Source organism: Lepus europaeus, chromosome 8, assembly GCF_033115175.1.
Source record: "Lepus europaeus isolate LE1 chromosome 8, mLepTim1.pri, whole genome shotgun sequence".
In the NCBI taxonomy this organism is placed as follows: domain Eukaryota; kingdom Metazoa; phylum Chordata; class Mammalia; order Lagomorpha; family Leporidae; genus Lepus; species Lepus europaeus.
In genome coordinates, this window is record NC_084834.1 from 18,910,185 (window position 1) to 18,982,273 (window position 72,089).

Below are 72,089 nucleotides of genomic sequence, written 5' to 3' on the forward strand. Positions count from 1 at the left end.
TTTTTCTTGCATGCTTGTGATTTTTCAATTTCATTTCATATAAATTGATAATTTGTGGAAGGTTTGAATTTGAGAACCTTTTACTTTTAGAGAACTTTGAGAGTTTCTGGTTTGACATGCTATACTGTTTGAAGTAGAAAGTTACACATTTTGATGTTGACTTTTGCTCCCTGTAGAAAACTTGAAAAGTGATAAATATGTTTAGTGATGAGCTTAATTCACCAAACTTCTCAGACACTTACAAGCTTTAGCAGCAGAAATTCCAAATCCAGCATATTAAACTTGTTTTCTCTTATTTAAAGAAAGTTGTATATTTTACAGGAATTTACATCCTTCTATTAGCAAAAATTTCACTAGTTGCATTTTTTCTCTTACTTAAGAGAATGAGAATGTCCTTTTTTTCTAGGATCCAGTAAGGGAACATGTGTAAATAAGCTTTGATGTAGTTTGAAACTTATGACAGATTGGCAGGTGAATTATTTATTAACTAACATAAATTATGTATAAAACTCCCCAAACAAGTCCAGTGCTGTCACTTGGCACATGACAAATCTGGCTTGATTGAGATAGTCATATTCGAGTTTGTATATAGGCATGATCAACTTAGTGATATTGAGGTAAGATGGAAGGAGAAGAAATGAGATCTGAAACCAGACACATTTGGTAGGTTGGGTTATTCTAAGGGTAAAAGATGGGGAAGAAGGCAGAGAGCTGACTCAGGACTCCAACCAGCACTACCATATGGGATTTGGGAGTCCCCAGAAGTGGTTTCACTTTCACACACAATGCCTGACCCTACCCAATGTTTGAAATGCCATTACAACTTTCTCCATAATAGTGATATACCTGCTAGGAAAATTGGGTTTTTATATTGACCCAATGGTAATGTGACTTCTCCTCTGATCAAGTGTAAATGGGCATGAGCAGCTCTGAATTTTTTTTTGGCTATAATAAATATATATTTTAAAGGTCTATTTTTTCCCACCATAATGTTCTGGCAATGACAAAGCTATTCTTCTGTTTTCCTTGGTGTGGTAACAGCTTCTATGTATTCATTATTCAAACTTCACACTAGCCTTATGAAATAGGTGCTAACCTATTATACTATCATTGCTATTGATAATTATTATCCTGATAATCTTACCTGAGGCCCAAGGGAAGTGTGCCTAACCAGTATTTAAGTATCAAATCTTTCAAGAAGAAATTCTCCAATATCTGTTCTGAAACTTATTATCTTTTACAACTAATGACCCAGAAATTAATTACATTGCTAAGGGTCTGCCTTACATTTACTGGTTCTAAATTTCAATAGCAAAAATGACCAAGGATTTTAATACAAAATAGCAGGCAGAATACATTGCTGACTATCTTTCAGGTCTTTTGTTAAATACAAAGGAAATATTGAAGAAAACTATGGATAATTTGCTGCATCAGTAAGTCTGACAGCTATTCCTTTAACCTGAAAATTAAGTTTTGATCAATAAGTGTTATCTGTTAATGTCTTCTTTTGGATTTTTTAGAGTGTGCATCATCCTTGGAAAGAAAGAACAAGTGAATGAGCAATTACTTTCTACAATATGTCAACCACCAGGCTACTTTAATTTTTAGAACCAGCCTGTGAACTAGATATAATGATCCCAGTGTTTCAGATGAGGAAACTGAGAAAAATATCTTGCAAAAGGACCCAACTGAGATAAAAATGTTTTTGCTTATAAAATTCTCACTTTATCTGAATTAAATGCATATTTATTATCATAGACTCTAGTGTATATTACTTTTTTCAAATATTTATTTATTTATTTGAAAGTCAGAGTTACTACAGACAGAGAAGGAGAGACACAGAGAGATATCCTCCATCTGCTGGTTCATTCCAGACAGCAGCAATGGCCAGGAGCTTCATCTGGAACTCCCACGTGGGTTTCAGGGACCAAACTCTTGGGCTATCCGCTGCTGATTTTTCCCAAGCCATTATCAGGGAGGTAGATCAGAAGTGGAACAGTGGGGACACAAACTGTACCCATATGGGATGTTGGCCTCTCAGGCAGTGGCTTTTCCTGCTCCCTCACTATGCTATCCCCTCTAATGGACACCTTATAAGAAATCAGTGTGAAAATAAAGCAAGGAGTTGCCACTAAGCTTGTGATTACCTCAGTCAAGTATGGCTTCATTCTGCCAAAGAACAGTAATGGACAGTGCATTCTCAACCAAAGCACTGGTCATTTCCTGTGGAAAAATAATTGGGGTATTTTATATTTAGAAAAATGACATATTCATTCCCATAAAAATATTTAATTTTCTTTTCTGTGTTATACTCCTTTGTATCATTCCAGGCATCCAACCAAAAGCTTTTAGGCTTATAATTTTTGGCTATGCTGCCAGTTATATGACCCTGGGAGTCTGATGACTGCCTTTGGAAAACAGTGTGATTTTACTATAAAAGGCGCCCTTATGGATACATAACTGGTGATGGCCTGTGGGGGACTGACTTCTACTGGCAATTTTCCTTAGCCAATTCCTCCACACCCAGTCTTAAGTGCTCCTGGTTTTCATTCCATGTGCTCTGAACTTTGGTCTCTCTCAAGTTCCTTCTTTTTCTAGCATCCATACAACATGATCTTGGCTTGACAAAGGGGATTGGGCAGGTGAGGGTGGGTGGCTGGGCTGTTATGTGTGATACCAACATATCCTGTTACTTCCAATCCAGTGGATACATTGTCAGGAAGGAGTGAAAGTCTCATAATGGGGGAGGAAAGATACAAACAAACTGCAGATATGGCATTGAATCTTCTCACAATTTTTACACTATCCTTTTTCTTTTATCATCTTCCTCTCTTTTTCCTGGCCTGCCCTCTTCTATTTCTCATCTAGGGAAGTGGTTCTCATACTTTTGACCACCATCAGGGCTTGTTCCAATCCAGACTGTACAGCAGTTTGTGTTTCCAACAAATTCTCCAGTGAGCTGATGCCACTTATCCAGGGCCACACTTTGAGGATCACTGGTCTGAGATTTGGGCTTTATTCCCATTATATTTTCATCCATCCATTTAGCATTTATTTAAATATTACTGGGTCAGCTTTGTGGTATCATGGATTAAGTCATTGCTTATGATGCCAACATCCCATATTTGAGTGCTGGTTTTTGAGTCCTGGCTGCTCTGCTTCCAAAGCAGTTCCTTGCTATTGTGCCTAGAAAGACAGCAGACAATGGCCCAACTACATGGTTCCCTGCACTCGTGTGGGAGACCGGGATGGAGTTTCAGGCTCCTACCTTTTTCCTAGCCCATGTCTGACTGCTGCAGGTATTTTGAGGGTGAACTTGTGGATGGAAGATTTTTTCTCTTTCTGTCTCTCCCTCTCTCTGTTACAAATACATTCAAATACATACATACATACATACATACATACATATGTATATAAATAAATATATAAATAATTCTTTTAAAAATAAACATTACTGAGCTAGGCAGTTCCTTAGACATAGCAAAGAACACAGCTTTTGGGACTGGCATCCAGCACATTTTTAATAAATGTTAAAGGGCTTGCAAACTATTTTCCCAAACCTCATTACCTTGTGGGCACAAAGCACTGTTTAGTAGGAGCGACTGAAATCACACTGTGCTTACTCTCTACTGCATAAAACATGACTTCCAGTACCTCCCCCCCACAAATAGTTACTCATGTCTCAGGGGTGCCAGAGATTGTCAATAACATGCTTATAACCTAGTGATTACTGGTCATCACACATGGGCCTCAATCCTGGATGATTCTGTGCAGCTACCCAAGGACAACTTTTCTATTGCTGCCTTCTGTGGGAGCCAGGATGTCCATACTGGGGATGCTGCCTACCCATGCTCCCTACAATGCCAACAGTTAGAGGTGCCTAAGCACAGATGAAGAGAATGAGGTGCTCCCCAGCTTGGCATCACATTTCCTTACCTGGAAGCTGATGTATGGCTCTGAGGCTTTGACATCTCAAAGAACAGTACATGAAGCTATCAGGGTCTTCCTGGCACTGATCTTTCCTGGCACTCAAGTCTGTAGGGCTGGGGAGGTGGGAATAGGCAGGCAGGCAGGGTATCTGATAGTAACATTTTCTGACTTTTTTCAAACATTTTGTTCATCTCTTCGTAAAATGTGCATGTAGTTACACATCCTGATGACTTCTCCTACCTATGGTACGTCAGAATCACAGTGGCTGACACACAAAGTCTCAAAACTATCAGATACAAATTATTGACAGTTTCCAAATTTCTCTCTACTGCCTTCTTCTGCACTTTAATGGTGTTTGTTTCTGATCCCAATGCATTTCTAATGTGCCAAATTCAATCTAGTGTAGCTGGAGCCTTCCTTCGTTTCCATGTTTTCTGTGTTTTTTTTTTTTTTAATTTTATTTTACACAAACTACCCCTTAGGTGAAGAGAAAAGAGATTGTTTGCAGCACTGTGTCAATTTCCTGCAAGGAGCCTCAAGATTAAGATACCTTTATTCAACGTTACTCTTCTACCAAGACAGAAAATTACTTTATCTCAAGTCAGTCTATCTAAGCCAAGGATGACCTAGGGTCACATGTCTGACCTGATTTCTCATCTATGTATGTGGCCTAGATGGGGTTTAAGTGTCGGGGTATTGAGGCCTTCATTGTCCACTTCTGAAATAGAGAAGCTTGGCTGTCCAGAAGAAACTCAGGCTAGCCTCGAAATTCTTCTTGTACCCCATGATGACTCCATGAATTATTAGGTTTTAAAAGTAAACAAATTGTAATTATTCTCATATATATTTGTCCTTTCAAGCTTAGGTCAGATTGTGTCTCATACATTTTTATCCACCTAGGATATTATGATATGTTCAAACAAAGATTTTTGAACTTCTGGTCATGTGACAGAACCATCCTAAAACAAAAACAACTTTGAGGAAATAGAACAAATATTTCTAAGGAAGTGAGGCTAAAATAGATTATTGTAGGAGATCTCTGTACTGGGGAAAGGCAGTCAGCCCTAACCAAGTGTCAGATATAAGAGAGAACGCCTTCTACAATGAAATTCCAGGTATCTGGTCCATTTTGGTGCTGTTTTGGTCATGTATGAGAGGTCAGGTTCTGGCATTCAGTGTTATCTTTTGTTACCATTTGTGGGGCTGGCTCTTAGGGACAGGTGATTTTCTCCCCTAGTGTTCTCCTCTTGCGACTAGATGTAGCTATACAGGCCAACAGCAAAGATGTTCTTGGGGTGAAGAATCCAATGTTAGAGAAAGGTGCACCTATTTCTGTAAAAAAAAAAAAGACAATACATATAATTTTGTATTACAACTTAAAAGACAGTTCCAGCATAGAGCACTATTTTAAGAACTCCTTGGTCCCATTAAACACCTTTATGATAAAATTTCAAAGATTGTTAGGCTGAGTTTCCCCATTGGTGCAAGAGGGCAGCTAGTGGTAGTTAGGACAGAGAGTAAAATGTATCAACAAATTCCACGTGGCAAGAAGGACAGGTGTTGCACACAACAACCTGAGCTAAAAGCTGGAGCTGTGGCTCTGGAAGAGAGAGACCCTAGAGGTCAGAAATGGGGTGAGCAAGGGTTAGGAACCCAGAGGAAGGGTTGAGTCAGCACAGAACCAGCAATAAATTGTTTATCTGTAGGTCTTAGTCTGTGTGGCAGACAGAGGTCACCAAGAGCAAGGAAAAGCTTAACACTCAGCTTTTCAGGGACCAGAGTCCTTTCATCTCCTTTGCTTTCCGAGTGCTCTCAGGAGGTGGGTGAGCAGTACACCTGACAGGATTGGGAAGTGAGAGTGCTGATGATGGGGAATCAAAGGCCCTCTTCATTGTCTAATCTGGTCCTAGAGCTGTCCCAGACCGAAGGTGAAACAGCTCTTACCACACTTGGATCTTACAGTAGGAAGCCTTGAATGATTTACAGATTATTTCACTGCCTTTGGAATCTGAGACTGATCATTTAACTGTATAAAGGTGCTAATTTGCTTCTGGAACTAGCTATTTAACTCTTAGAACTGTGAATTACAACTCTTTGCACTATGGATTTCTGGGCTCCACCCAGATTAATCTAGAGTCTTGGAACAATGGATAGGGCCTAGGCATAAATTTAAACATCTCCAGTGAGGTTATTGTCCTGTAATTTTTAAGTCACTAAAGTGAAATGAACTCTTCATTGTAAGTGGAGATGGGGCAACAGAAGCTCAGTGCTTTAAGATTCTGTTTAAAGGGAGGGAGCAGAACATAAACCTGGCTCTCTCTCTCTCTGTAGCCTGTTCTCTGCAGGTCACATACTTCAGTTTGCACTAATCCCAACTATGGCTGTAAGAAAAGACAGTGTGCTGGTCTTTTCCTAAATAAGAGACATTTTAGGGTGGGAGAGGAGTCCACCAGATTTACTAACTCATGAAACTCATATCTAATCCCTAGGCCTTTCTCCACTAAAAAAAGTTGCTTTTTCAAACAGAGAAGACTTATGGTCAGAGAAGTTATTCTTTCAAATAAGTGAAAATATTAAAATAGTTTTTTAAAAGCAGCAGTGTCATTTTCCTATCAATAAATTCACATTTGCTGTCTAAAAAAATAATTCTGTGCTTGTGGAAGTGTGTGATTTCAGAGTTTTGGTGCACAAAGAAAATGACTTTGATCCCCAAATTCTTACAAAATTTAGCCAAAATCTGCAGGTAGTTCTAGGCTACTGTCAATATTGAGTTATTCCTTTTCTTTCCTCTGTGCCATAGAACTTTTAAACAGGGAGGGAGCGAGACCCAAATTTAGGAACGCTGAAATAACAGTCTTATAATTTTTGGCATTGTACCACTTGGAAGTCTAGTTTCATTCATATATATATATATATATATTCACTCCTTGCTTTTCTTCTGTATGGTAAAATGTAGTAATTTTAGGATTATACTCCTTACTCTTCTATCCACTATCACAACCTTCTTTTCTGTAGCAGAAAATAAAAATCCCTCTTCCCTTCTTGCTTTCTGATTCTGTTTGCTATAGAAGAAAATAGAATAAGCTTAAGTGAGACCTCAAGGTCATCAGCTTCTGCCTTTATGCCAGGACACGCAAACAACTTAGACCAATCACTAACCTGTTTTTAAAAGAAAACCTCCAATCAGAAAGTATCCGCGACTTCTTTTTGTGAAGTGTTGCACTGTACAACTGCACACTATAAATGCCTCTCCCTATCTATGTGCACTCTTATCTCACTGCTCTATTTTCTCCCTCATTTTTATTAACTCTTTCCAACCTTTCTGAAATCCTAGGCCTATTCTTTCCAGAACTGGTGAGAGACAAGTGCTACTCTAAAAAGTCAAGATGGTATGGTGAGTGGCAGCTCCTGGACCTTCTGGGGCTTAAATCTCAAGCTACATGGAATGAACACAGGGCTGACTGCATTCTTCATTCTGCAAGGTACTTATTCAGCTACTGCTGTTCCTCTAAGCCAAGCAAACACTCTCAATCCTTTTCAACTTCATGAGACTGATATTTCTGAGTCTGTTTGCAAAACAGGACACTAGAGGGCACCCAGGGGTTAAAAATAAGTGGGAAGTTACTTGAATGAAAACTGTACGGCATTTGTTTTTTCATAATTTAAAAATTAAAGTTGATTTTAAACTATTTTCTCAAGTTATTTATACACGTTAAAACTGTGCAGTAGCCTGTTTACAGGTAACCATTTTGCTTTGTAATCAGCTGTTTTCAAGGGAGCTTTTAAGGCTGAGCTGAAATGTTTGAAATGTGGAACACTCTTGACCATGAAATATGTTCTACTTACATGCCTCAGCCTTTAAAAGTTCTTTGCATTAGAGTCAGGGATTACATTCTCCCTGGAGCCAAGCATGGGGCCAGCTGTGTAAGTAGGGCTGCTTACGAGTTCCTTCTTTTTAATAATGTGAAAAAATATAACTATCAATTGATTATTTTAATTTCTTTTAATTTCCACTTGGGTGGAAAGACAAAGAATTAAAAGCATTTGGATTTGTATTTTGTGTGTGTGTGTGTGTGTGGCTGAATATATATAACTGCTTCTAAGATATATGGAATTCATGGCTTTATATTGTAATAACACTATATGAGATAATGGAACTTATTGTGAGGAAACTTTTTTTTACTATTACATAAAGAGAATATGTTCCTGCAGAATATGTGAATATTAATACTTGGTGCTTCCACTCCATTAATTAGAGAAGGACTCTTAAAAATAGCTATGAGATAGCTGTAGATTCTGAAATATCATCTATAATTTGCCTTATTTCTGAATTTCAAAAAGAAAACACCAGGGTTTGCCAAATTTCAATGCTTTGCTTCAGAATCAAATGAAAGGAGTCTGACTCTAACTCATGTTAGAAAAATAGTCTTGGACTTTGTGGCTTGTTTTCATTATTTAAACTGAATCTGTTTTCATTTTTAACTGATTTTTTTCTCCCTTAACTTTTACTGGTGACAGTTACGAAAGGAAAGGGTTACTCTTCTCTTTTGTATAGGAGCTGAAATGGTTTGAAACTGTGACTCAGTGAACTCTGTTTCCATTCATTGCCAGAAGCCAGCCACAATTCTCCGTGGGGAGGCTGATAGGACTTTAAGAGGTTTGCGGTGGAGAGTGTCAAAAACATTCCCACCTCCATCACCGAGGCTTTTCGTGCACCTCTGCCCACTGGAGACCACTTAGACACACGAGCGGACACGACACTGAATCCAGGAAACCATGCATCATGTCGGCAGGAGCCAGGAGCAGACTTTAAACTCTGCTCAACATGTGCAAGCGGCAGAGAAATGACCTGTCCAGACAAGCCGGGACAACTCATAAACTGGTTCATCTGTTCCCTGTGCCTGGCGCGGGCGCGCAAGCTCTGGAGCAGCCGGCGGCCGAGGACCAGGAGGAACCTCCTGCTGGGCACTGCCTTAGCCATCTACCTGGGCTTCCTGGTAAGCCAGGTGGGACGGGCCTCTCTCCAGCACGGACAGGCGGCCGAAAAGGAGCCACACCACAGTCGTGACACAGCGGAGGCCCCCTTCCCTGAGATACCCTTGGATGGAACTCTGGCCCCCCCGGAGTCCCAGGGCAATGGGACCACCTTGCAGTCCAATGTGGTGTACATTACCCTACGCTCCAAGCGCAGCAAGCCTGCCAATATCCGTGGCACGGTGAAACCCAAGCACAGGAAGAAGTACGCAGTGGCATCTGTGACCCTGGCTCTGGAGGCCTTGGCTGGACCATCGCTTCAGCTGCAGGAACCTGCCAGGGCTGTTGAAGCTCAAGTGCCTGGGCATGCTCAAGGAGACAACCTAGCAAAGAGACCCTGGAGGTTGGTGCGGGGTCCCGCAGTGCGAATTGGAGGCTCAGACTGGCAGCTGCCGAAGGCCCGTGAAAGCAACATCAGGATCTACAGCGAGAGCGCCCCCTCGTGGCTGAGCAAAGATGACATCCGTAGAATGCGGCTCTTGGCGGATGGTGCGGTGGTGGGGCTCCAGCCAGTGTCCTCTAGGGGCGGTGCCCGCTTGCTGGTTCTGGAGGGGGTCGCCACTGGCTCTGTGCCCCGCTGTGGCCCTAGCCCCTGTGGGCTGCTCAAGCAGCCCTTGGACATGAGTGAGGTGTTTGCCTTTCACCTGGACAGGATCTTGGGCCTCAACAGGACCCTGCCTTCTGTGAGCAGGAAATCAGAGTTCATCCAAGGTAACAGATTCACATGCCTCGTTATTTGCAGCTGTTGGGTATTCGGGTTCATTTTCTCTTTTTCTAAATGATGTTTCTCCACCCACGTCTCACATTTGGATAGCAGCAGCAGTACCAGCAGCAGCAGTGTTGTCTTTCCGTGCACTTGGCATTCTTTCTTTTCCCAGCCTGGAAGGATGTGAGAGTTCCAGGGAAACGCTGTGTTGGACATGCAAGAGTAAGCCCACACTGTGTAATCTTTGCTCTCCATTTCCCTTGCTGCACTTCCCGGTGGCTTATTAAATCTAATTGAAGCCAAGGGCAATTTGCATGATGAGGAGAGGAAGCTGGGGTGGAGGCAAAGAACTTGCTGACAGTCAGGCATATTATGATAGGTTTCTGTGGAACTAAGTAAACTTTTGTTCTTGGGAAGTTTTTAAAAGCAAGGAGGAAGTAGGTTATCTTTGTTTAGCAGACAGAATATTTTTAAGAGGCCCAGAGCCAGATCATGTCAGATTCAACTCCTTTTTTTTAAAAAAACAATAGATTTAACTCTTCTATTTAGCAAATTTTTAAAAAATTAGCCAAAAAGATGATGTGTTCAGTGTTTCCTCTAACTAACCAGGCAGATTCTTCCAGTTGTTGACTGTAGACTTTTGAGGCTGAGATTTCTTTTTCTATGTTACAAAGGTCTTGGCAGTTTCTAGAGTAGGTAACTACTAACTGCTGTTGCAGGTGAAACTATTGGTCTGTGGCCATGCTTATGTCATATAATCAATATTCTCTGAATATTACTATTCCATGGTTTGAATCCAAAGTACAGTGAGTCATGGACTTGTGTTTGAGTGCAGAATGATCCCAACAGTTACAGCTATGAATCCAGGCTGACATTCAAGACTAAAAAGGACCCCAAAGAGATTGTAAACTCAGAATATACTCTCTTTTGCCTTGTAACCATAGATTTTGCAACCCACATGAGGTTTTCAGGGAGCCTAGAATGGAATAAAGTCCTTGGGAGTGGCCAATAACTAAACTGCATTTCCAATGACTTTGTGATTATTAGTAATTTAGCTTAACAATAGAGACTTTTTTTTACTTAAGAAAAAAAAAAAAAACGAGGTCTGTCTAGCTCACAATTTTAGAGGCTGAAAATCCAAATGGTGGGATATAGACTCAGGAAAAGTCTCCCATGGCAGATGGTGCATGGCAGAGTATGTGTGTAGGAAGAGCCACTCAGCAAGCCAGGAAATACAGCTAGAATGAATGCTTCTTAAAGTATTGATAATTTGCTTAGAAATATTAGGCATTCCTTACTTATACTGGTTCATGTCTAAGTGTTTCAGGTCACAGGCATGTTTTGATGGCTCAAGTTCACAAAATAGTTCACCATGATAAGCCTGTTATGGGAAATCCTTTTAACGTTTCTTCTAATGTTAATAAAAGCTAATATTTTTGGGTGTTCCTTATTTACTAAACAGTACACTAGTATATCCACAGAGTTCATTTGTTCACTAACTCCTACAGTTCTTACAACACTGCTGGGAGTTAGGTGCTATTATTATTTCCATTTAGTGGATGAGAGAATTGAGACTTATTTAGGAAAAGGAACTTGACTTCAACTTCATAGCTAATAGATGGATAAGCTGGGTTTCAAATGTGAACTCAGGGAAATTTGGAACATAACCTTTCCACCACTGGACTTAGGTAATTATCCAAACTGCAGCACTCTGGAGTGGAAGGAGATCCTAGAGGGCTTTCTTGGGTAAGTGTACTCCAAGATTGCCTTGGGCATGGGATCACCCTCATTATGTTGTATTGGCATTCATTATCATGTCATAAAGGTGCCAGAGAAGATGAACTTTTGGTTATATCCCAAGGCAGGGTACTACGATACATCCTTTGACCTTCCCTAGGATGCATTTGGATGAATTTGGGAGAATGAAATAGTGGCTTATAGCCTTTGCTCTAGAGCTAGACTGACTGGACTTATATTTACTATTCATATGACTGGTGAATGCTGAGTTCTCTATGCCTCAGTTTCCTCAGTTGTCAAATGACAATACTGCCCACTTTCATGAGGTTGCTGTTAGCGAATATATGGGTAATGATGTTTTGCCAAATGTAAGTATTCAATAAATATTGGCCATTGTTGTGACTGCACCAAGTATATTTTTTACCATGTTGCCTTTTGCAAGTTACTCATAGAGGCTCCAGCCTTCTTATATCATATCTTTATGTGACAGGACTATAATTAAAATCCAAGTCTAGTGACTTCTTAATTAAGATTTTTGTTATCAGGGCTGGCGCTGCGGCTCACTAGGCTAATCCTCCTTCTGCGGCGCCAGCACCCTGGGTTCTAGTACCAGTCAGGGCACCGGATTCTGTCCTGGTTGCTCCTCTTCCTATCCAGCTCTCTGCTGTGGCCTGGGAGTACAGTGAAGGATGGCCCAAGTCCTTGAGCCCTGCACCCGCATGGGAGACCAGGAGGAAGCACCTGGCTCCTGGCTTCAGATGGGCACAGCGCGCCTGCTGTAGCAGCCATTTGGGGAGTGAATCTCACTGTCTAACTCTGCCTGCATAAAATAAATAAATAAAAAAAAGTCTTAAAAAAAGATTTTTGTTATCAGGATTCCTTTTAGATCTTTAATTCTGTGCTCTGGAGTTCTAGCATCTTTGAGAATAAAGATATGAAAGAGGGACTCATTTTCTCAGGTGTTCTCTCCAGTCATATGTGATAAGAGAATGCAATGAAGGTCATATGGATTTGACTTAATTTGATGAATTAAGTCCTTAAGATTATATTTCAAGCAATACCAGATCATTTTTGTTCTCTCTTTGATAATTTCCCTTATTTGGTTATTTAGAGTCAAAAAATCAGGCCAGTTTCCCCAGGAACCTCTAAAATTATTTACAAATAGTCATGAGCACTTCACACAACATAATTCTATGCATGTGGACTGTAGTGATGCAAAGTACATAAACAAACCAGTTCTGATCATGGTAGAGATAGTCTTAGGTTCTCAGTATCTCTCTCCATCCATGTATTTCTAGTGTTTTTCTGACCTGTGTGTTTCTTCACCTGATTGCCATGGAAGTGTGTATATTCCTTCTAAGACACTTCTTATTCTTGCATAGTCCAACTTGGAATTATTTGAGCTTCTTAGATACACCCAAGGTGGTACTAGATCTTAAACAGTTACCAGCAACTATTTCTGGCTCATTCTATCTAATATGCATTTTATATAATATGCATTTGTATCATACTGCTTATTTAATAATCTGTTCCTTCCTACTAGTTTCTAGGTCTGTGAAAACTGAGATATTCCCTCTTTTCTTTATTGTTGTACTTGTGGGTTTTAGTGGAGAATCTGGCACATAGTAGGCACTCAATAAATACTTTGAATGACTGCAGGAATGCATTTGTGTCTTGTTCCATTGACTTTGAATAGCAAATCTACATTTGCCTACAGTTTCCAATACTCAGGACAAGTACTATGATCTTTAGTCCTAAATCCAGTCTGGAATATCTTCTCAAAGACCTTATCAAGAGTTCATTGTGGAGATAGTTTGAATTATCCTTGGAAGTCTCTTTATAATGCCAATAAGAAGACTGATAAGGACTTATTTTCATGAGAACCATCAATATAGTCTTTTGGCATTATACTGCCATATAATTTGATAACAGGTTTTCTGCAGAAAGAACAAAATTCAGATTAGGTATATATTTCTCTGATGACATGGCTTGATACAGGAGAATATCTTTTAATACTGAAGAGAATGTGTAGTCAGCAACTCTTATAAGTAATATGCCTTAACCATTGTTTCTATTCTCTGACTTTTGGTTAATGTTTGTGAGAATAAATTCACGTCTAGCCTAAATAAAGCATCTAGTCTGTCTTGCGAATTGAATGTTGCTATTTGGGTTATCTCAGTGACTCTTTCCAAGAATCCTATAGAATAGACAAAATTTTTTTACCTCAATTTAGAGAATAAGGAAAGTAAGAAGATTCTAAAGGCCATATAATGAGCTATTTGTCCAGCAAGAATTCAAACTCTTGTATTCTAATTTCCAATCTCTTCTCCTTTCATCTATCTACTTTGCTCAACAAATCCTTTAAGTGTCTTTAAGGCATGTCCTCTTCATCCATCACTACAGCCTGCTATTATAACTAGTTATGTAATATAGTTAAACAGATGACTTATACAATGATACATAGAACCAGGCAGTGGAAGCCTCTTTTTACTCAAGGAGACAATAACCTTTGCCATAGCTAAGAGTTACTGAATGTTAGTTCAAGTATATACCAGCTACTTTTCTAAATACTGTGCTTATATTATCTCATTAAATCCTTATAAAAATTCCATGAGGTACACCAGGTGTTATAGAACCTGGAACTGCAATGATAGAAATTTAACAGAGAATTCAAGCTCAGAGTAACTGTGTATATTGCTCAAGGGCATGCAAATTGCCTGGATATGAAAAGGAAGAATGAGATAGTAAGGGAGATGTAACAGACAGTCAAGTGCTATGATTTCAATGATTAGTTTGCCCTCAGATTTTCAGGTGAAGCTGTCTTTGGATTCAGTCCTAAGAAAGAGTTCCTAATAAACTCATCATAAGTTGAAAATATCATTAAGTTGAAAATGCTTTTAATGCACTTAAACTACTAAACATTACAATTCAGCCTATCCAACCTTAAGCAGTTTTAGAGCACTTATGTTAGCCTATAGTTCAGAAAATAATATAACCCAAAAGCTACTTTTTATTGAATTTTTGAATACCTCATGTAATTTATTAAATAACTGTATCCAAATAATCATTGATTAAACAATACATTGTGTTACTCTCATGACTGTGTGACTAACTGGTAGCTACCCAGCTTGGCAAGAGACTATCCTACTGCTTACTGCTAGCCCAGGAAAAGCTCAGAATTCAGTGTTCAAAGTATGGTTTCTCCTGAATGCATATCAATTTTAAAATATCATAAAATGGAAAAGTTGTAAGTCAGACCATTGTAAGTCAGGGGACTGTCTATAACACTCATCTTTATGGTTTCCAAAATTGATAAAAGTGTTTTAGGTGATTCAATAAGTACAGTCACTAGTCCAGTTTAGTTTAGGACAAGTTCTTGATTGTATAGCTTAATGAAATCTAGATGATTCTACTTGAGTACTAACAGATATGTGTGAAGGGGCAGTCGTTGTAGCACAGCAGGAAAGGCTGCTGCCTGCGGCGCTGGCATCCCACATAGACACTGGTTTGAGTCCTGGCTGTTCCACTTACAATCCAGCTTCCTATCAATACACCTGGGAAATCAGTAGAAAATGGCCCAAGTCCTTGGGCCCCTGTACCTGCATGGGAGACCTGGAAGAAGATTCTGGCTCCTGGCTTTGGATTGACTCAGCTCCAGCCATTGTGGCCATCTGAAGAATGAACTAGCAGATGGAAGACCTTTCTCTCTCTCTCTCTCTGCCTTTGCTTCTCTTAACTCTGACTTTCAAATAAATTTTTTAAAAAAGATATATATGAACTATGGACTTACTGGTATTGTACTGCATACCAGACTATTTTTTGAGAGGTGTTACTCCAAAGATATCCTAGAAAACAAGAAGGGTGTGCTTGAGGAAGGACAAGGTTGCAAATAGGTAGGGAGATAATAGTAGAGTACAATACAACATCCAGCAATGATCCCAGGACCGATTTTCATCCAATGTATATCTGTAGGAAGTGCAAAAGTGAATTGAAATAAAGTACCCAAGGGCCTTATTTTTTTAAAATAATTTTTGTAATAATGAAATCTTCAACTGTGAGTCAATAAGGAATCTAGTATCATGTACCCTACACAATCTGTTTCGTATTTGCTATTATAAATATAGGGTGATCCTGAAGCTTGGTGAGGTTATGAGATGCTGTACGTTACCCAGCTAGTTAGCAGAACTGGAATTTGTAGCCAGTTTTTTTGGGTACTAATGACCTTTAATATCGACTCTGTTAATCTATACTGCTTGTCTCAAATATAACTTGGTATGATTATGGGATAGTAACAAAAATGTGAAAATTTTATCATATTTTTCTGATTTTACCGTTGTGCCAATGTTTCCATTTTATTTCTTTTTTTAGTTCAACAATGTAACTTTGATAATACTTTTACTCAAGAAAAATACTGATAAACCATTGCATTGCTGCAATTTTTTAAAATAAAAGTATTTATTTGAGAGGCAAAGAGAGAGGAGGGAGAGAGAGAAAAAGAAGGGTGGAGAGAGAAAGAGGAGGAAGAGAGAAATAGAAGAGAGAGAGGGACAGAGAGAGAGAGACAGAGAGAGAGAGCAAGTCTATCTACTGCTTTACTCCTCAAAAGTCCACAACAGTTGGTAAGCTGAAACCTGCATCTGAGAGCCTCCCATACAGGTGGCAGGAATCCAGCTACTTGAACCATCACCGCTGCCTCCCAGGGTCTGCATTAGCAGGAAGCTGCAGGCCGGTACTTGAGTCAGGAATCAAACCCCGGTACTTGGATGTAGGACAAAACCATCCTAACTGACACTTTAATCTCTATGCCAAATACCCTTCTCACAGAAGTTTTATATTTTTAAAATATATTTATTTCTTTGAAAGACAGAGAAGCAGAGGGAGACAGAACTCTTCTGCTGATTTACTCTCCAAATGCCTGCAACAGACAGACCTGAACTGGACTGAAGCCAGGAGCCAGGAACTCAATCCAGGTCTCCCATATGCATGGCAGGAATGCAAGCATTTGAGCCATTACCTGCTGCCTCTCAGGCATCAAGAGGAAGCTGGCATTGTAAGTGGATCTGGGAATTAAAACCAGTACTCCCATGCATCCAAAAATGGCATTTTAACCACCAAGCTAAATGTTTTCCCAATCAGTTTTTTTTAAATGCAACTCAAAGCTTCAAGATTAACCAGATTTTCTTGTTTACTAAAAACATTTTATATATGAAAATAGACAGACAGCACATGGTGTTTATTTTTTTTCCAAGTTCACCAGACACTTGTGTGATGGTACTTATAGTCTTGAATAATTAAAAAATATATTTTAAAGTATTTATCCAGGAGAAAACAAAGATCACTACATCCATGAAGAAGTCAAGTGCTTATGCAGTACCTTTCCATGATCTTTGATTTAGGAGTTTTGCCAGAGCTTCCCTTGTAGTCTTCACAGTGATGTGAATGGATCTTAGGGGCACCATTTTGGTAGCATTTAAGCACTGTACTATTTTTCATGCCCAGCATGGAAGATGCATTATGCATGCTTTTTTTTTTAGGATGCTGCTTTATTGCCACAGAGCTGTCATACTGAATTAAGGTAGCCTAGTTCCTGTGTGTCAAGGCTACTTAGATGACATACTGCAGGCACCCCACAAGCTTCCATTTAAATTCATTGTGGATTTCAAGTTGCTCACTGTTTTGGAACTTGCATTGCCTCTTATTATAGAATAGGAGAGATAGCATGTGCATTTTCCATTTCTTAAGTCCATGTAGCGCTGTGAGTTCTGTTTGATGGCACAGTAGCCTAGGCAGAGGGACAGCAGCTTTGCATTTTCTATTGAGTCAGGCTCTGAGGTGACAGAGTGGCCGTGCTGAGAGTTTTGAGAATAACCTTGATGCCCCTACAACTTGGAAACTTTCTTGCTTCTAAATCGTAAACAATCTTTGATATACCTGCAAACTTCCTTAAAATTTTTATTTGGGGGCAACTAATTATGTTTTATTTTTTAAAGTCCAGACTGGAAGCATACTGTGTTCTTTATTAGAAAGGCCCTGAGGCTATTTCTTTAGCAATCAAATTGAACTGGTCAGCTTAATACATTCATTCACCAGTGAACAAAAGTTTACTGAGCTGGGCTCTAAGCAGCGCTGTGCTTTAGCATCCTTTTGTTTGCTCACTACATACCTTCCCAGGCAAACTGAGGGGACCAGGCAACCTTCCCTGCTGCGCTGTTGGAATTTGTCCCTTGATCCGACACATGGCTGGGATAGATGAGGTGATGAATAGCTGCTTTAGTACTCACTGCATAAAAGACCCATGTCCCTTAGCCCCATGCAAGATCTCTTCTACAAGATCATGGTTTAGCTGTTTCCTTTAATGGCTATTCATAAAGTATGTCCCATCTACTCTCCTGGTTATTCCAGTTGCATCAATGAAGAGAGCAGTCAAGAATCCATGTCATAGAGGAGTTGACACTAGGGGGTCATGCACAAGTTTGATAGCCTGGAGAAAATCCTTCTGTTCCAGGTTCAGTCAGCACCTTCCTGAACTCAAGGCCTTGAGTTCTCCATTGGGACCAAATCTGCTGCTGCCTCTGGGTTGTTCTCAGAGACACACAGGTGCAGTAGGGCTAGATAGCCCTTCCTACCTCCATTGTTGGGTAAACACTATAACTTCAGTCTAATTCAGTTGTAATCAATTCAATTAAATGCCATTTAATTTTATGTGTGAAGACCTGTCCTGTGAACTGGGGATAAGTTACTTATTCTATTTTTACACTGTGTTTTCATTAGTATAATAGGGCTTCTGAAAATAAAAATAATGATAATAGTACTCACCTTAGAGTTGGCTTGAGAATTGAGTTGATATGAATAAAACGTAACAATGCCTAACACATAGTAGGCCTCATAGATACTACTTTTAGGGCCGCCACTGTGGCAAAAAAGGTTAAGCCTCTGACAGCCATACTGGCATTCCATATGGGCACCAGTTTGAGACCCAGCTTTTCTACTTCCTATCCAATTCCCTGCTAATGAGCCTAGGAAAGCAGCAGAAGATGGCCTGAGTACTTGGGCCCCTGCACCAACATGGGAGACCCAGAAGAAGTTTCTGGTTGCTGGCTTTGGACCTGCCCAGCTCTAGCTGTTGTGGCCAATTGGGGCGTAAACTAACAGATGGAAGATCTCTCTCTCTCCATCTCTGTATTTCTGCTTTTCAAATATTAAGAAACCTTTTTTTTAAAAAAAGGGATACTTTCATTGTCATTTAATTTATGAGCTGATTTAGTCCTCTGTGCTATGTTTCTTTCGATTTTATTAGTTTATTTATCTAGATTGGTGTTTCTTTGAACCAAATAAATGGGCATCTAAAATTTTTATCTATGGAAAGTTCTTGGGGTCTATAGTGGGTAATAGCAATATCTTTCTTTTGTGGTGTGTTGGGCACTTTACATTCATTATCCCATTAAATTTCAGAACATCCCTATATGTCAGATATTTCTATAGAAATTTTGTGAGAGGAAACCGAGGCTCAGAGAATATTGCATGTCCCCTGAAAGCCCACAGATTGTCCTCAGTAGGGCTGTGATGCAGACATGTGTCAGAGGACTCCACAGCCTTGTTCTTCACCCTGTGCTTTGCTGTCACCTGCCACCCTTTCACATCACATGTTAAACTCCAGTGATTGTAGCTTTCCTAAGATTACAACCTGCTTTCTCCATTTGCCTTGTACTCTGATTCCTGAATGTAGTCATGATGCCTTCACTGTTCCCCTTCTGTTGACGTTAATCTGAGGTGAGGAGGAGGCAGGCAGTTGTGTTTCATTGTTCCAGTGTCTCAGATCATGGATGTTTGGGGGTGGGTGGTTGAGCCCAAGCTGAACAGTGTGAGGTAATGGAAACCTCTGCCCATCCCTGGCTCTGTTTCTGAAGTTTCTTTCTATTCCTTTTAAATTCGTTAGAGTGAGGACACAGAATTCCCAATTTGCTAGGATGTAACACCAACTAAAGTTTTTTTCTAGTCCACTTGACATTTCCTTAGAACCTGAGAGCTAACTATACCTGAACATGAACTTGGGGTATTCTGAAAAGTTTATTTATTCTTTTGCCAAATAACTGATTTGGAATGTTTGCACTGGGCTAGACATTGCATCAGGCGCTGGAGAACCAAAGATGAATGAAAAATAGTCCCTATTCTTAGAAAGCTGATAATTCGGAAGTGAAGAGACAGCTAAATTAACATACCATACAAGAAGGTTAAAAACTTCAATGGAGATATTAAGTAGTATCCGCAGGTACAGAGAAAGACATTTTAACCTGGAATATACTTATAGGGGGGATGGATGGGGAAATTATAAAGAAGAAGTAAAGCCAGAATTGACTTTTAAAATGTCACTGTGGGCAGAGAGATGAGTGTGTGTACAAAGGTGGAGAGAACAAATGTGGAAAATGCATGGAGCCAGCAGTCTTAGGAAATTACAAATAGCTCTGAAAATGGGATATCATAATGGGGGGGGGCAAAGTGAGATAAAACTGAGGAGCGGAGAGTGTGTGTGTTATGTCATGTAAGGAGTGTGGACTATCTTGTGGATGATGAGGAATCTCTGTAGAGTGTGATAAAGGGGAGTGTAAAATGGACTTTGCATTGTCAAACATTCATGGCTCAAACATTGCATTGTCAGACATTCATGGCTCTGTTAGCTATATTAATAAACATAAAATTACCCAGGACTGGGTCACCCTGATGTTACTAAGACTTCATTTACAAAATGTGATTGTGGAAGCTGGAACAGTAACCACATCATCACCACCCAATGGAGTCAAGTTTGATTCTTTTTTTTTTTTAATGGAATATATAGACAGGAAAGGGTTGGAAGTTTCCATTAATACAGTGGAATAGTGGAAGTCCAGGGAAGATTGTGAGTAGAATTCCTGCTCATTACTCAAAAGTTCAAAAAAAAAAAAAAAACAAAGAAAGATACTTCGTTTTTAAAGTAGAACTGATGATTTAGATTAAGTAATCCAAGTAATAAAACATTCTTCCCTCCTGCTTCCTGAGTGTCACATAGAGCTAACTCTTGGGAAAAATTTTTGGGAATTATTTTAACTCATTCCAACCTACAGAAAATGAACTGTGAAATGAAAACCAGTGATATGTGGAAATAAGTACATCAATTTTTTGTTTGAAAAAATATATTCTAAATATTCCAGGAATGTATTCCGTTTTATCATTTAATTTTATTTTTCAGTAAAAAATAATAGATGACAAGCAATAATTGTATGATTACTACTATTGAGAACAATATGATGTTTCACTTCATATTAATATGGAGCAGTTGATCAGGCTGATTAGAGCCATTGCTTCACATACTTATTGGCTTTCTTGAAAAACATTTAAAATATACTGTTCTATGGATTCGGTGCTGTGGCATAGAGGGTAAAACTGCCAACTGCTGTGTCAGCATCCCATATTGGGGCTGGTTCGAGTCTTGGCTGCTCCACTTCTATTCTGGCTCTCTGCTCTGGCCTGAGAAATCAGTGGAAGATGGCTGGGTCCTTGGGCCCCTGCACCTGCTTGGGAGAACCAGAGAAAGCTCCTGGCTCCTGACTTTGGATTGGCTGAACTCTGGCCTTTGCAGCTATCTGGGGAGTGAAGCAGTGGATGGAAGACCTATCACTCACTGTCTCTGCCTCTGCCTCTCTATAACTCTGCCTTTCAAATAAATAAATAAATCTGTTAAAAATACGCACTGTTCTACAAATTTTGAAATATGTAATGCATTTTTATTAATTATAGACAACATTCTGTGCATTGAATCACTAAAGCTTATTCCTCGTGTCTAACTGGATCTTGGTACCCTTTGATCGTCTCCCTTGTCCCCATCCACACCCTTCTTTCATGCTCTGGTAACCATTATTCTACTTTCAGGTTCTGTGAGTCCAGCCTTTTTAGAGTCTATGTATAAGTGAGATCATGCAGTATATTGTTTGTGTGTCGGTGTGTGTGGCTAACTTATTTCACTTACTATGGTATCCTATAGGTTCATTTATGTGGTCACAACTTACAGCATATCTCCTTTCTAAAGGACTGAATAGTACTCCATTTTGTCTCTATATCATATTTTCTTTATGCATTCTTCTGATGGTGGACACCCAGGTTATTTCCATGGTGTGGCAATTGTGAATAATGCTGCAATGAACTTGGTAGTACAGTTACCTCTTTGGCACACTGATTTCAATTCTTTTGAGCACATACCTAAGAATGGGATCATCAAATATTTCATTTTTAATTTTCTGCGAAAGTGCCATATTGTTTTCCACAATAGCTATACTAGTTTATATTCCTACCAATGGTGCACAAGCATACACTTTTCTCCACATCCTCACCAACACTTGTTACTTTTGGTCTTTTTGATAATAGCCATTCTAATAAATGTGAAGTGACAGCTCAGTGTGATTCTAATTTGCACAGACATCTGTTTCTATGAGCTGTTCCTATACCTAGAATTCAGTCAGCCACACAGAATCTGTATATACAGAACCTAGAGAATCCTGTCTTTTCATCCCCACCCTTGCTTTTAACTCAGAAGAACTTCACTGGTTTATTTCTCTTTTATTATTTGCAGTGCTATATTTTCAGTTCTTCCCTGGATCGTCCTATAGCTCTGTGGGACAGATTTGGAAGGTGTTCTTGTGCTGCCTCAAGGACATAGCTTGAGCGTTACAGAGACTAGCAGTGACAGGGGAATTCCAGTCAACAACTTGTGGTGACTCTCCTCTTTACTAGGACAGCACTCTCAGTTCCCTTTCAGCAAAAGTTCCCTATGTTGTCAACAATGGCAACTCACAACATATAAACTGTGGCATTTCAATACTTTCCCTGGGAAACAGTGGTTGTTATCTTTTGATTTTATGCCAGGATCTCAGTCTTTATTGAGGTTCTTCACTTCTTCCCTTTAAAACACTTGTGCAACTGGCAAACCTAGGGTGTGTGCTTGTCTGTTTCTGCTAAACTCTAAGCTCTTGCCTGGGATTGCCTACATTTTCAATACACCCCTGTTCAAATTCCTTTTGTCTGAAACTCAGGAACAAAATAGATCCTGACAATAAAGAGGCGCTTGTAAATACTTGTTTAATGAACAAGTGGATTAACAGCCTCTGAATTCCTGAACAATTGTAAAATTTCATCTAGCCCTGCAAACTCTCTCCTCCTGCAAGACTGTCCCAGGTCCCACTTTCCCGTTCAGTTCTTGTTCATATTTACCAACTTCACCAACATTCATTAACTTCAATTCAGGAAATCTTATCTGCTTTCTCACTTTAGTCTAATACTTTCATTGCCAAAATCCTAGTGTCAAGCACTGTGGAAAAATAGAGCTGACAGTACTTAAGGGATCTGTGTCTACTAAACACCTGCTACAATATTACTGGAGTTGCAGCAACATCAATTATTGCCTTTTTCAATTGAAGATGCAGCTAAAGATTTTCATTCAGTGTATTGCTGTCACTTGCAATAGAGCCCAACAGAAGTTGTTTCTTCTGACAAAGATACTCCTCAAGTTTTGGCTGGCTCTTGTTTTCTGCAGTGGGTTTTGTAGTCATTTTAATTAAGGGCTCTAAAAAGGACTGTCACTTCCTTTTTGTCTTGTTCACAAGAAGTCTTGGAACTTGGTCCATGGGCTAGAAAGGACTTTTGATTTCAGATCTCAAGACATTTTTACTTATTTTTGCTCAATGACAAATATATGCAAACATTCAATACTCTACCCAGCCTTCTTAGTATTCACCTATAGTTAAACAAAACAAGTCAGGCAAGGTTCAAAGTGAAGGACATTTAATAAATGTAGACAAAACAGATTGGGTAAAACATTCATTTTTTATGAAACTTCATGTTTATTTTCTCAGAAGAATACCTTCTTTGTGCTTTTTTTGAGTTAAAAAGGACTTGGGAAAACATAAAAATTCAGGAGAGATATTCAGATTTCAGAAAAAAGAAGTTTTAGTGACAAGTCTCATTTTTTTACAGACAGCTATATACCCTTTATTTCACACGAACACCCACGTATCTTTTAAAACTTGCTTTCTCACCGTTCTGACAGTTAGAATTTTATCTCTTCACTGTTAAGATGTCTCTAGAGAGCACGGCACTGCATCACTTTGACAGTCCTGAATGCAAGGAGATGAATGCTGCTCGTCTCTGAAACATTTCAGGGTAAGTCGCCTTAACCAGTTTCCTGTTTTCAGAGGCTATTTTTCTGTCACCCCTCCAGATCTATCAATGTTCATTTAATTCCATCCAAACCATATTTTATAAAAAGTGAAATTCTCACAGTAGTAATGCATTGATTTGAGATCAGCAAGGGTCACATGCACTCCCAGGCAGCAGGAAGGAATCATGGCCTCCACCATTCACTCAGCCTGGTCCTTAAGGCTCACTTGCTGCCTTGTCTTGTTTTGGAAAACTCTTTCTCGGAGGTAATTTATTCTGCCAGGGCAGGAAAGAACATCTTCATCTGATAGCATTCAAAATATTCTGGTACAGGAACATGGGTGGAGATACAAAATAGCATGGGGTATTAATGGAAAACCTGTCATTTCTACCAATTGAGTGCTGCCTTTGACAGTATGAAAATAATTTTTAATGACCAGAATAGAAAATTTACCTTTCAAAAAATACTTGATGATCTAAAATATAGAAATGGCAAATGCAATACAGTATTCTTAAAGTATGGATTAGAGATTGACATAATTATAGCTCATGGGACAAAGGTGGCTCACTTCTTGATTTTATTTTGTAAACTAAAATGGTTTCTGTAATTACAAATGGCTGAAAAAATAGAAAGAATAATATTGTTATGATGGGTCTTGAAAACCTTGTGAAATTCATAATTCAGGTCATAATAAATTTTGTACCAATTATGTATATAGGTCTGTGGAGGCTTTCATACTGTGACTAAACTGACAGTTGTATAGTTGAATAGGTCTATGTCCCTGCCCCCACTTTAAAATCTGTACTTCTGGCCATTTACAATATTTGCTGAGCACTGGGCTAGATTATTGCATCACACAGTTGCACTCTTAAAATATTTAATTATAAGAGAAATGCTTATGGTATAATATTTGGTGAATTAATTATGAAAAACTGTATAGAGGATGATGTCCAATTATTGTTTTCTTTGCCTAATTTTAGCTCCTTTCCCCTGATAGTAATGTATAGCAAAATCTCTCGGGTACACATTCACAATAGGTACCAGATGAGAATTTTAATCATTTTCATTTTCATTTTTCATTCTTTTATTTATTTATTTGAGAGATAGAGTTAGACTGAGGCTGGCACTGTGGTGTAGTGGGTTTGGTCACTGCAGCAGTGCCGGCATCCCATGTGGACGCCAGTTCAAGACCCAGCCGCTCCACTTCTGATCCAGCTCTCTGCTGTGTCCTGGGATGGTAGTAGAAGATGGCCCAAGTCCTTGGGCCCCTGCACTCGTGTGGGAGACCCTGAGGAAGCTCCTGGCTCTTGGCTTCAGATCGGCGTAGCACCGGCTGTTGCAGCCATCTGGGGAGTAAACCAGCGGATGGAAAACCTCTCTCTCTCTCTCTCTCTCTCTCTTTCTCTCTCTAATTCTCCTTCTCTCTCTGTGTAACTCTGACTTTTAAATAAATAAATCAATCTTTTTTTTTTTTAAAGGTAGAGTTAGAGAGATGGAACGAGTACTTTATTTTGCTGATTCACTCCCCAAATGCCTCCAATGGCTGGGGCTGGGCTGAGACTGGAGCCAAGAACCATGTATATAATCTAGGTCTTCCGTATGGGTGACATGGACCCAACTACTTGAGCCATCATTGCTAACTCCAGAGGTCTGCATTGGTAAGAAGCTGGAGTCAGGAGTTGGAGCTGAGAATTGAACCCAGGTACTCTGATGTGGGATGTGGCTATCCTGCCTGCTCTGCTAACGTCTGCTCCAGGTTGAGAACTTTAAATATGTTATCACATTTAAACCTAACTCAGTCAGTTTAGAAAGGCATACTATCACCCTCATTTTACAAAAAAGGAAAAACAAGGTTAACGGAGATTATATAACTTGTCTAATATCACTAAGCTAAGAAGTGGTGTAACCAGAATTCAAAAAGTATAACAACTTATTAAAAATTTCTAAAAATCAGTGAACATATTCAGGTGAGAGAGAAAGTGAAGGAGTGGCTGGCATCGTGGTGTAGTGATGAGTAAAGCTGCTGTCTGTGATGCCGGCATCCCATATTTGTGCCAGTTTGAGTCCACTTCTATCCAGCTTCCGGTTAATTTGCTTGGGAAAGCAGTGGCAGGTGGCCCAAGTCTTGGAGCCCCTGTACCCACGTGGGAGACCTTTAAGAAACTCCTGGCTCCTGGCTTCAGCCTGGCCCAGCCCTGGCTGTTGCAACCATTTGGGGAATGAACCAGTGAATGGAAGATTTCTCTGTCTCTCCCATTCTCCCTCTCTCTGTACCTCTATCTTTCAAATAAATAAATAAATCTTTTTTTTTTTTAAAGGAAGCAATAGAAAACTCCTGGAAGAAAATAAACAAATAATAGAACATATTACTGGGATATGAGATTATATATGATTTTTGTTATTTTGTTGTTTTCCCTATACATTTGTATGTTTACCTATATTTCCTAAAATTAGTGGGTTTACTTTTAATTACTTTCACAATAAAAAGCAAGTGTTTCTAAAGAAATTTCTTTGAAATTTCTGAAAAACAGCCCAGAAAGTTTCAATTCTTTCTGTGGCGCATTCCCTTGCTCCTGGGAGGGCCTTGTGTGAATTGTTGAGGACTCACTGCCCTGTCCTGCATTGATTTGTGTTGTTAAAGGTCAACATTAGGTTTCAACTCTCTTTGAATACTTCCTAGTCCTAAGAATGCAAAGCGCTATTTGTGTCTAACTTTGGTCCAAAGGCACTGATAGATGGAACTTCTTGGTGTTTTTCTTTGGACAGCTCAAGTGCATGCCTTTGAAAGCAGGGTTGTTTTGTCTTTGTATTCGGTTACATTGGTCCAGACATGTCTGCCTCTTCACAAGGTTCTGCCTTTGTTTTTTTTTCTTTTTCAATTGGCAGAGTATTTGCATTAGGAACATTTGAAATGGGCTTATGCTTAAAAGATAATGAGTTCTCAGCAGCCCCAAATCATTTAGTAAAAAGCAATAGAACGGAAAGAAATAATATTATGAATGAAGTCTTTTGCTTGGTTTTCACTTATGGCTCATGTTTCTTTCTCTTCTTCTCTCTGAATTGTATATCAATGCCCCTGGCATATTTTCCACATCCAAAGGATTTTCTACATGCCTAGGTCTAAATTGCAAGGAGGAGATTTTCTTTTCAAACAAAACTAAAATACAAGTGATGACAATGATTAAATGAATGCTATTAAAATTATTGTGGCTTGTGTGACACCCAATTCAGGAATGGTGAGGGAAGATAACTGTTTCCTGTAGGAAAGAATGGAAATAAATCTACAAAATGGCCAGTGAGCCAGGTGGCAAAATAAACATTGCGAACAAATTGGGAATAAAGGTATGGATTGAGAACATCTGAAGCCATTTAAAGGTGTTTGAAGAATTTTTGTGGCATGTCTGCACATTCCAGTCATTATTTAGAGGCTTCCATTGCTCAGACCTGTTAAGAATGAGTTAAGTGGGATTTTTCAAATCTTTGCAATTTCTTTCTTTTTTTTAAAAGCATTATTCTGATTTTTAAGTCATAAACGAAGCAGTTGAACACCATCTCTCTGTGACTTTATTTGGCAGAAACAGGGGCTTGGGAGTCATATTATTGGCTTCCAGCTTGAAGTGTTGTTTAATGTGCTTGGATCATGGTCTTCCTTGTTTATAATGACTTCACTGGGGCTCATCATACTTTACCCAGTTTAGCAATGAAAGAAATTGCATTTCTAAACTATCAAGAGTGAGACTAAAACAATTTTGAGTGACAGATTTTTTTTTTTTTTTAGAAATCAACTATACACATGGAGTTGACTTATTTTATGAGAATGTGTGTAAATGAGTGGTCCATTACTAAGAACGCTGGTCCATTACTAAGAGCACTGTTGTGCTTGCATGGTTTTTATCTGAAAAGAAACAAAAAAGGCCAAAAAAATTTGCTGCTGTTTCCCCTTCTTTGGAGATTACAGTGATCTGTGCAAACCATACAATTTCACTTTAAAATCTGTGCCTTCTTAAAATGCTTTTTCTTCCTGACATCATAATATGGCCTCTGGAATTAGACAGTTGTTATTACAAATAGAGAAGAGCTCCACTCAGACATTCAATAGACAATTATAAATGTCTGGATTCTTTTCTTTTTTGTGGTGGCTGCTTTTAGATGTGGAATAAAACCACATTAACCAGAGGAGGTTGTTATTAGTGGTTAGTAGCCTATTCCTGCCACATCTATAAAGTATTTCATTTAAAATTTTTTTTCATTGCCTAACAATAACTTTCCACTTTATAAGACTGGAAGCATAATTGAAGTACAAATGCATTGAAATCTCAGTAGACAAATGGTCCATAAAATGTCTTCTAATCAAACTCTTGCATGGACAGGTGACAGAGTAAGACTGTGAAAGAGTGAAGTGCCTGCTCAAGTGTAACCCTTGGAGTCTATGTCATGCTGAAAGTGTATTTGTTCTTCTGATTCTTTAGATGGCCGCCCATGTCCCATCATTCTCTGGGACTCTTCTTTATCTCCAGCAAGCAATGACACCCATTCTTCTGTTAAGCTCACCTGGGGATCTTACCAGCAGTTACTGAAACAGAAGTGCTGGCAGAATGGCCGAGTACCGAAACCTGAATGGGGCTGTACTGAAATCCATCACCACGAGTGGTCCAAGATGGCACTTTTTGACTTTTTGTTACAGGTAAGTGGTTATTGAAGACAGACACTGAGTTGTAAAAGCCTGACTCAAAGGAGATTTCAGCATTTGAGTTCTTGTGAAGGCAGAGTTTAAGTTCTATAATGATATATTTGACAAATATAATATAAACATTATAACATTTTATATTCTTTTGGGAATTAATCATAAATATCCCTCAGCGTTTTTCATTAGTTTCTGAAGTTTGAATTTACTAGTCATCCTGTAATAATCATACTCATCACAGCTGCAATTCATTAAAGAAAGGGGGATGGTCTGAACCCTATTAGGGAAGTGAATAGATTGAGATTTGGTGAGCTTAAATGTTTCAGCCAAGTTCTAACAATGAGGACAAGTTGGAGCCGAGATTCCCTGGCACATATTGGTGGTAGAAGTTTGTTTTCTTTAGTGCACACTGTATTTCAGTCATCATTTGCCAGATCTTAGAGCCATCATTTCTCCTATTTTCTTTCCAATACTTTTTTGTAAACTTTTCACTGAAAATTAATATTGGAGTATAATAAATATTGATTGTCTATGTAACTGTGTGACTCTGGACATATTACAGATTTCTCATCCCATCTCCTACTCCCTCTCCCATCCCATTCTTCATTAAGATTCATTTTTAATTATCTTTATATACAGAAAATCAACTTAGTATATACTAAGTAAAGATTTCAATACTTTACACCCACACAGACACAAAGTATAATGTACTGTTTGAAGACTAGTTTTACCATTAATTCTCATAGTACAACACATTAAGGACAGAGATTCTACATGGGGACTAAGTACGCAGTGACTCTTGTTGTTGATTTAACAATTGACACTCTTATTTATGACGTCAGTAATCACTGGACTCTCCTGTCATGAGCTGCCAAGGTTATGGAAGCCTCTTGAGTTCACAAACTCTGACCTTACTTAGACAAGGCCGTAATCAAAGTGGAAGTTCTCTCCTCCCTTCAGAGAAAGGTACCTCCTTCTTTGATGGCCTGTTCTTTCTACTGGAATCTCACTCACAGAGATTTTTCATTTAGGTCAAAGTCATTTTTTGCCAGAGTGTCTTGGCTTTCCATGCCTGAGAAACTCTTATGGGCTTTTTAGCCAGATCTGAATGCCTTAAGGGCTGATTCTGGGGCCAGAGTGCTGTTTAGGACATTTGCCATTCTATGAGTCTGCTGTGTATCTTGCTTCCCATATTGGATCATTCTAGAGAGGTTATTACTAGGAACTATTAAGGCTCTGAGATTTTACTTTATTTGCAACATAACAAGTTAGTTTGCTACAGATTGATAGATGCCAGCAGAAGACATGAGATTCCTGGGTCAGAGGCAAATGACTTTATTACTAATGACATATCAGGCAGCATGGGCCTCATGCTTCCTTGCCCCTCAAGTTGCTTGAAGTCAATGAAGAGTTGGACTAGTGAGTGCTTTAAATACTGCATTTGTGTCAGTACTGAGGAACCCTAAGCTTAGAAAAACCCCAGTCTTATAAGAGGCTACTAGCAACCTGCCCAACATTTGATTTGACTTGGAAGGATGCATTATCTTTATTGTCTTGGTCAAGGAAAAAAAACTTTCTATACCAAATGGAGATACTGTCTACAATTTGCAAAACTGTTTGCTATCCTAACTTCCTTAAAAATAACTGTAGAACAAAACTCGATATAAGATATGCAGAAGTGTCAAACAGATACATCACTTATTTATGTGTTTCATAACTAGTAGATTGTTAAAATACATATATCAGAAATTCTGCCTAACTCTAAATTCTATTTTGAAAAATTATTTATTTATCTGAGTAGCCAAGAAGGAGGAAGAGAGAATGAGATCACAGAGAGAGCTCCCATCTGTTGGTTCACTCCCCAAATGTCTGTGAGTTGGGAATTCAAACTGGGTCTCCCATAGGGATGACAGAGATACAACTAATTGAGCCATCCCCTGCTGCCTCTCAGGTGCCACATTAGTAGGGAAGTGGGATCATCCATCCCAGGATCCATATTTTTTAACCTTTATTGTATAATAACTACCAACTTGTCATTTTATTTGTGAAGCAAGTTGATATGGTAAAATGTAATAGCAATTAAATGGAGAATTAATGAAGGTACCACAGGTTAAGTAAGCCAATTACTCACTCTGAGGGTAAGTTTAAGGATTGGTTAGTATTGATGTTGATGTTTTTGAGAATGATGACTGAGAGAGAATGAACAAGCATATCAGACACTGTTCTGAGCACTTTGATTCCAACCACTAACATACTAAGTTATTCTTTCTCTCCACCCTGTGAAGTTGGCACTTTTATTATTCCTGTATTAGAGATGAGGAAATTGAGGCAATAAGAAGTTAATTATCTTGAGTCACACAGCTAATATGCAATAGAGTCTAGAGTCAAACTCAGGAGTTCTAGCTTAAGAGTAAAACTTCAAAGCAATGTTGCCAAGTGTTCATTGTATAGTACCATCCAGTTTTCCAACTCAGAATGTTGAGAATCATCTAGGTACTTCTATGGTACCCCAGATCCCTTTGGTATCTAAAACTCTTAATTCTACCTTCCTTGTTTTTTTTAAAGATTTATTTATTTGTTTGAAAATGAGAGTTATGGGGTTGGGGGCAGGGAAGAGAGAGAAAGAGAGAGAGATTGATTCCATCTGCTAGTTCACTCTCAAGGTGGCTATAATGGCCAGAGGTGGGCCGGGCTAAAATCCAGGGGCCAGGAGCTTCTTCCTGATCTTCTACATGGGTGGCACAGAACCCAACACTTGGCCCATCCTCTACTGCTTTCCCAGCAGGGAGCTGGAACAGATGTTGCTTTCACAGGCAGCAGCTTTACCTGCTATGCCACAATACTGGCTGGCCTCCAATTCTATCTTCTTTCAAGCATAGCATGTGCTCATGTCTTTGTTTAAGCCTTGCCATTTCTTACTTGGAGGATTCCCTTCAGTCCACTGAAACTGTATGATCCTTTGGCTTGAGACATTGAAAATTAGGCTGCTACAACTTCTGCGGGGACTGGTTCTATTAGCAGGTACAGGTTTGTAGCCCGGGGTGGGAGGGTCTTCCTTCTTGTTGATAATCGTGTAGATCATAGCTTTCCAAAACTTTATTGAGACTTGCTTGATTTATAACACCAACACTGTAGCTCCTAAATTTGCCTATGTCTAAAGCACTAAATCTGAAAGTCAGAGGTAATCCAATTGTTAACTTTTAATTTGAGTAATATTTATAAATGTATATCTAATTTTATATACAAAGATGGCATCTGTAAGAAGGGACTCATTTGGTGTTTATGGTTTATTTTTCCCACTGTGCAACAAACAAGAAGCCATTTTTTCTAAATGTTGTAGCATTGTACAGTTTCATGAGTCATTTAATAAGTACCACTGCTAAAGTAGAAAATAAAGTAATAATTTTGCCAGTCTTACCAAGGGTGGTAAAGTTGTATGTATATTTTCCAGTTAAATTATGTATGAGGTATATTTATTGGTTATTTATATTATGTTTTCTGCTAATGGCTTACTCAAGTCATTGCCTTATCCCATTGAGTGATAAAAATTTTATGTATGTCATAGAAATTAGACTTTATCAGTTCTAAATTTGTCCTAATTTTTTTCTTATTTATTTATTTATTATTTATATTTTGAATTTGTGTATAATAATTTTTATATTTTTACAAGATCATATCTCAATTGGATCTTTTACTTCCTGTATTCAGCACCATACACTGTTTGTTGAAAGATGCTTATTGACGAATTTTATTAATAAATAAATAATTGAGCAAATGGGCCATTTAACATGAGTATCATAATAAATAGTTATCTTTCATACAATAAACTTTCTCGTGAGTTACACTGAAAGTATTATTTTAAAGTCAGAATATATGCCTTCTTTAGATGGTGTTTGGGGATGTACAAGAATTGGGTGGATTATGTGAACAATCTTAGAAAACTTTTTCCTGAAACACACCCAAATCACTTGCTCTATGATACTAGAGCAAGTGCAGGGGAATACAGAACCCACTTGTTAATTTTCAGTACACAGCATTCTTTTTGTTTTGCCCGATTAACAAATCTACATTCACAAAGGCTCTGCTATATTACTGGGACTGTAAAATGTGACCGAGGCACAAAGAGTCTTTTATTCTTGAAGGTTGGGTTATATACTGCCCAGAGAAAAATTCACTCCTATCAGGATGACAAGGAGATGTATTCTAAGGAGCATGTGAGTTTCCAAGATTTGGTCAATTTATCTCAAAAGATTATGTAAAATAACAGAAACAAATTGAGAATATAGAAAGGTTGCTTTTTGACTTAATAAATCTTAAGTATTATGGTTAGGACACGATAATCAGGAGTTAGATTACTAATTTTTTTTTTTTTTGACAGGCAGAGTGGGCAGTGAGAGAGAGACAGAGAGAAAGGTCTTCCTTTTTGCCATTGGTTCACCCTCCAATGGCCGCTGTGGCCGGTGCATCTCGCTGATCCGAAGCCAGGAGCCAGGTGCTTCTCCTAGTCTCCCACGCGGGTGCAGGGCCCAAGGACTTGGGCCATCCTCCACTGCCTTCCCGGGCCATAGCAGAGAGCTGGCCTGGAAGAGGCGCAACAGGGATAGAATCTGGCACCCCGACCGGGACTAGAACCCAGTGTGCCGGTGCCGCAAGGAGGAGGATTAGCCTGTTAAGCCACGGCGCCGGCCTAGATTACTAAATTTAAATCTCAGCTCTGTTACTGGTAATTTCTCAACCTTGAGAAGTGTCTTAAACCTCTCTCTGGCTTTGTTACCTCAGCTGCAAAATGAGAATAACAATGAAGCATGCATAGAGGGCTAATATTATCGATACTTTTTTTGCACACCATTGAGTTTATAATAATTCTATATAAGAATTCATTTTCCCCCAAATTCAGCCTTCTCTAGAACACAGTGACATTTTTCTCTTCACAAATTTACATTTGCTATATAGCACTTTATCAGTAACTTCACAAGTCAGCAGTAGGAATAACATAAATAGAAATGAAAAATAAAAATATATTAATTTTTATTTATATATTTGAGAGAGGAAGAGAAATAGATAGAGGGAGACAGAAAGAGTAAGCTCCCATCTGTTGGTTCACTGGTTCACTCCCCAAATGCATGCAATGGCTGGTTTACCAAAGCTGAGAGCAGGAGCTCAACCTGAGTCTCCTTTGTGGGCGGCAAGGATTCAACTACTTATACCATCACCACTGCTTCCCAAGGTCTATATTAGCAGGAAGCTGAAATCAGGAGCTGAATCTGGGAGTCACACCTAGGTATTATGATGTGTGATGTGGCATTTAAACTGGCATCTTAACCTATAGTCCAAAAGCCTGACTGTAATTTTTTTATACACATAAACCATTTACAGTGATGCCTGGTACGTTTGGGGGAATCTTCAAAAATTCAAGAAAATTTACCTTATGAAAAAACTATTTTCGTACAAAAATAAAATTACATTTTAATTATCTTTTTCATAGGATTTTAATTTTCTAGTTATTTTAAAATAATTTCATTCCTTTATACTCTTATGCATGTTCGTATTTATATGATCTTAGCATAGTGTTTTAATTATTTTGATAATCTGTATTCAATAAACCATGAATTTCTCTAGGGCAAGTCCCTGTCTCATTCAACTTTATAAACTTTCTATTAGTAGCAGTGTGTCTGGGAATGTCACAGTTATTCAGGACATTGTTTTTTGATCAAAGAAAACTACAGTTATGTTAAACCTAACATGTCAAATTAAAATGTCAAAAGGGAAAGAAATAAAAGTGTACTTGTAATCTAGAAACAATCAATTCTGTTAATGGAAAAGAAGTAGTAGTTTAGAAGATAACAAAATTAAATGTACAGAAAATATTTAATATGTTTACTTCATGAGTTTGAGTCCTTGATGCAATTACCTTTTTCTAAGAATACCTGCTTACTTAAGGAGGAATTAATGGGTGTTGTACACAGAGGAGAATGAACAAAGATGTGTCCTTGGAAATATTTGCTTCCATCATCAACAACAAGAAAATCACACGTAATTCTTTCCACTTGAATTTAACAGACTGACCTCTTACTGTTCTAGACACTGAGCATATTTACTGCTGGGATAAAAAAATGAATGAGAGTGTCTTTCTGCCCTCAAGAGCTATACAATCTTGAAGAAAAGACAGATCATCATCACAGAATATGAAGTTTAACATCCAAGAGAAAGAAAGAAGGTGCTATTAATTTTTGTGCAACTGGAGGTTATAGGTTGTAGACAGAGAATATGTGGCATTAATTGGTAAAATATACAAGTCTGCAGGAATCAGGTCAGGATAAGAGACAGGAAGAGAGTTTAATAGCAAAGGGATGTACGTATGGAAAAGTTTACTGAGTGGGAGCAATAATGCTTACAGAAGCTTCCTGTTCTTTTTGGTAATTTTCCCTCAGACGGTTATGTGTAATAATTTACATTCATAAATTTAAAAAGCAACAACAACATGAATTGATCTACCTTGACCCCTAGAATTATCTCTTTTTTGTTAATTCTTCCCTCGCAACTCTTACTGGCTTCTAAGGAATTATTTCCTGAATCTAATAAATTACATTATATGTGTGTGTGTGTGTGTGTGTTTTTTTTTTTTTTTGACAGGCAGAGTGGACAGTGAGAGAGAGAGACAGAGTGAAAGGTCTTCCTTTTGCCGTTGGTTCACCCTCCAATGGCCGCCGCGGCCGGCGCGCTGTGGGCAGTGCACCGCGCTAATCCGAAGGCAGGAGCCAGGTGCTTCTCCTGGTCTCCCATGGGGTGCAGGGCCCAAGCACTTGGGCCATCCTCCACTGCCACAGCAGAGAGTTGGACAGGAAGAGGAACGACCGGGACAGAATCCGGCACCCTGACCAGGACTAGAACCTGGGAAGCCGGCACTGCAGGCGGAGGATTAGCCTGTTGAGCCACGGCCCTGCCCACTATATGGTTTTCATCTTTTACTTAATCTCTCCTGCTGTTGATTCTGTGGGCTATTTTTTCCCCAGTAAATAATGTATCAAAATAAAAGGTAAAAATTCCAACCATCATCTAAACAAGTGAGAACTTACCACTTTTCTCTAAAAGCATACTTGTCTGCAGGAACATTCTATGTGCTAGGCACATTAACAATTCAATCATGGTCCCTTTACTATGTTATGAGACTCTCTCAGGTTTTTCATCCCTTCTTCCTACCTCACTGTTCAGCAATTGGATTCTCCCTTCCAGCTTTCAGAGGCCAGTGAGGAAAATACTTGCAGGCAGCTGCTCTGAATAGTGAAACATGTAGTGTTTCAGGTCCCCAAATTGCAGATAGTTTGGGTCAGCTTTGTTGTTTTGCAGAATTATAGCACTGTCAAATGACCTCTACTCATGTGCTTTTTGGTGACAAAACAGGTAAATGATATAGTTTATTACTTATTTGGTAGTAATCAATGCAGGCTCTTGTAGTCTGGTACTGTCTTGGCTGTAAGAAGCAAATAGAGTTAGGATTAGCTTTGGCAATATTGGTTAGCATAATTAAATTGATGGGGATCACAGGAGCAAAGATTCCTAGGGTCATTTAGTTTAGGAGACAATATATCTCTGTCTTCATTGTTGAGACACCTTCCTAATTTCTTTTCATGAGGAGAATTAGAGTAGTGCACTTGATTACAAGGAGTAAAGGCTATAGGAAGCAAGTGATCCTAGGCATTAAAGTGACACATACCAAACTTTGCAACTGTGGACATGCCAAGCACTGAAGTGCATTGTGGTTATTATAGAATTTTAATTGTATAAAATCAAGTTCGCCCCTTGTTATGATCTGAGTAGAATCTGGCTTCCCAAACTCATGCAGATGTTTAAGAACCAAAGTCACATTTTATCAATTAATGGATTAATGTCAATCATTGAAAGGATCAGCGTGAAGAAGACTTCATTTAATTATGACATCTGGGAGGTAATCTTACTGGGAGGTCTTTAGGTCACTGGGGGCTTCTCTAGGAAAGTAGCTCTTGAGAGGAGGTTGTTAACCAGCTGAGCTTGCTTTCTGTTTCTCTCTCTGCCTCCTGATTGTCCGTGTAATCTTCCCTCCACATATGTTCCACCATTGCCAGATTAATTGTATCACCAGGTCTTGGCCAGTGAGCCTCCAAACTGTAAGATGGAAGAAAACATCTTCCTTCCTAAGTCACTATTCTTGGGTATTTTAGTGAGAATAATGAAAAGCTGACCAGTACACCTTTTGTAGTAAATGAAATTCAAAAGTCTGACTTTGACACAGTTCCTACTATACATAGTTTGTCACTAGAAGAAATTATTTCAGTATTTATGATGCTACTTAAAATAATAAATAATGCTACTTCATAAGATAATGATGTTATTATATTTAAAGAGTTTTACTTGCAATTGGTGAGCAATTGGCCAGAATACTTTATTTATTAGCTACTTATAATATATTTATGCTTTATATTTTCAGGTGTGACAAGAGACAGGGGAAATCATATAAAAGAACTATATGATCTAGTTATGGTTTCAAGGAACTTGGAGGCTTTCACTGAGAAAAGGATAAAAATGAAATGCTGAAACCATACCAAGAATATAGTTTTATTAAAGAGTATTTGGACTGCTTTAATATTAGTTCTTAGGAGATTCAACTTAAAATTTTCAACTATTCAATTATGTTGTTATATTAAGTATAATGTATGACACTTTATTTGTAAATAAGTCATCACATTTTAGTGGAGAGCACAAAGGATATCATTTTTTATGGATGGGTAGCTACATAATAATTTGCATTAAATAGCAAGTGGTCACTTCAGCCTCTCAAATTTGATGTTTGGAAGCAAATTTGCCACCTTATCACCTACCAATTTACCCTCTTGATTTACCTATTTCTATTTATGAAGTTACTATTTTTAAAATCTGCCAGGTTTGAGATATTTTAGTCTTTTGGTTAGTATTTGCATTTAAGTGGTTAAAAAAAAAAGCTTTGATAGCTGTTCAAAATCATTGCTGTCACTTTTTGCTTAGCATTCCTATTAATGCTACATTAATCTTTTATCAATGCTGATCAAAATGTTGACTAAAATGATTTCCTTATCTTTAGTCTTTCTTTCATTTTTTAATGATTGATTTACTTATTTGAAAGGTAAGAGTTACAGAGAGGCAAAGGGAGAGAGAGAGAGAGAGAAAGGTCTTCCATCGGCTGGTTCACTCCCCAAATGGCCACAACAACCAGAGCTGGGTGGATCCGAAGCCAGGAACCAGGAGCTTTTTCCAGGTTTCCCACATGGATGCAGGGGCCCAAGCATTTGTGCCATCTTCCTCTGCTTTCCCAGGCCATAGCAGAAAGTTGGGTCAGAAGTAGAGCAGCTGGTTTTCAAACCGGTACCCATATGGGATGCTGGCATTGCAGGTGGCGGCTTTACCCATCATGCCACAGCACTGGCCCCTATCTTTAGTCTTTCTTAACTGCCACTTAATGAATGTGCAAATCATTACTGATTTTATATTTTCTTTTCTTTTGTTTCTTGCAAAAAAATTTTCAAAGAGGTCCATTTTATTGGAAGATAAATTTGAATGCCTTAATGTGAAGGATTAAAGTTACGTAAATTAGTATATTATAATGAACCCCCATGTACATGACACTCAACTTCAACTATGATCAACTCATTAGCAGTCCTTTTTCATTTCTATCCCTTCCCACTCCCCATGTTCTCCTTAATATGAGGCAAGTCACTGACATCACATTATTTCAACTATAAATATTTTGCTATGTATTGCTAGAAGGTAAACCACATAAGCACATCACTATGGTCATGCTTGAAATAAAATTCAGCAATGCTTCCAGTCAAATATCCATCTTGCAGTCAAATTTTTAATGTTCGATGATAATTTTATATATATGATATATGCATAAATATAAATATATATTATAATTTATATGTAATATATAAACATTACATGTAAAACTATAAACAATACATATATAATTATATATATTTCAGTTTATTTGGCTCAGGATTCAAATAATGTCTACATCTTATGTTTGGTTGGCATGTCTTTTAATTTATAGACTCCACCTCTGTGGCCTCATTTTATCCCTTTCAATCTACTTGTTGAAGACACCAGAACATGTGTTCTACAGAGTTGATTGGCATTTTGCTTTTGAAACTTTTGTGTTGTCTTTGATTGTCCTCTGCTGTCTACATTCCATGAGAATTGGTGTTGAGTTTAGAGTCCTGATTACATTTCAATGTAGTTTATTTTGTCAAGACTTCTTTAGAGATAGCAGTGTGTTCTTTTATCGGGAAGCCTATACTATCTGGTTAATACTTTTTGTAGTGTTAACAGCTATTGATGATTATACTGATTGATCAATACATGGAGCACTGAATATTGATGATGCAATTCTATCATAACTTCTTCATTTAGTAGCTGGAATACTTTGTAAAAGTTAATTTTTGCCTCCTCTTCTATTTGATTATATAATGGTACAGATTATAAAAATTGGAATTACTTTTAAGGAACATCAGGATGTTCTGACTTACTTTTCTTCCATTCTCACCTGCCCTTATTCTCTCATATAGGGTGTGTATGTGTGGTATTTTCATCTGTGAACTGTCACCAGTGTCAATCAAAATGCCCCCACACTCTTATTCATGGTCCATTCACATTGTTTCATGGGTTTTACACTTCCTCATCTAACATGCAGCTTGCCCAAGCTTGAAATAAACTCAAATCCCCTTTCTGCAAAATTTCTGGGACTGAAAGTTAGATTTAGTTCCCTCTCTGCTCCGAATAGCTAATATAATCCTTATTAATTTTTACATTAAGCTAGTAGAGAAATGGCAGAATAGTGCTTATGTAAAATAGATTCGAGTTCAAATTCTAGTTCATTTAAGAGTAGAGAATTCATAAAATTCCTGATTGTAATTTATTTTTTAAAAGTTTTATTTACTTATCTGAAAGAATGAGACAGAGACAAAAACAGGGAGAGAGAGAGAGAGAGAGAGAGAGAGAGAGAGGCAGGCTGAGGGAGCTTTTATCTGCTGATTCACTACCCAAACACCGGCAATGGCTAGGACTGGGCCAGAGTGAAGCTGAGAACCAGGAACTCAATCCAGGTCTTCCATCAAGGACCCAACCACTTCATTACCTGTTATCTATAAGAATATGTATTAGCAGGAAGCTTTATGCCTAGGAGGAGCTGGAATACAAACTGAGGCATTCTAATATAGAATGTGCATATCTCAAAGCAGCTTAACCACTAGAACAAAAGCCTGTGTCTGAGTTTTAGTTTACTATATGTTAATGGGAAAATGATTTTATCTCCCTTGCACAACTGTAAAAATAACATAAAATAATGCACCTGAAGTACTTATCATAGTACGCGATGTATATAAAGTACTCAACAGATCAGCACAATCATCATCCAGAACCACTCATATATAGGAACTTGAATTCACGATAAGTATTTAAATGTACACATAGCTACGATTTTCTGAATCTCCAGATACTGAAAATAAAGGCCTTAATGGTAGGGATTATGTAAGTCTTCTTTGAATTTCTACAGTACAGATCTGCTCATTATAGCACTGGTTCTGTAAGAAACCACAAGGTCAAGAAAAGGCAGTTTCCATGGACCTGCCATTCAGGTCAGGTTAGGATAGGCGCTGTCATTTTTGTGTAGAAAGAGGAACTACAGGGAGTACCTCCTTATATGTTATTATCTGCAAGGCTGTTGGCCTTCTCAATTTGGCTGAAATTTTTTTCTTAGGTTCTATTCTTCCAGATCTACTTCCTTAATTGAGTCATTTAAATCCAAAGCACAAAGAATTATAAAGCAAATATCACATTCTTTTCTCTCAGAATTATCTTGTCACTATTTTTTTTGCTTATTTGTCTTCAGTCTTTAGTTTAGAATATAAAAATAAGTAGAAATCCTGCTTGAAAATTTCCTCATGTCTCCTTGCTTTACTTTCTCCCCAGAGGTGATAACTCTCATGAAATCAGTGTGCATCTTTCCAGTCAATTTAAAGATCATTCCAGCACATATAAGAGTATACATGGATCCATGAATATATATGGATATCTATGTGTTCACTAAAACATTTCTACTGTTAATGCAGTTGACTATCTGTATTTTCCTATAACTTGATACTTCTGCCTTTTTTAGCATTTGGGGAGGAGAAGGATGTAGCAGGCTATAGATTTATAATGCCAGAAATAGGGTGTGGTGGGAAGTGGATATAAGGGAGGGTCTATTCCTAAGAACATATGTCCAGTGCAGAAGCCAAGAAAATTTTCCCAGATTGGAACCAGAGTCTTAATGAGATACCACAGTGCATTTATTTATTGCTTTTGGCCAATTTTACATCATATAAAAGGCTTTTCTTGGCTTTGCCAGAGTTTTATTTAAATAGTTGGCTTTAAAATGATTTGTTCTATCTTTCCTGTTAGCATAAATTAGTATTTTTTGTTTACTTTATAAACAAAACCAAGAAGTATATACATGCTGGAAATTGCCTAAGAGATTTGATTACATTCAACAAATTTGAATTGAAGAATTTCTATGTCCTATTTATATAATTCCACATCAAAATCTATAGGCTTCAATCATCATTTGAGATTTTGTACCTTGCCTCTTGAATCTGACAAAATGTCATTCTTATGACTGGGGATGATTATCCTCTAGTTTCTTCCAACATGCTCTCCCAATTAATCTATGCATCCAGTATTGTTTTGACCATTTGTAGAACACATCACTTCCACTCATGTGATTCTGTTGGTTTCTGCCCTTCCACAGAGAATATGATCTAGGACGTCTGTAAGTCTCGTTCCATAGAAATTGATCTGATCCATTTATCTTCCTCCTGAGAAGTTAAGTCTTCTCAAAACTTCTTTGAGGTTAGGTAGCCATCAGTAGAATTATATGGGCCTATACTTCAATGGCAAACAGTTTCTCTTTTTATGGGCCTTAAATAGAACATATTTCCAGTGCTAAAATTCTCTTCAAGGACATGGCAGGATCATGAACAGGCTCTGACTAATGAATCTCCCTTTTGGGGTTTTGCATCATTTCTCTGGTGGAGGCTTCACTTTTAGATACCACATTCTTTCAGTTCACAGAAACAAAGCTATTTATTTGATTTTTCATGAAGGCCACATTAAAGATATAGAATAGTTTAGCCACTCTCACCCAACACTTGTCCCAGAGGAGCAGCTTCTTACTTACCTAACCTCCACAACTAGAAGATTCCTCTGTGTATTCTACCCACTTTTTAAGACTGATTGCCATCTCAAAGCCTGGTTTTCCTTTTTTGGGTCATACAAATTCCTCAGATGTCTGCTTCCAACTTGAAAATCTTTAGAATTTCATATATTCTTCCTATCCATTGTCTAGCATTCGTTTTCAGAGATTACTGGTATTGATTATTCTTAAGCCACATCTGCATAACATATACACTAGGAGATTGGTTGACATAATTCTTTGCTCTCACATCGGTGTGAACCAAAAGGGGAAAATCATGTCAAATATGTTATATTCATAAACTCATATTGCTAGCCAATTTAGAATGTCTGGGTCAATTCTAATTTTATTATTCAAAAGCTCAGTGGATATTTTCCAATTTTATGTCCTTTTTTCCTGTTTACCCCTTTGCTGTGAATCTTTTAGACTGCTACACAGTTTCTATGCTTCAGTTATAAGTCTGATTACACACATAGCTGGAATAGAGAGATAAGGGATTTGAGGGAGTCTATGTGATTCCATAAGCAACTATTTGAGATTCAAGGATTATTTAACATGTTGTTTGAACTATCTTTTGGGATTGGCTTCTTCACTAGTCCTTAACTATTGAACCATGTATAGTCTGAAACCAACCTGATTGGTATGTTCCAGGAAAATTAGAAGATTAAGCATTGGAGCTCTGGGCAGGTCTACCAGGAAACAAATATAAAAACATTGGAAAAATTAACATGATAGTATTTCTATGGAACATCTGAGAGGGCAAACATGTATTCATGAATCTCAATATATATCTTTTTGTATATACTCATTTAACAATATTTATAGTTTTTTGCTAGCTAATGAAGAAGCAGACTCAGTGAAGGATAAGGGTTGCATGAGAGCTGGTTCAGTCAGTGCAACAATAGGATGAGGATTCTGTTCATTTCATGCTTTTCCCTGTCATATTCATGTTGTTGGTTATGCACACAGATGAATGCAAGATATATTGAACTTCAAAGAATTATGACTGGTGTGTGATAATATTGAATGGGGATTGTGTAGGGCAATGTTTTTTGTGAGGTCTTTCAGGGAGTACACGAGGTTGAAACTATTGTGATAACACTTAGACATGTTTTGTTTTTTTTTCACTGTGTTGATATGTACAGTAGTGGGCAAATTTGTTGATGCCTTAGCATGAGTCAAGACAGGCACCCACTTCCAGGAGCTGTTGAACTCTTCATTACACTGCATTTACAGGGAAAAACACATGGAATGAATACCAAATTCACCTAGGAAGGTGCTTGATGAGGTAATAAGAGCAACTAATTGCATTTACTCTACTATATAAGTCCATGTCATTTTAATATCTGGCATGACAAAATGAAATAAAGAAAAACTAACACACCCCACAGTGCAATGGTTCTCTTAAGGGAAAACCATTATCAAATTGTTGAATTGTGAGTTGAATTAACTGATTTTTACATTAAGTGTTATTTTAACTCAAATATGAATTCTACTTTTTTTTGAAAAACATATTTCCCTTGAAAATACATTTTATGTTAATATGTAACAAGTTGTTTCTAAATGAATTAAACACAATTATTTCAAAAAATCTTTAATTTCTTTATTTTAAAATATTTATTTATTCATTTAATTTGAGAAATAAAGAGAGAGAATATTTGCCATCTACTGATTCATTCCCCAAATGCCTGCAATAATAGCTAGGAAGAGGCCAGGCTGAAGCAAGGAGCCAGGAACTTCATCCATGTGGACGACAGAGACCTAAGTACTTCCGCCATCATCCGATGCCTTATCAGGGTGTTCATGAGTAGAAAGCTGGAATTTAGGAGGGCTGGGACTTGAACAGCAGAATTCCAATGTGAGATGAAGACATCCCAAGTAGAATCATAACTCTTATGCCAGATGCACACATGGTAAATATCCTTCATAAATGAGTGCTCTGTAAGGGTGGTCAGTAATTTTAAAAGTGTTAAAGGATCATGAAACCAAAACGTTTGAAAACTGTTCATTTTACCTTTTTGGAAATAAACTCTCCTGTTTCTATGTGGTGCCTACTGACTTCAATATTACATTTCTGTGATTCAAAATTGTGCATTTTTAAGATTTTGAGCCTTGGTTAAGACAATGGGTAAGCAATAGGTCTGACCCTGGTATGTGAATGAATTCAGAACAGATGAGCAGGTGGGAGCCAGTATTCATTCTTTCATTTTTTTAAACATATTTATTAAATATATGCATGGTACATAATATATTGCTGGTTGTTGTGAAAAATGCACAGTGAATTGTACTTAAGGGTATTAGGTTGTAATCTTCATGAAAGCAAAAACTTTGTTTTCTGTGCCATCAGAGGCAGTGCAGTGAGTCAGCAGACATGTTGAATTCCACATCAGTCACTTGTTTTATATTCTTGGGCAGGTTATTTTCTCTCTCTGATTTCTCTATCCATTTATAATAAGAGGGGGAAGTGCCATATGCTATTTTAGATTGTTTTGATGATTAGAATTCTTACAATGCAAAAAGCATTACTACTTTAGTATTTAGAATTAATTACTTATTTATTTTTAGTATTTGGAGTTTTTTAGCTGGGTTGCATAAAATTTTATAGTTACTTGCTAAACCAAGGAACACAGAAACAAATACATTTTAGAATAACAAATTCTCTATGTACATGTAAAAATAATGTTGAAAAATTAATTCAGGAAGGTAAAATTTATGTATGTATTTTTTTTTTATTTTTCTGTCCATTTGAAATGCAGAACTACAGAGAAACAGAGAGAGACAGAGACTGAAGCCAAGAGAGAGAGAGAGAGAGAGAGAGAGAGAGAGATCTCCCATCCTCATATGCCCATAATGAAAGGGCCTGGGCCAGATCGAAGCCAGAAACTAGGAACTCAGTCTGGGCCTCTATGTGTGTGGCAGTGACCCAAGTACATGAGCCATTACCTGCTGCCTCCCAGAGTGCATATCAGTGGGAAACTGGAATTATAACTATAGCTGAGACTCAAACTCAGACATTCCATTATGGAAGGTGAGCATTCCAAGGGACAAAATAACCCCTATGCAATATTCCCACCCTACACTCCCCCCCCCCCCAGTTTATATTTAATGATTGGAAAATAATCAATTGAAATTTATTTTTTAAGGAGATTGTTTCTATGAAAAACAAGATTTTCAATAGCATTGGATTTATTATATTAGATTTTATTTACCATAACATAAACTGTATTTTAATATAATCTTTTATCTTTGCTTATTTTGATCAATTTTATTTAAATATAATGTATAATTATAAGGGTACTTATATCAAATTGATAGAAATTCTATGTAAATACTAAAGATTAGTACATGCCAAGTTAAGCAAATATTTTCAGGATAGTATTGCTTCAGATATAAATGAACATGAATTTTAGCCTATTTATAATCTTATTTAATGATTTAAGTTTATAATGGCATTACATTTCATTGAAGGAAAGCATTTTAAGCAAATTTTATCATAGTGAGGATGTTTCATTCCCATCTGGAATTTATTTGCATAATATCATTCATCCTATAAATCAGAATTTCATAAAATGAAAAAATTATTTTTCTGAGTCTGAGGAAATCTTTATAGGAAGCTGTGTGTGCCTTTGGTAGGAGCTATTTACTCACAGCTCTGCTTGTGTAAATTATAGAACATGAATTTTCATTCTCTCAAATTAGATTGTCACTTGCCTGGTGACTCTTTCTGTGGCACGTTGGTGCTTGATGTTAATACTTATCCAGAGGAGCAGTATGTGGATTTTAAACATTACATCTATAGAAATAAATTCACCCAAATGTATCATAGCATTAAAAATATATTGACTTATATGTATGGAAGTTATACTATGTGATTTAGTAATGTGAAAGAAACTGGAGATTTTTCCTTGAATTGGAATGCATTGATATTTATTTTTAAACCTGGAACTCTAGAACAATTATTGCTGTTTTCAAAGGCAGAGGTACAGGGGAGCCTGTACCATTGTTACATTGTGTATATTGCAGACTGTTTTTTTCCCCATTGTTCATCAACTGCTCTGATAGTCACATTTGCATGCTTCCTAATTTAACAGGCACCCGTTGTCATGGAAACCCAGAACAAAAATGAAATCCATTATTTTAGGAGGTGAGGGTTCCCAGGTGATAGAGGTGCAAGTGAGGGAGAGCCCTGTGGATTTTTGCTCTGCAGAGCTTCCAAAGCAAGAGGCTCTGTCTGTATTAACAAGCTCCATGGGGACCACGGAATTTGTCAGGGATTGCTCTTCCTTGTGACCTGGTGAACTTTTACAAACTTGTTAGACTGCAGGGATTCCGCTCTTGTTCCATTAGTAACCTGGCAGACAGTACACTGGTTTACATCAACACAAATTCACATAGAAGGAATTTCTAGTGTGAGTTATTAGATGATAAATAAACCCACGTTTTCTAAAAACAATATTTATTTGAAAGACAGAATGAATGAGACAAAGAGAGAGAGAAAATGAATCTCTTCTATCTGTCGGCTCACTCTCCAGATGCCCACAATAGTCAGGTCTGGGCCAGGCTGAAACCAGGAGCCTGGACCTCCGTTCTGGGCTCCTACACAAGTGGCAGGGGCCCATGTATCTGGGCCATCGCCCACCGCCTTCTAGGTGGGTTGGCTGGAAGGTGGATGGACAGGGGCATGACAGGGACTCAAACTAACACTCCGCTGTGAGTTGCCAGTGTGGCAAGCAATGGCTTAATCAGCTGCACTGCAATTGGTCCCTAGTCCACATGTTTTCATAGCTCTCTGAATGGGGTGGTGCTGATAATGATATTCATTCTCATTGTCTTTTAAAAATAATAATATATTGTTGCATTTTCTTTTTGAATTTTTTTAATTTGAAAGGCAGAGATAGAGAGAGAGTGATTTCCATCTTCTGGTTTACTTCTCAAATGCCCACAACAGCTGGGGCTAGGCCAGGCTGAAGCCAATCTGGGTCTGCCTGTTTTGTGGTAGGGACTCAACTACTCCAGCCCAATACCTGCTGCCTCCCATGTTGTGCATTAGCAGGAAGCTAGATAGAATATGAACCTGGGACTTAAATCAGGCACTCCAATACCATTGCCAGTGTCCCAAGTGGCATCCTCACCACTGAGCCATACACTTGTCCTTCTGCATGCATTTTCTAACACCAATTGAGATGTGAATGAGGTAATTTGAATTCAAATGAATCTTCCAGAAAAAAAGCTGATTATAGAAAGGAACTTGCTTTGGTTATTGATCTCAGCACACCTGCCTATTCTTAAGTACATGCAGCACACTCTGGAAGACTCTTTTAAGTGATAGGAGACTTCATGGTTTGTGATATGCAACCCACATAAAGAGGCCAACCAAGGGGCCTGCACTATGGCATAGCAGATAAAGCCACCGCCTGCAGTGCCAGCATCCCATATGGGCACTGATTCTAGTTCTGGCTGCTCCACTTCTGACCCAACTCTTTGCTATAGCCTGGGAAAGCAGTGGAAGATGGCCTAATTCCTTGGGCCTCTGCACTCAAGTGGGAAACATGGTAGAACCTCCTGGGTCCTGGCCTCAGATCAACACAGCTCTGACTGTTGCAGCCATTTGGGGAGGGAACCAGCAGATGGAAGACCTCTCTCTCTCTCTCTCTCTCTCTCTGCCTCTCTGTAACTCTACCTTTCAATTAAAATAAATAAATCTTTTAAAAAAGGAAGCTAACCAAAAGTAAATGACAAGTACAAAACCAAAAGTCAGTTCCATTGTTTCTTCATCTCATTTTTCTTTTATTTTCTTTTACTTCATTCACTGGACATTACTTCAGAAAATTCACATCTTAGCATGTTACTATGTTTTGTTTGGTTGACTTTTCCTGACATAAGACATTGCTTTAGAAGAGCTTTATATATAGCCAAATACAAAGTTATTACCAATCTGCAGCAGAGTTCATTCACTAATAAGCATTTATTGAGCACCTATTATGCTAGAGGTTGGTTGAATTATTAGATCTGACTCATTGCATGTTTTATTAAGTATTCTGTTAGTGCAGTTCTCTTTTTAAAGGTGCAGTTTTTAAGTGATAAAAATAAAATCATTTGAAAAGAGATGATGAAACTTTGAAGATACTCACTCACCGAACTGGAAGTACACACCCCTACATACACCCTTGTGTATATAAACTAACTCAGACCCTCCAAAGGTATAGGAAAACAGAGGTGGAAGAATATGCAGGCTGATCTAATTTAAAATAATTGAATGAAAAATGCATTAGATAATTGATCCTTCCTATCTACATTAGGAAGAACGTCCTCATTTTATTCACTACTCAGCTTCCACATACCCTCTACCTTATTGCCTTCAGCTTCTGTACTTTTTGTCATCTGATATCCTGTTCCCTTGCCCTCTACTTTTATGCCCAAGCTGCATAAGAAAGCTTTAAGAAACTTTAATTACAAATTGGCAGAGTAATTCTGTCTGCTTAACTAGCAGAATATTTGCCTGGCATTTTGTTTGTATGTATAAAAATTTCATTTCTCTAATAAGTAAGTAATAACTATTATTATTTAAATGAAGAAAGAGTCTACTTGGAGAGGCACCAATCCAGTGTGCTCTGTTTCTCCAGAGACATTTTTGGATTTCCCATTTCCATTCATTACATATTTTCCAGCTAATGTTGCCTGGCTGCTACAGTCCAGCTATAATCTCCTCTCCTTCATGAGTTCTTCCTTGAATTCTTACACTGAATTTCATTGTATTTCTGCTAAACTCTTACAGCCAATATTTATTGAATGTAGTATCATTTAACATCTGTCCAAATATACCTTTATATATAGTGGTCTTACACTAGAGACCACACTTGGGGGATACAATAAGGTTGGACAAGACCATGGACCTTAAAGTCAGAGACATCCTGGTTGGAATCCCGAGTTCTGTTGTTTACAAGCTGAGAGATTTTGGGGGAAGACAACTAGGGTTTTGAGGCCTCATTTTCCTCGTTTATCAAATGGGGCTGTTGGTAGCAACCATCTCTTAAGGTTACTATGACGATTGAAGGAAAATAATACATGTGAAATGTATACATTTGTATACTAAACATTCTATATATGACTGCTGTTATTTTATTCACAATCAATGTAATGGCACATTTAGTATGTTTATCTTCTTCGTTTAGGCATAACTTTAGTGCTTTGATGAGATTATATTCAGGAAAAAGAAGATAGGAAGAAAGTAGCACCATTGCTAGAGTGGGTGGTATGCATAGGAGTGTACAGTCGTTGGGTTTCTTCAGATTTCTAGTATCTTGGGAGCCAGGAAATTCCGCAAAAGCACCCTTGTTTAGGTGGTGGAACCATAGCATGAGTCATTCATGAGATAGTTTTTTCCTAAAGGCAAAGCTAATGCTACCAAAGGAAAACAGAATAAAAAATAATAAAAGAAGGAAATTATCTCTGAAAATATTCCACCACCACCACCAAAAAAATTTGTTTTTGGCTAGAACACCTGGGTTTTTCATAGTACAATTTTAGTTAGGTAAACATTGAAAAGATGGATTTTCCTAAAAAAGGAAAGAATGATTTTGTGGAAAATGGTAGTTGGCAATAATCTTCAGATGTAGAAGATCAGTTTAATATAAGGTTTTCTTTATTTTAAAGAATGAGAAGAAGTGAACTTGAACAAGAGTTAGGAATGATAATTAACATAGCTGCTTAACTGACAAAGTTTATTTCCAAATAACCTTCTTTTAGGATAATTATTGAAGAACATAGATACATGCATGTAAAATACAGTGTTTAATCATGCATCAGTTAAATGACATGTTTTTTATTTTATTTTAAATTTAAAAAAATTTTATTTAAGGTATACACATTTCATTCATGTCATATATACAGATTCAAGAACATAATGATATTTTCCACCCTACCTTCCCTTTCACCCCTGCTCCCACCCTTCTTCCTCTTTCTGCTATTCCTGCTATTAATTTTTACAAAGATTTATTTTCAGTTTATTTTATACTCATAAGATTAACCCTATACTAAGTAAAGAGTTCAACAAATAATATGAAGAAAAAAACCAAAACACTGTTCCTCAACAGTTGAGACAAGGGCTGTAAACAATAATCAAATCTCAAAATGTCGCTTAACTTGTGCACTAAATGCATATACTAAAACTGTTGTATGGATTCATTGTTATCTAGGATATGCTTCATTAGGCTTTAAAAACAGGAGAGATATCTTAAAAGGAAGCAGAAACATGCAATGGCATTAATGTTAAGGGAGTAGACTGGGATTTTTTGGTCAAATTATTTTTGGTATATTGAATGTGAATTCAAAAGGAAGACTATAAATCAAACTCTGAGAGGAGCTAGAGAATGTGATTTAAGAGGTGCATAAGCCCTTGCTAGACAAGGGCAATAATACAAAGACATAATTCACTGTAGTTGAATGATAAGGAAAACAAAATGAAACTCAGATTATTTGAGGCCTTGCAATCTAATTCTGAATCTGCTGGCATGCACATATGTGCGCCCACACAGACACAGACACACACACACACACACACTGAAAACTATTAACACACTCAAAAAGTCCGTGCATGCATCTGAACAGAATGAGTGGTCACATTTTCTAAAGAGAAAGTGAGGTGAACACACACATCCATTTTTCAATAATGAGCTTTTAGATGTCCATAGCACAGTAGTGTGTCAAGCAAGCTGTGAAATCATCACAGACTGTTGAGTGATTAAAAATTAGGTCAGACAAACCACTGGATTTCAGTACACTGTAGGAAAGACTCTCATGTTAGCAAGGCAATAAAAAGATGCCAATATTTTCTACCTCTAATTTTTAGTGCTTTCATATAGTTTAAAAATAGAAAAGTACTATAGAGAAGACACTATAAAATAGAAAAGTACAATATTTATAGAAATACTGGGAATTAAGACCTAAATGTAAAGAACTTATTATTTAACATTAATATTTAATTTTCATGGCTTTGTTGTGGAAACAATATGAGGATACTTCAAAAAGTTCATGGAAATGGAATTAAGAAGTAAACATTTTGGTGCAAAAAATTTTGAAATCCACATATACATGAGGTTATCAGAAAGTTCACAGAAACTACATATTATGCAAAAATGTGTATTTAAAAACTTTTGGTACCAAAATTAGTGCATCTATTTTAAATGAATAAATGAAACTCTTTGCCTTAGAAACTTGATTTGAGGTATATTGCTTCATATAGTGCCTTCAAAATTGGGTATTATGATAAAACTATGCATGGATTTGAAAATTTCTGAAATAAATTTACTTTTTAATTCTAATTCCTATGAACTTTCTGAAATCCATGCATATTATTTATCTGTGTTTCCAAAATAATAAGTAAGAGTTTTAATTTTTTTAGTATCTTTTGAAGGTTTCAATCAGGTTTGTAGAGTGTACATACATTTTCAGTAATCTTCCTACCAACTGTGCAAGGTAAAGAGTGTTATTGCCATTATCCAGGTTATTAAATTGGGCCAGTGATATAAAAGAACCTACACAAGGTTGTAGTTCAACAAGTGTGAGAACAGAAATTTGACTACAAGTTTATCTAATTCCTGATACCAGGCTTTATTTTTGCCTGATTAATAAATGCTCTTTCTTTAACAAAGAGTTAGAATTATATACCTCTTCTCTTTTTTATTAATCTGTTTACCATCTTCTATAAAGAGGTAGTCCTGTTCTCTCAAATAAATCCCAAAAGTCTCAAGGGTTCTTTTCATTCTATTCATTTATTTAAAATTTAGCTGTAGTTTCCATGTAGATAGTGCCTTTTGCCTTCATTTTTTGGATCTCAATTTTGGATTTGCAATATACTTCTTCCATGTTACTTTATATTAGATATTGAAGTCCTGTGAAGTCAGGAGGTGCATTATCCTTTTAGAGCCGATGAAATAACTGTTAATATTTTTTAAAAAAAGGAATTTGATATTGAGAGAGAGAGAGAGAGAGAGAGAGAGAGGAACTCTTATCTACTATTTCATCTACTAGTGCACTCCCCCAGATGCATGCAATGACTGGGAATGGGTTGGGACAAACATCTGGATATTCCATGTAGATGACTAGAACCTAGCCACTTGAGCTACCTCTCAGGGTTTGTTTTAGCAGGAAACTGGAATCAGGAGCTGTGGCTGGTTATTAAACTCACCTACTCTGATATAGGATGCAGGCATGGTAAACTGTGTCTAAACTGTTAGCCTGAATGCTTGCTGCTCAGATTTTATTTAACCAAACCTAACAGAGAAAAGAAGATATAACCTTTCATGTATGTAAAAGTACAATGGTGTCTTTTCTTTCATGAATAGGAGTCAGAGATTCTGTTGGCCACGTGTCTACATGTGATGTCAGTGGGAACTTTGAATATGAAGGGTGGAGATGCCTAACTTGGATGATCTGACTTTGTAGCTATTAGCAGAAGTTGGAACTGCTTTTAACCATATGTGTGAGTCAGAAGGATATGAACCTTGGACTTACTCTAACAGTTGCCTTTAATTAAATCAGCCTGGCTGTCTTCAATTCTGACAAGTCAATTAGTCAGAAAGCACTAGTTCTTTGGAAATTTCTAACTTTCCCAAGTTTTGCTTCTACTCAGCACTTCAGACGTTGTTTTCTTTTTTCAGATTTATAATCGTTTAGATACAAATTGCTGTGGATTCCGACCTCGCAAGGAAGATGCCTGTGTACAGAAAGGATTGAAGCCAAGATGTGATGACCAAAATTCTGCAGCTCTAGCACACATTGTCCAGAGAAAGCATGACCCAAGACATTTGGTCTTTATAGACAATAAAGGTTTCTTTGACAGAAGTGAAGATAATTTAAACTTCAAATTGTTAGAAGGCATCAAAGAGTAAGTTTTACAATGTAATAACATCTGCAGGACATTGCATTTATATTAAATAAGTAGTAAGATTCTGGGAAAACTCATACTCTATGTCTGACCCACTTAATCCTTAAAAACAACTGTGAATGTGAAATCTGGGAATGGTGATCCAGAGAGGGGAACAAACTCAAGGGGAAGAGAAATTAGTGAGTGGTCATGACTTTTCTACCACCCAACTATACCCCATACAAAGTTCACACTACATTTCACATTTATAATGCTGGTTGGCCCTCATTGTGAAAATTCATTTAGTTAGGTTGGAAGAATGTGGGAAGCTACGGAGTAAGAGCAGGGCTAGGCTGGTGGCAGAGGCTCTGTAATTAGGCCATAAGATAGGACAATTAGTTGGGGGAACTACCTACATGGCACTATGTCCAAATTAATAGTAAATTAGAGTGACTTTTAGAATGCAGAGAAAAATGAGAGGCAATAGGTAAGTAAGGCACAGCATCAGAGGACAGCTGGGTATTTAAATCAGATAGGAGACTCTTTGAGCATTTGAAAATCCTTCCAGTAGATCTAGATTATGGGGGAAGGCATCTGACAACTGAAAATTAGGGCCAATGGAATCTAGTTAGTGAAGAATTATTTTTATATTGAAGGTTCATCAAGACCTTAGGGGAGACCTCAAAAATTGAAGGAAACCTGCCAGGACTTAGAAAGAATGCAGAGTGGAGAGGGACCCACTATAGAATGAGGTCAACATGGCAGAAGCTAAAACACATGCCTACTCATGGCACACTTGATTGTACTTCTACTTGGAAATAAAGGAAATTAAGTCATGTAATAATGGCAGGAAATTAGCTATTAAGTCTTGAGTTTTTCAACCCCAGTTATGGAAATTGAAACTAGGTTTCAAGCTCCACCTAATGCCAGAGTCACTTCCATATACTTCCTACCTTAGCCAGAAATCAGATTGACCAAGAAATTGGGGTCAATTGGAGACTTACAAATAGAGGTGTACACTACAAAACAGGGAACATGCTGCATGAAGGTGATTGCTGGAAAGCATATGAGCTCATCTGAAATTGAAACTAGAACCCAGGTCTTCCAAATTCAAGCCCAATATTTTTCTGTAATTACTTATAGTCTAATGTTCTAATACCATTACTCTTGTTAATAATACTCTGGAGTATAAGAGGAGATTTCTAAAAGTTCATGGAAAATGGAACTAAAAGATATGTTTATTTTGGTCCAACAAAAATTGAAATCCATGCATTGTTATTCTATGATATGGATTATCCACAACCCATTTAGAGGTTGCTTATATTTCAATTATTCCTATTAACCACTGTGACTTAGATACTATAGATTTTATGTAGTTTTAATGTGAAAAGGGAATCTATCCTGTGAGAATATCTTGAGTCCCAGTTTCTTGAGATTTTTTTTTTTGCCATGTCTGTTACTGTTCCTCCCTCATGAATGTTTGTGGATTAAAGGCAGATAATGTGGTGGATTCTTTCCTTGAAGTCTCTATGAGAAGATTTTATGTATAGGAGAATTTACATTCCTATGACAACACTTCCTGGGTTGATTTCACAGGGACTTCTTAAATAGCCAAATTCCCTCTTAGAATGAAGAGCATCTGGAGAATACAGTATATCCAGTTATTCTTTTCAAAGAAGATTTCACTTTAAATGCATTATGAGGAGTAATGAGTTTGAAGTTAAGTCTTCTTTGAATATATAATTCATACATTGGAGGCAAAAATAAAAACTTTGCTAATCCTGGATTTATGCATTGAATGTTCCTATTAATCCCTGTAAAGGTAAAGACAGAATAATATTTTTTTTTGTTTCTTTATGGAAAGGAATAGTCACTGAAGAGAACAAGGGTTTTAACATTTTCATCACATGCACTCTGCCACAGTTAAGTGAGTGGAAGCTTTAAAATTTACAAATCATGGATTATTAATACTTTATAGAGCAAAATTTCTACTTATTTAATAGCTTAGCAACTGAATTATACAGTGTTGTCTTCAGGGAATGTGGTGCATCTCATACCCATTATTTATTCCACAATCAGGTTCATTGAGTGCATTTGCTCTGTGGCTATTGGTCTGTCTGCAGCACAAAACTGAGGGAGATTTTGGTGCTGGCAGCATTTGGGAAAACTTAGCAAACATTTCTATAACCCACTGGACCTTCTCTAGGAAGTGTGGCAAGCACCAACCCCACAAAGTAGTACAATACAAGAAGGGCAAAGATTCTCTATATGCCTAGGGGAAGCAGTATAATGTAGGAAGTAAAGTGGCTATGGGGGCAGACTAAGCCAATTTTTCAGGAAAAGCCTGAAACTACAAAGAAGATGTGCTTAAGCTTGAGTGTGTCGAGCCAAACTGCAGTCCTATAAGAATGTTGGCTATTAAGAGAGGAAACATGGAGACCAGTGCTGTGGTGTAGTGGGTTAAGTCTCTACCTGCAGTGCCAGCATCCCATATGGACACTGGTTCTAGTCCTGGCTGCTCCACTTCCAATCCAGCTCTCAGCCAGTGGCCTGGGAAAGAAGTGGAAGATGGCCCAAGTACTTGGGCTCCTACACCCACAAGGGAGACCTGAAGGAAGCTCCTGGCTCCTGGCTTTGCATCGGCCCAGCTGCAGCCATTGCAGCCATTTGGTTTCAGTCATTTAGGGAGTGATCCAACCAGTGGATGGAAGACCTTTCTCTCTGTTTCTCTCTCTCTCTGTCTATAACTCTACCTCTCAAATAAATAAATATTTAAAAATATAAGAGATGCAAACAGTTCAAACTAGGAGGAAATTGACCAAGTGATCCAGTTCTAAGCTTCATTTTCTGTTTTATTAGGAAGGCGATAAAATCTCAAGGTTATTATTCACTTTATTTGGTCTCTCAGTTGGTCTTTTGAGAGGGAATAAAATAAAGTCATCAGTAAAATATCCCATGGAGGAAATTTAAGCTCTTAAAAAATAATTGTGAGAGCACCTAGATCCCTTGCCCCCATGTACCCTGTGTGCTATCTCTATTGTGTGCACTGAAATTTGTAGAAGGTGCTTAGAATCTCTGAAGTTTCTGAGAGTCTACTTTTTAAACATATACTCTTGCTATAGTTTTAAAGGTATGACTGAGTTCATTTGAAAATTACTATTAAATTCCAATATATTTACTTGCTCATTGCATTTATTTATTCATTATAATTAATTAATTAATTTGAGAGGCAGGGAGGCAAGGAGAGGGACTACCACCCACTGGTTCCCACCTCCAAAATCCAGAACAACTGGGGCTGAGCAAGGGAAAAGCTGGGAGCCCAGAACTCAACCAATGTCTCCCTTATGAGTGGCAGTAACTCAGCTACTTGAGTCATCACGTGTGATTACATGGTGTGATTAGCAGGAAGGTGGAATCTGGAAAGGATCTGGAGCTTGCACCTAGGCACTGTCGTATAACACTAGATCAAATGGTGACCCCCTAATTCTCATTTTTTAAAATTTTTTTTTTATTTGACAGGTAGAGATATATATAGTGAGAGAAAGAGACAGAGAGAAAGGTCTTCCTTCTGTTGGTTCATCCTCCAAATGGCTGCCACGGCCGGCGCTGCGCCAATCCGAAGCCAGGAGCCAGGTGCCTCCTCCTGATCTCCCATGCGGGTGCAGGGCCCAAGGACCTGGGCCATCCTCCACTGCCTTCCCAGGCCACAGCAGAGAGCGGGACTGGAAGAGGAGCAACCGGACTAGAACCGGCGCTCATATGGGATGCTGGCGCCGCAGGCTGAGGATTAACCAAGTGAGCCATGGCGCCGGCCCCCCTCATTCTCATTTAAATGAAGCCTTGGAAAGACCAAATTGGGGATTTAACAAAATGCTAAGTATGATTTTGAGTGACAAATTTTGCTAAATTCAGATAATGTTGTGCTAGACTCCTGGCTTTATATTTACAACGAAGAGAAGACAGTTCAGTGTTTTAAGGTATTTCAGCAAGGACTCTCCTAAATCAGCTTTAGGCTTTCCTAAGAGACAATCATTGTGGAATGGCCTGGCTCTAAAACTTGAGCTTTGCTAAATTTATTTGAAAATGATGTAACACTCCAGATTTAGGAAATATTCCCAAGTCCTCAGAGTTCCTGAAGCACACTTTGAATCAAAGGCAGATCTTTCTTTTTAAAAAAAGATTTTTGAATGATTACTTCCTGATTTTAATACATATATTGTGGATTATTTCACATTACACTCAGTTGTGTAATTTCTAGTCAGGAAGAAGACTTTAATAAAATTGCATTTGAAATCTCATATTTCTTGCACCACCTTGACAATTACAAGAATACTATTCTACTTGGCAGGTTAAAGGGGTTCCTGTGGGCGAAATGGAGCTTAACTGAGGAAAATGTATTCTCTGGTTTAATAATATCCTTTCTAATTATGTGACTCTCTTTGCCTGCATATAATGACCTTCAGTTAGATGTTAGTATGTCAATTCTGTGTGGTACACAAAATTCAGTTCACTTGACAATGGAAGGAAGACCTTTCTCTCTGTCTCTCTCACTATCTAACTCTGCCTGTCAAAAAAAAATTCAGTTCACTTGAAACACATTTATTTCTGTATATTAACAGAAGTGTCAGTTTGGCAATGACAAAAATGTTTTGGTCCTCATTTTGTAGCGTGCTTTATGCCAGATATATGAGGGGAAGAACAACTGGTGAGGGATAATGTTTCTGAGCAATTACTAAAGATGAAATGTTGTATTATCTCTTCAGGTTTCCCGAATCTGCAGTTTCTGTTTTGAAGAGCCAGCACTTACGGCAGAAACTCCTTCAGTCTTTGTTTTTGGATAAGGTTTATTGGGAGAGTCAAGGAGGTAGACAAGGAATTGAGAAGCTTATTGATGTGATAGAACAGAGGGCCAAAATTCTGATCACCTACATCAATGCACATGGGGCCAAAGTCTTACCTATGAATGAATGACAAAACTTATCTGCTGGCTAGAGGGCTGGATGTACTTATGCAGTTTTGTTTTGTTTTTAAATAAAGCACATTGGTTTTTTTTGTGTGGAAATGAAACCATGTCAATTAATACATAAAATGAGTGAATTTACTCACATAGTTATGACGGGCTTGAGAATTACATGTGGACTTAAAAATGTTTTACAAAACATAGTGCTTGAAAGTTTTTATCTTTTTCTGTGTCATTTTGACAAATGGGTCTCAGCTTCTGATACTGAGTAGTTGCACTTATTATTCTAGTTAGCTTTTGAAACATTTAATAGAGCAGTGTACATCAGAGGGCCTGACCTCTCTGATAAACCATATTTTATGCCATGCTGATGGATCTGCTAACTACTAATGGGGATGGTACTTGGTGTTCTTCTGTTACTGATCATTGAAACAGCACCCCAGCACTCCCCAGGGGCAATTCTGCATTGGATAATTGAGACACATGATCTGCAAAGGCATCAGAGCCTGCAATGGGAGATTGTAATACAAATGGGAGATTATCAGCAAACCCACAGTGTATTTTTCCTTACACCTATAAGCAAATCAGCCACCTCTGATCAGCAAGAATCTTCTATTTTTGAAATTTATCTTGTCTTTAGTATAATAATCATCTGCATCTGACAAGTAGTATATCTACTTTTGCTTTTCCAGTTTTGATCTAATTTATGTCTAGAGTCTTAGAAACTAAGTAAGTAATTCTGAGGTATGAAGTTACCTATTTGAAAATACTTACAGAGTATCTTTAATTTAATGAATGTTGAATTTTTTGGCATTTTTACAAAGGATATGCTCTAATTTGTATATATTTTTATTACTAATCATGGATTTCTTAGAATTTGTTCTGCATAATTATATTTAACCTGACTTAATTAATATTACCCATATTGAGTTTGTTGAAATATGTCATATGGCTTTTTTCAATATAAGATGAACAAAATATATTAAAGACGGACTGTGATCAATTCTCAATGACAGAGCACATGACTGGAACAAAAACAGTGATTTTTTACATTAAGCCTTAAACAATTCTACCTGAACTCCCTCTATCAAGGTTTCAATTAGATTGGGAGGATTTAGACACTTAATATCCATGTTTTAGATCTTCATGTCCCTGGAAGATACTCAAGATCAACATGTATCATAGAAATTCAGATAGAGGTTTCAAGTTATTATCTTTCCATCCTCAGATAGAAGTTTCAAATCATCATTCTTTCCACCTTCAAAGTCTTAGACTATTGAAAATCTGATTTACTGACTTTTCTTACCCTGAAATTTTAAAATACATCCTAGCCTCTCTTTTTTCAGCTCTGTCTGTTATTATTAAAGTGTAGCACATTTTCTGTGCTTTGATCAAGGGTAACTCAGCATTCATGTGAATTAGAACTATGAAAGATTTTGTAATAAATGTGAAATTAGGATAAAAAAGAATGTATCTATTGATTCTTATTTAAGGCAATGTATGAAGCAAAGTGTCAAAATGGCATGATGAATACAGGAGAGGATGGACCAAGGAGAAAGGGATTATTTGACCATCTAATTATAACTTTTCTAGACTCATGTTCAGGTATTACATTTAGCATCCTTATTGCCATACTTGCCCTTGGAAAACTGATCTTTGGACAATCCTTCTCTTCAATTTTCCATCAATGGCCCTACATGTCTCCCTCTACCTTCACTTGCTGTCCCTGCACTTTATACGGTTCTGTTTGTGTTGGTTTTGTGAATCAGTGAACAACTGGGCTAACAAGGGTTTGGAGGCCCACATTCTGCTTCGAGCCACTGATTTGAAATAACGCTTAGTTTACCAAGGTGGCATATTTATAATTTCTTGTGCCTTTCACAGAACTTGTGATGTTAATCCAAATTTGTGATATTGATAGTGGGAATTCCAAGCTTCCTAGAAGCTAACTTTAATTTTGTGTCTCACACTAAGCTGCTTTCAGACAGCCTGGTCTTTCTGCAAGTGTATATGAATTATTTTGCCTTCAATTATTCTAAAATGCTTAACGTTAAATAAAAGGCCAAGGTATGCAGGTCTATTTTAGACATCTTTACTATTTAACACTTTTTTAAATTTTGTTTTTTTGTAATTTTTTTTGTAATCAGTGAATAATTCATGATGTCTTATTTTTCAGTAATGAGTAGTTCAAGGCCAGGCTTCTAATTCTAATAACTAATGCTCTTCTTTTCTCTTATGGAAATAATGAGTGCATTTTAAATGCACTCAGATCATATAATGCTTTGGTTCAAATAAGTATATAATTGACTTATTTATAATTTTATAACAAATAAATAGACTAATTTACCTTGGCAGGTGTATAAAAAACTTATTTTTGTTTGACTTATTTTCTTTAATCTGATGATATGAAAATAAATCTGTATCTTAAAAAATCTATAATAAAACATTGGAAATTAAATATGTGTGATTTTTTTTTTAAGAAAGGAGTTCACTTTCTTTTGTAGATAGGTTACTTCTCAGAAGCTTAGACGAATATTTGCTACCTTTATCCATGAGAAAAGAAACAGCTGAATAGTCAGGAATTGTATTTGATTGTGTAGATATATTTGAAATCATCATGTGACCATTAGCTTTCTTTTGGTGTGTACAAAGGTAGTTCAGAAGATCATGGAAAATATGGAATTGAAACATAACTTTGTTTTGCTGAAGTTCTGAAATCCCTGCATAGTTTTCTCATGATACACATTTTCCATGAACTTTTTGGAGAATTTCTTATAGCATTGTTTTAGTTGTTATGCAAATTAGTTAATGGATAGAAATTAAATTAAATTTTTGGTTTCTTTTTCTTAATTTAGGGTGAGTATGTTAATTACATTTAACACATGAAATCCCAATTTTCAATTCAGTGAATATCTTAAAGATGTAGTGTTTATTTCAAAGTTATTGAAATATATTTTTGTTCAATTTAAGTATTTATAGGTGTTCTATTTATTGGATCTTGAGACTTAATAGGTTAAGGTTTTCTTCTTACACTTGGATGTACAAAATACATATACTCTCTGAACTGATATAATAACCTGTTCATTTAATTGTACCACTAAATATACATTACATTATGTCTAGTGAATAAAAACCTAAACGTAGATTCATTTACCTACCATCTTTTGAAATTCTAATGTCTATCTCACTGCAAAACAGGAGGTAATGCAGTTAGCCCATTGGTGTGAAATTGATACAGAAATTGTACATAGCTGAAATACAAATGATAAAGAGCCTTTTCTAAAAACTACTATAAACAAGAATCAAGAATTTTCATTCATGAAAGATAATTTGACTCATCAGAAGTTATCTAAAACTTGGAAATAGCCTATAGAGTGCAAGGTTGAATTTATATTAAATGGAATATTTAATAAAGTTGTAGGCCACAGGTCAAATTATTCCATAGAGATATAAATTTTTTCTTTCTGGTGGGAAAATAATCTTATTGGTTGCAACTAATTATCCTATTGGACATTGCTAGTTTTTATATAGTCCAGCAATTTTATTCAAATATTACATACAAATAATTAGCTTTAAAATATTCTTGTAAATAGTTTATCATTTTACTGTTTCTCTCACTAGTTATTTTCTTAAAGTCAGTCTTCAATATATGTTAATTTTATATTTGCACAAGAATCTATCATACCTTTTTGAAAACTTGACCTTAATAAACTTCACACTATACAGTCACAGAATTTTATTTACTTGCGAATCATGATTTTAGAGTTTTGGGGCAGGTGCTATGGTGCAGCAGATTATGCTTCTGCTTGGCATATATCCAAGTGCCTGGCATTGAGTTTTGCCTTTGATCCCAATAAAGATACCTGCTAATGAACCTGGGAAGCAGCAAACAATGCTCAGTTACTTGAATTCATGCCAGCCTTGCAACATTGTCATCCCATATGAGCACCAGCTTGAGTTCTAGCTGCTCCATTTATGATCCAGCTGGGAAAGCAGTGGAAGATGGTCCAAGTGATTGGGACCCTGCCAGTCACGTGGGAGACCAAGACTGAATTCCAGGTTCCTGAATTTGGCCTGGCCTACCTCTGGCTGTTGCAGCCATTAGGGGAGTGAACCAGCAGATGAAAGAGATCTCTCTGTCTCTACCTCTCTTTTTGCCACTCCACCTTTCGAACAAACAAATGAATAAATACTTAAAAAATAAAATTTTGAAAATTTTACTTTACCAAACTTTCAAAATACAGAGTTCTATAATTTTATAATTGCATTACCATGGAATTAGCAGCTTGCCCAACATGCTCAGGCTCTAGATGAAAAAAAAAATCCTGAGAATTCATGAAGCAAAGTGTCTTGCCAATTTTTTACAGATGGTTGATCTAGAATTGTCAATGTAGGAATTGATTGAGGAATTTAGAAATCTGAAATTCAGAGACTACATTGATTATCAAGACAAAATAAGATTTTCTAACATTATAAACACCAAAGGGCTTACACAGGCACATTCATGTGGAGTAATAATTTTATGACACTTTATGTGAACTAAGAAGCTACTCAGTCTATGGTCCAGGTGTCCCCCAGGTTAAGAGCACTTACTTTATAGTGTACTTAACATTACAAGAAATTATATTATGTACTTTTAAAAGACCTTCACTTAATCTGTTTTGTAAGTTTTATTTTTATACAAAGGTGAAAACTTGGTTCCTAGAGAAAATTATTTAATTAGATATGTTGTTCACCAGTGAAAGTTGAAGGGCCATGTAAGTGATACTTAGACATTTTTAGCCCATATCATCACTCTCAAGTTCACTATCATTTATGTAACTCTAGAATGGGATTCTTTGAATTGATTTCCATTTAATCTTTTAATTTATTGAAAATTGTCAGTGGATTTATTTGCTTGGATATACAAATGACTCCAGATAGTCAACTTCTAAAGTAGTTTTATAGCATAAGGGAAGTTAAATTAATGCATATGATTAAATAAAGAATTTTATTTAGTCCCATTCTGTACATTCCTATAATGTTATCACTTTTAACAAAATAATTTATTGTTAATTTTTCCCCAATGGAATTATTTCCTTGACATTTAGGCAAGGAACTATAACCCTTTCTTACTGTTCTTCTGGCCTGACAGAGGAGCTCAGAGTGTCTACACTCTTCACCTTTTGCCCCTTTTCCTATTCACACACAGCTGTCTTATGTCAAAATATGGCATCTTCCCTATTTTTAAGCTCTTTAGTCCTCTGGGACAAGGCTCTGCTGTAAGAAAAGTCTGACTCAGAGAGTTTCTGGCAAACTGCTTGCAACCTAAAAATGCACATGGTAAGCACATGAAGTCACAGAAACACTTTCTTCCAATGGCACTGCATGTGGATAAATTAATGTGACTTTTTAAATTTCATTTTGGAAGAGTATCCTTTTATCTTCAGTATTTATTTTGTTGATGAAAATAAGCACAATTATGTGCACACTAAGAAGTACCTATGCATCTTTTTTCCTAAAAAAAGTGATCTGTATTTCTTAACAGTACTTGTCAGGATTTCTAAACCTTTTGTGACCAACAGCTGAAAAAAATTAAAAAACAAACAAAAAAAACCAAAAACCCTCACCAGTGACTTTAGTCACATGCTGCAGAATAGCTAACTGGACTATATCTAGAAAGGCAAACTGGGCTGCAGAGTGGGACCAGTCACTAAATGAGACTGAGACATTTGTGATTTTTCCAGTTGTGCTAACGGTTTCTTCAGTTCCAGGAGAGCAGACATTATTTGGTCTATAAAGTACCCTATGTTATTGGCTCAACTTCTATGTGGAACAACAAGAAATCATATTCTGTCTCCTCCCTTCAGGCTCTCAGGAAAATTAAACTTGAGGTCAAATAAACTATGATCCAGATATTTTTTCTAACTTTATGAGAATACATTATAGCAAAGCTGGCAAGATCCAAGACTTTTAAAAGAGAACAAGGAAATAATTTATAGCATCTCCTAGAGGGAAGTCAATCTTCTTTTTCAATTAGGCAACAAATGACAGTTAAAATATAGGACATTCCCAGGAGTTGTGGTGGCTATTGTGGCTAAGGGATTTGCTGCTAGTAGTCACACTGTGTCATTTCCTTTGTCTTACTCTCTTATTGTGTCCTTTCCCTTGTTGATTGCAAGGCCAAAAATACTATTTCAAGGAGAGGGAACATGATGTGTTTCAAGAGGAACAACACCATAGCATCCAGAGAAGCAACTTCTGATTAAAGAGACAGATTCCTAATTAAACTCTGACTGTAGCCCATGCTTTCTCAACCTCAGCACCAGGAACACTTTGGTTCAGATAATTCTTTATCATGGGGAATTGTTCTGTGTGTTGCAGGGTGTTTAGCAGCATCCTTGGCCTCTATCCTCTAGAAGCAGAGAGTAACATTCCCTCCATATATGATAACCAAGAGTCTCATAGCATTGCAAACTATTTCCTGGGAGGCAAAATCCTCCCCAAGTTGAGTCCATTGAGTGTTTTATCAAAGATAAACCTTTTCCTTTTATTACTGTGTTTTTGTCCTTTCACATTTAGTTTGTGGATCTTTTTCTCTGCCTACTTCCTTGTATTTATATTTACTGCCACATGGTATGATATCACTAAGAACCTGAAAGATCTGATGATTTGGAGAAAGGGATCATGGAAAGAGGCCATGTAAGAGTCATGAAATAGGAGCATCTTAGGCTCTGAAGTAAACATTTTGATGAAGACTAAATCTAGGAGTATAAGATACATTAAGTTTCAATTCTAAAATTTTTGGATGCAGATGGGCATTGTGGTTCAGTGGGTTAAGCTATTTTGGGTTCCCAAATTCCATATTGAAATGCCTGGTTATGAGATCTAGCTACTCTGCTTCTGATCCAGCTTCCTGCTGATGCATCTAGAAGATGATGGCCCAAGTCCTTGGGACCCTAATAGCCATGTGGGAGACCTAGATGGAGTTCCTGGCTTTGATCAGCCCTCGCAATTGTGGGCTTTTGGGAAGTGAACCAGTGGATGGACGGTCTCTCTGTATCTTCCTCTCAGTATATCATTCTGCCTTACAAACAAACTAATACATATTTAAAAGATAAAAATTCAGTCTTTCAGTGATTATGGTTGCAGGTACCAATGTTTACAAATTGGTGTTTCACTCTTTTGTCCCAAGGCCAACTATTAGTATTCTTTGAGATGTTTGGGATATAAAGAAATCACACTCTCATCAGGATCGAAACAAAACTGTTGGAACCTTCTTTAAAAAAAGGTCAAAGAAGTGGAGGGTCATTCTCTAGTGGAAAGGAAGAGGAGAGGAAAATACACTGGAATTGAATTGTCCAATGATGATAGAGTTAGCAACCTATGAGCAGTGAAGAATCACAGTGTAAATGCAAGAGAAAGATGGAATACCAGTCAAGGTAGGTTAAACAATGCTGCTGTAACAGATTGTTATCGATTCTAGTGGCTTAATACAACAAAGGGGGATTTCTTATGGCACACATCAATCACATGTTCAAAAGAGGGTTTCGTACTTTCTAATCACCTAGAAATCCAACCAATTGGAGTAACCTGCATGCTTCTGTGTCTGTCCCTGGCAGAAAAATGATTCTGAAGCTAGCTAACCACAGAGGATCTAATGAAAAGCAAAATATTACAGCTTTTTATTTCTTTGTATGAATTGCTCTGGAGGACTCTCCCAATTCTTGGTTTCCATGAAGTGTCTCAGTATCCTTTTATAATTCACCTTTTAGGTTAGATTAATCTAGGTTTATTGTCTCATATTTGGAATAACTAATTGCATCTTTTTATAATTGATTAATTTTAGAAAGTTTGTCATATGATAGACATCTATTCTCTTAAATTGCCCTCTTATGTTTTCCTCTCACAAATTAACCAGCATTCTTTCATTGTTAATATTCTTAGTATTTACCTTCTGCTCCCATTATGTTATGTCACAGAATCATTAGTTCTATAAATGAATGGTTTCCCTCCTTAACATCCATGAAATTTTCTTTACTTTTCAGAGTTTTTGATTTTCTTCATTCATCTCAATGTTGACTGGCCTAATCATGAAGCATTTTTACATACATTCTCATGTGTTCCACATTTAATGAGCCTTGCTCAGGTTGTTAGGATTATGTACATAATGACATGAAATTTGAAATCTATTTTTTCCCCTTGGAAATCTGTAGACAGTGTCAGTGCTGTCACCTAGCATTGAACATTGCAGATAGCAATTCAGAAGCTATCCTGCATTGTCCCTCCAAGTATTTGTTAAAAATGATTGGAATTCTGCTTGTATGAAGGGTTAGGGAAGAGATGGGGGAAGTAATTTAGGAAATTATGGAAGATACTTATGCATGAGGTAATCGAAGAATGGTTAGGATGGGCCTAATTTTCAGGTGCTTTTCACATATAACTGTGAGCCATCACATAGCTTAAGATTCAAAGAGAATTTACTGCCATTCCAAGAAAAATAACACTAAAAGAGACAACTATAACATATATCCTAGAAACACCACATAAAATGTGGGGTTTGTCAAATGAAGAGATGGAACATAGGAGCCTCCATCAGAAGAGTATACCCTGCCGGACAGCTCTTGGCCAGCACTTTTTATTAGAGTGTACAAGCAATTCTACAAGCTAGTAAGCATGTAGGCACAGCAGTACAGTAACCAAAGCCCACCATATGAAAAGGAAATACTAAACCCTATATCCAGGATGAGGAACAGCAAGCTGATCCCTGTCATGCAGTACCAGGATCTGGAATCTTATTTACAATCTTGAGCTCCTGAAACCAGTATTCCCCATTAGTTACAGATTACCCACCCTGCTGCCTTCTGCCGTGACATTCTGTTGGGAGAGTGTACCCTCACCCAGCCTGCATAGGCAGAGACAGAACTGCAGCCATGTCCTATTCTAGGGGAATGTGGTCTCTGACAAAATAAGTATTCTCCACAGTGAAATGTAAATTATGTTTTCAGTCACATTGGTAGTCTTCTCTAGATTGGCTTTATGTAAACCAGAGAAGGTCAGCTGAGAAGGTGCCCGTGAGAAAGACAGAAGAACACACACACATACACATGAAATAACCAAGCTAAATAATGAGTTTGCTTTCTTTTCCTTTTTTCATTATGAACATTCTGATTTATTTTCACAGGTCAGGGTGCCCTAAACCATGAAATTTAATTTATGCTTCAGGATTTTCTGAATAGACTACTTCCCAGATGATGATGATTAAAGATTTAAGTTGCTAGTTTTCTTTCTGTGTGGCTTTATTCACTCATTCATGTAACAAATATTTATTGAGTGCCAGTGATGCCCCAGGCATTGCTATACATGATAGGATATAGTAAGGAATAAGGAGTGTGCATGTACATCTGCAGTGGTTTCCTTTCTTCAAACCTTTAATCACTATACTGTAAAAGTCAATGTCTGTCCATATGTTGTGTGAAAAAACAGTAATAGACAAAAAATACTCTTACATAAGAAAAATTGATTTATATATAGTTCCTTTAATCTTCCCATTCCATTCTTCAAACATTTCTATTTAAAAAAGAAGCATTAACTTTCAGATGTCTTTATGTACATGATCAGAATCTCTTCAATAATATCAAATATTCATAATAGCTCTCTCCAGTGCACTTTATTGCCAGGAATTGTATGTTCTGTGCAATTTTACACTCCTGTCTTCTTTCATTTTATCTTTGGCAGGAAAAAAAACTGTCTTATAAATCATGACAATGGCTACAGAGTACAATAGTTTGGGTTTTTGCCAGTCATGGTAGTGTGCTTTCAAATCAAGGGGATATTCTAAAATCAATATTTAAATAGCACATTTGGCAAAATGTTCTGCCCTGAATGAAATGGATGATATTTTTTGAAGAGGAAGAGTAATGGGAACCAGAAAACCAAGTTCAAGAAGTCACCTCTATGAGCCTGCTTCCCTTGTTCCGATGTAATCCCCTTCAAGGGCCTTGAACATCCCAGACCTCTTTCTCCATTACTAGAAGCCCTCTTTTCTTCCCTTACACTTATTTCTAAGTGCCTTGCAAAATTGCCACTTCCATTTTATTCTTTTTTCTAGAAACCTCTTCTGTGTAGTTTCTGATTATTTATTGATGTGACTTTTCTGCAATGGCTAGCCATTTTATCTTTCTAAAGTCTCTGCTGCCTCTTTCTTTTTTTAACTAATGCTGATTTCTCCCCTCCTGTCCGGGACACAGAGATACATCTTTTCCCCTTCTTACCATTCTCACACTTCCCTGTTTTCCCCTCCGCTCTGTGCCTTGCCCCCACTGAATGCCCCTCTCCTGCAGATCTGCAGTTCTGTTTCCACCAGCCAAAGGGTACCCTGACCCTTACTGAATACCTCCACAAACCTCTTGCCTTATACTTCAATGCATTAAAAGTTTCCTGTGTAGGATCTGGATGCCATCTATCCAACTGAAAAAGCAAGGAGTAAATAACAGAAATTTGGACATAATTGGAAACCTGAACAGAACTGGAAAACTGGTCTGGTAACTTGGGCTCAATAAAGTTTTCTTGTATGTTTTGAGAATGATTGTGTATGAGTTCTAGAGATATGTGACATCAAATAATATAGCAGATATCCTACCTTCATAATTACAATTGCTTTATCAGGCTTTCACTGTGAGGAAGGCATGTTATGATGGACTTCAAGGAAGAGTTGAAGCGTGGGAAGGAGGGAGGATGGGGAAGAAGTCCCACTATGTTCCTAAATTTGTATATATGAAATATATGAAACTTGTATAACTTAAATAAATTTTTTTTAAAAAATAAATACCATGATGTCAGTAGAGTGCTTCATCTAGAAAAAATACATTTGTATATATATATATATACATATATGTATATACAGTATATATATATATATATATATATATATACTGAAAAACTAAAGCTGTCCATATTTATGGATACAAACTGATGTTATGATTCTTGACTATAATGTGAATGTCTAAATCAAGCCATTAAACCCATCCATCACCTCAAACTAAGTGCATCTGATAAATGAAAAAATAATAAAAATTTGGAGAAGTTGACTATTTGCCCAAAGTCAAACTGCTAGGAAGTGACCAAATTGATCCAGATTCAGATCCAGATCTAAATCTGGTTGATTTCATCACTCTTAACAATTAAGACACACACCCTTCCCAAGTCTGTCCAGTGTCCTCTTTATTCTGTCACAGTGACTTCCTTGAAAGAATTTCTTTCTTATACAAGTGAGGTAAGATGCAGAAACCATGACCAGGTGTTTAAGTGGAAAAATTAAGTAATAGACACCTGATAGAGTGAACAACATGATTCTACAGTATCTCTTGTGTATCTGGCTCTGCTCAGGTGTATGAGATAGTGATCTTCACTGTTTCCCAGTATAAGCATCTAATAATTAAAAGGGTTGTTAAGTCAGTCTGTGTGTTTGGGCTTCATGACTCATGGGAGACGAAGATAATGTTAACTCTCAATTGCAATTCCAATCCATTAGACATGATGCTGAGTAAACCAAACTAGGGTGTATGTTAAATGAATACCTCTTTCTGTTCCAAGCCTGGATGAGCATTTTTCTTGATGCATTTGGATTCCTCGGGTAAGAAAATCACAATGTAAAGCCATTCTTTACATTCAATGTGGTGAATTTGAACAAAAGGCTATGAGACTGCTGTGGTGTGAAAGCTGGCAAAGTTCACAGAACAAAGGAGGGCAAAGCCCCCTTAAAATCACAGCATTCCACTTCATTTTACTTTGTGTTGTTATGTTGAAAATTGAATTTGCTAGTTTGCAAGTAGGTATAATGGCCAGTAGAGCTTTGGCTAACTGATTAGTTGATGGATTCTAAAGCAAGAGATTGGAAAAAACAAAGAACAGATTTAAACTCATATAAAATCAGCTCCAACCTAGGAAAGAATTCTTACTGCCACTTAGAGTCATATTAAAAATATATATTTTCATGACCAAAATGTGATACTTTATAAAATTTAACAGTATTGCTTTGATTGGAACATTATTTTGGAGTTCTTGTTGCCAGTTGTAGGAGTGACAAGATACTTAAAAATAGCACTGTGTCTCCCAAATGTATTCAACAAGCCAATATCTATGTGGTTGTCTTATATAAAATGTTATAACTTTTATATTGATCACTGAGGAACACTGAGAAGCTAAAAATGTAAACACTTCCATTTAAAAGAAAGCACAATTTTTAAAGAATACTAGGATTATCCATGTGGCCGTTTCATCATGAGCACAAAACAGCACCAAAGCTGTTTGCTAACGGAATGTCTTAGAGTGACACACAAAGCAATAGAAAATTCATTACTTCAGTCAAGTTTCCTTTGGGAGAGTGAAATATTTCTTTTTTCAGAAAGCCTTCATATAAAACCAACATAGTCTATCAAATCCATTCCACTGACAACACAGAAGTGAGAGGAAGAAGCCATTCTCAAAGAACTGGTAAATACAAAAGGTATTTTACAGAAGGATACTGTTAGAAAACAAAGCTCCATAAATTGTCTCTCCAGACATGTACTTGTAGAGCAATTGATTTATTTGTATTAATGTATTTCCCAGTCTCATTCCAAAGAAGACTTGAAGCACATGGCTTCCATCTAGAAGTGATAAAATACTAAAGCTATAAAAATGCTAATGAGTAACATTTAAAATCTGAAATTTGGACAGTAAGCAAGAAAAAGATTAAGAAATAATAAAATTATTCTAAAGAAATTTAGTATTGAACATAGGACATAATGAAATGTAAACAAAAAAATTCAACAAATCAATCAGAATCAGAAAAACTGATGTGACCTCAGGAAAAGAGATGGCTCTAATATCATAGCTGCATGCAGGTTTCAGCATTTCCACTCTTAAACTTTTGAGTATTTGAATCAACGTATAATCTGATACATGGACTTAATACATTCTATAAGTTATATAGGTTAGCATTAGGATATTAGTTTAGATGTCTCACAGTGGCCTATATATTAACATTTTGGTTTCAAGGGTGATACATTTGAGAGATAGTAGAACCATTAGGGGGTGGATCTGTAGGGAATTCCTTAGGTAAGAATCACATAGGAGGAACCAGTATTGTGATATAGTGGGTAAAGCTGCTGCGTACATCACTGGCCGGTCGGTATCCTGGCTGCTCCACTTCTGATCCAGCTCTCTGCAAATGGCCTGGGGAAAGCAGTGGAACATTGCCCAAGTGTTTCAGCCCCTATCAGTTATGTGGGAAACTTGTATGAAACTCCTAGCTCCTAACTTTGGCCTGGCCCAAAGTTACTCACAAGGTATTTCTTACAAAGAGTTATTATAGAAACCCGCCTTTAGGCCCAATCCTTCTGCTTCCTGGGTTACCATGTGATTCTTTTTAGTTTTTTAAAGATCTATTTATTTTACTTGAAAGTTAGAGTTACACACACACACATACACAGAGTCACAGAGAGAGAGAGAGGCATCTTTCATCTGTTGGTTCACTTCCCAGAAGTTTGCAACAGCTACAGCTGGGCCAGGCCAAAGTTAGGAGCTAGGAGTTTCATACAAGTTTCCCACATAACTGATAGGGGCTGAAACACTTGGGCAATGTTCCACTGCTTTCCCCAGGCCATTTGCAGAGAGCTGGATCAGAAGTGGAGCAGCCAGGATACCGACCGGCCAGTGATGTACGCAGCAGCTTTACCCACTATATCACAATACTGGTTCCTCCTATGTGATTCTTACCCTGGATATGTTCTACCACCCTCCATGGGGATTTCTCCATAGCCTACATTGCGGTATTGGGGCTTTCTGCCTCCAAAATTGTGAGCAAAATAAACCTTTCCTGCTTTCATAAGTCGTTTGTGTCAAGAATTTTGTTGTAGTTAAAAACATGATGATATTATATGTATATAATAAATACATATGCATTTTTATTTGAGGGTACTTCAACAATTCCATTGGAAAATGGAATAAAAGGATAATTTTAGTGTAGAAACTTTTAAGAATCTAAGCATAGTATATTCATAATGCTCATTTTTCATGGACTATTTGAAGACCTCTCATATACATAGATCTCAAAGTTCTTGCATCAAAATTATCTTTTAATTTCATTTTCTACAAGTTTTCTAAAGTACTCTTGTCTATGTTATACATAGACATGTGAGAAACTATGTCTCACATTATATAATATTTACTAACTGTATATAGCTTATTGCATTATATACATTCAGTCATATGCACCTCAAACTCAAAGTCTTTATAAATTTAAAATCAATGGACTCTTCAGCTCATATTAGTCTACTGATAACTCTCGTTAAATTCATGGTATTAACTAATAGGTATTAATAGGTGTATATTAACTAATTCCCTCATCAAATATTTATTGGGTACTTGTCATATTCTTGGCCCAATAAGAATTAGTGAGCAGGGTTGATGTTTGGCCTAGTGGTTAAGATGCTTACACCTTATATTCAAGTGTTCTGGCACCTGACTCTCATTTTCTGTAAAACCGCAGGAAGCAGCAGTGATAACTCAAATGACTAAGTTCCTGGCATCCACACTAGTGATCTGTATTGAGTTCCTGGCTCTTGGTTCTAGTGTGGCCCAGCACTGGTCACTACAGGCATTTGGGGAAGGAACCATTGGATGGGAGTTCTCTCTCTCTCTCCTCCAAATTAACACATAAATGAATGATCTTTAATAATAATTGCAGTATTTTATGGGATACATTTTATTTCATAACATGTGTTTGC

General features: G+C 37.3%; 1 protein-coding gene across 6 annotated transcripts; it reads left to right on the plus strand.

Annotated features, from left to right (window-relative positions):
- Positions 1-7,270: 7,270 nt before the first annotated feature.
- GASK1B (golgi associated kinase 1B) lies at positions 7,271-59,735 on the plus strand. 6 transcript variants are annotated; one of them, XM_062199443.1, is made up of 5 exons: positions 7,271-7,412; positions 8,486-9,675; positions 28,061-28,275; positions 52,174-52,400; positions 57,143-59,735. In XM_062199443.1, the coding sequence occupies exons 2-5, from the start codon at positions 8,775-8,777 to the stop codon at positions 57,348-57,350; spliced, it is 1,551 nt and encodes a 516-aa protein (XP_062055427.1). In that variant the 5' UTR covers positions 7,271-7,412; positions 8,486-8,774; the 3' UTR covers positions 57,351-59,735. The 6 variants fall into 6 exon arrangements, with proteins under 6 accessions (XP_062055427.1, XP_062055429.1, XP_062055428.1 ...); XM_062199445.1 differs by having other exon boundaries at positions 8,542-9,675; XM_062199444.1 differs by lacking the exon at positions 7,271-7,412 and adding an exon at positions 7,766-7,854 and having other exon boundaries at positions 8,542-9,675.
- Positions 59,736-72,089: the final 12,354 nt, after the last annotated feature.

What these genes read in the sequence shown, in the direction of transcription:
- GASK1B (XM_062199443.1), top strand. Translation starts at nt 8,775, where the DNA reads ATGACCTGTCCAGACAAGCCGGGACAACTCATAAACTGGTTCATCTGT. An exon ending in GAAATCAGAGTTCATCCAAG is followed by an intron (nt 9,676 to 28,060) that starts GTAACAGATTCA and finishes CTGATTCTTTAG; the next exon opens with ATGGCCGCCCATGTCCCATC. An exon ending in TTTTTGACTTTTTGTTACAG is followed by an intron (nt 28,276 to 52,173) that starts GTAAGTGGTTAT and finishes TTCTTTTTTCAG; the next exon opens with ATTTATAATCGTTTAGATAC.